At 35.5% G+C, this 72,089-nt stretch overlaps 1 protein-coding gene across 5 annotated transcripts; it reads left to right on the forward strand.

The window, feature by feature from the left end:
• The first annotated feature begins 9,041 nt into the window (after positions 1 to 9,041).
• TRAT1 (T cell receptor associated transmembrane adaptor 1) lies at positions 9,042 to 46,908 on the forward strand. 5 transcript variants are annotated; one of them, XM_079101446.1, is made up of 6 exons: positions 9,044 to 9,584; positions 21,191 to 21,301; positions 27,408 to 27,444; positions 35,379 to 35,440; positions 37,227 to 37,312; positions 42,403 to 46,908. In XM_079101446.1, exons 1-6 carry the CDS (start codon positions 9,578 to 9,580, stop codon positions 42,679 to 42,681), a joined length of 582 nt encoding a protein of 193 aa, XP_078957572.1. In that variant the 5' UTR covers positions 9,044 to 9,577; the 3' UTR covers positions 42,682 to 46,908. The 5 variants fall into 5 exon arrangements, with proteins under 5 accessions (XP_078957574.1, XP_078957572.1, XP_078957573.1 ...); XM_079101445.1 differs by having other exon boundaries at positions 9,048 to 9,584; positions 37,224 to 37,312; XM_079101448.1 differs by lacking the exon at positions 27,408 to 27,444 and having other exon boundaries at positions 9,042 to 9,584.
• The last annotated feature ends 25,181 nt before the right edge of the window (positions 46,909 to 72,089 follow it).

The raw sequence follows: 72,089 nt of genomic DNA on the forward strand, positions 1-72,089 counted from the left end.
TGTCCGTGTCCTCTATTCTGTACCATTGATCTACCTGTCTATTTTGGTGCCAATACTATGCTGTTTTTGTTACTATTGCTTTGTAGTATAGTTGAAGTTCTGGTATTGCGATACCCCCTGCTTCACTCTTCCTGCTAAGGATTGCTTTAGCTATTCTGGGTTTCTTATTCTTCCAGATGAGTTTCATAATTGCTTGCTCTATTTCTGTAAGGTACACCATTGGGATTTTGGAATTGCATTGAATCTGTATAGCACTTTTGGTAGTATGGCCATTTTGACAATATTAATTCTTCCTATCCAAGAACATGGAAGATCTTTCCATCTTCTAAGGTTTTCTTTAATTTCTTCTTTAGTGTTCTGTAGTTCTCATTGTAGAGGTCTTTCACCTCTTTTGTTAGATTGATTCCCAAGTATTTTATTTTTTTCGATGCTATTGTGAATGGGATAGTTTTCCTAACTTCTCTTTCCGAAGACTCATCACTTATGTATAAAAAATGCATTGGATTTATGAGCATTGCTCTTATATCTTGACACTTTACTGAATTCACTTATGAGTTCTATAAGTTTCCGGGTGGAATTTCCTGGTTCCTCTAAATATATAATCATGTCATCAGCAAATAGGGATAGTTTGAGTTCTTCTTTTCCTATTCTTATCCCTTTAATTTCCTTGGTCTGTCTAATTGTTCTGGCTAGAGTTTCAAGGACAGTGTTGAAGAGAAGTGGTGAAAGAGGGCATCCCTGCCTTGTTCCAGTTTTTAGAGGGAATGCTTTCAGTTTTTCACCATTTAGAATGATATTGGCCATGGGCTTAGCATAGATGGCTTTTACAAGATCTCAATAACACAGTCAATAATCTAGACTTATCAGACATTTATAGAATATACCATCCAATGAAGATTGGATACACTTTCTTCTCAGCAGCACATGAATTCTTCTCTAAAATAGACCATATTCTATGCCACAAAGCTAATGTTAGCAAGTACAAGAAGATAGAAATACTACCTTGTATTCTAACAGATCATAATGGATTGAAATTAGAAATAAATGACAGAGTAAAAATCAGAAACTACTCCAACACCTGGAGATTAAATAATACTCTATTGTATCATGAATGGATAACAGAAGATATCAGGAAGGAAATTAAAAAATTCTTAGAGGTAAATGAAAACAAAGAAACATCATATCAAAATCTCTGGGACACTATGAAAGCAATACTTAGAGAAAAATGTATTTCATGGACTGTATTCAATAAAAGAAGAAAAAATCAGCAAATTAATGTCCTAACACTATAGCTCAAAGTCCTAGAAAAAGAAGAACAGAGCAACATCAAAAGTAGTAGAAGACAGGAAATAGTTAAAATCAGAGCTGAAATCAATGAAATTGAAACAAAAGAAACAATAGAAAAATTTGACAAAATAAATAGTTGGTTCTTTGAAAAAATAAACAAAATAGATAAACCCTTATCCACACTAACAAAGAGAAGGAGAGAGAAAACCCAAATTACTAAAATTTGGAATGAACAAGGAAATATCATAACAGACATGAGTGAAATACAAAACATAATTAGAAACGATTTTGAAAATCTATACTCCAACAAAATAGAAAATCTTGAAGACATCTACAGGTTTTTAGAGACATATGAATTACCTAAACTGAACGAGGAGGATATACACAACTTAAATAAATCAATTTCAAGCAATGAAATAGAAGAGGTCATCAAAAGCCTACCAACAAAGAAAAGTCCAGGACCAGATGGGTTCTCAGCCGAGTTCTACAAAACCTTTAAAGAAGAGCTCATTCCAATACTCCTCAAAGTATTCCATGAAATAGAAGAGAAGGGAACCCTCCCAAACTCATTCTATGAAGCCAATATCACCCTATACCTAAACCAGACAGAGATACATTCAGGAAAGAAAATTTCAGACCTAAATCCTTAATGAACATCGATGCAAAAATTCTCAACAAAATCTTAGCAAATCACATACAAAAACATATTAAAAAGATAGTGCACCATGACCAAGTGGGTTTCATCCCAGGGATGCAAGGTTGGTTCAACAGAATGAAATCAATAAACGTAATTCACCATATTAATAGACTTAAAGTCAAGAATCACATGATTATTTCGATAGATGCAGAAAAAGCATTTGATAAAATACAGCATCCCTTCATGCTCAAAACACTTGAAAAAATAGGAATAGTGGGAACATTCCCTGTAGTCTTAAGATCTAATACTTTTTCTTTACTCCCCATGTCTCCTTAGTCTGCTTTAATCTGCAACATTTCAGTGGCATTATTTGTCATTCTGGACCTTGATGTTTTGGGGGCACACAGGTTGGTTATTTTTTATAGTTAGTTTTGTCTTTCAGTTTGGGCTCATCTTGATGCTTGATGACTGAAGTTTTGCAATTTTCACGAGTGCCAGAAAAATACTTTCCAATGCACTATATCAGGAGATATATAATTCTGGTTTGTTCCATTATTGGTAACATTAACTTTTAAAATTTTGTTCTTTTTAAGTACACATGACAGTGTAGTTTGATATATTATACATACATGGAATATAACATTCTAATTGGGATCCCATTCTAATTGGCATATATTATACATACATGGAATATAACATTCTAATTGGGATCCCATTCTTGTGGTAATACATGACGTCAAGTTTCAGTGGTCATGGTAACACTAACTTTGATAGTTAAGATCATATCCATCAGGTTTCTCTACTATGAAGTTAGTAATTTCTCTTTTAAATTAAATATAATTAAATATATTTAATTTAATATAATTAAATATATTATAATTTAATATAATTAAATATATTTTAAATTAATAAATAATTTGTAGGGAGACATTTTGAGATTAAATATCTCTTTGTTCATCAATCATTCACACACTAGCATCTACTGATAATATTCTTCTGAATCAGTTAATGATCTGTTGCAAAATGGTGGGTATTTTAGCTCTATCATTTCTTCTACAATTATGAGTTGACATTCAATTCTAAGAAATGGTTTTTTCTTTTCATTCATTTATTCATTTACTTATCAATGTGAACTCATAGCTTTTTTCTTTACCTTTTTTCAACCTCGGTATTTTTAAAGTGAGACTTATTGAGGTATGCTTAAAAGTTAGTAATTTAAAAATTCCCCCCAAAGGTTTACTTGTGCATCTTTTGCAGAATTATGTCATCTGTAAGCCAGTTTTACCTCTTTATTTCTATCCATGTGCATTTAGTTTCTTTTTCTTATTTACTGAACTGGAGCCTCTGGTACAGTGCTGAGTTAAAACAGTGAGAGTGGATGTCCTTGCCTCTTTTAGAGGAAAATCATTCAGTATTTCACAAATAAGAAAGATGTGAATTGAAGGATTTTTTTTTGTAAGTACCCAATTATTTTGAGGAAGTCCCCATCTTTTCCTAGTTTCCTCAGTTTATTTATTTTTTTGAAGTCAGGATAAAGGTTGGTATTTTGCCAAATCATTTTTCTGCTTCTATGAGATGATAACGTTTTTTGTTTGTTTTCTTGTTTGTTTTCAGTGTGTTAATCTGGTAATTTACATTTCCTATTTTAGATTCTAAACCATGTTTGTACTCCTGGAATAAACCCTGCTTGATCATAATATATTATTCCTTTAATATATTGCTGACTTATACTTGCTAAAATTTTGCTAAAAATTTTTTTCTGTTTCTATAGGAAACAATTTGCCTGTAGTTTTCTTCTCTTGTAGTAACATAATCCAATTTTATTTTCAGAGTAATTACTAACAATACCGATATCCAGTGCTTAATGAGCATTTCCCATCTACCAGACTGTTCTAAGTAATTTGCATTTATTTTCAAATTTTTATTTTGATATAATTTTAGACTTCATAAACAATTTTAAGAATAGTACACAGTATTCTCATCTACCTTTATTTCAGATTCCTCAATATTAACCACCAGCCACATTGACCTTATTAGTTCCTCATTCTCTCTCTGTCTCTGGGTTTTTTCATTTTAAAAATTCATATCTCTTTTAAGTTCTAGGAAATTTTCATATTTAGTTTACTATGTCCTTCTTTCCTTCATTTTTATACCATCTGTAGTTAAATTTTACCCTTGATTTTATTCTTCTGTGCAGACCACCTAAACATTATTTAGAACATTTCAGGTATTATTTCAGGGTCAATGAAATTGCCCTGATGCATTTAGTTCAAAAATCTCAAAATAAATAGCTTTTATTTACTGTGCTCTGGAAAATGACTTTTTATAAAGTTATGAAGTCCATAAGTTCATCCACTATGCTCCTTGCTCACATATTAATCAATCCATTCTCTGTTCTTCGCCCCTCTTGAAGGGATAGGAGGGTGACTTCTATGAACTACATCATCAGGACTGCCTTTTCCTCTGAGTATTTCATGTGGCCAATGAGGGAAATGGGTGGAAGTCCGAGGAGCAGAGGAGAGCAGGACTGGGCTGGTTTCTTACATGGCCATAGTATGGCAATGTTTGTTTCTTACTTAAAGCCATGCCTCTGGTCAGGCAGCCCTCTTTTATTCTTTTCTGCCCCCAGTACTGGGGATTGAAGCCAGTGCTGCTACATTCCCACTTGTTTTTGTTTTTATTTTTATTTTGAGATAGCATCTCTCTGAGTTGCTGAGTCTGGCTTCAAACTCGAGATAGTCCCGCGTCAGACCCACAAGTATCTGATATTACAGGCGTGAGCCGCCACACCTGGCCACAGCCCCTTCTTACAGCTACATAGCTCACTGCGTTCCAGTCACTGCTACTCCTCTGAAACTGTGAAGCCCTGGTGGTCATCAGCTCCCTCTGTGGTAAACAGAAGTGCTTCACCCTCCCTGTGCTCTGTCGTCCTGCCTATACCTTTGTAAACAGTGCCTTCATTTATTTCCTCTTTGGTTGTTTGCATTGTTTCCAGCCAGGACCCTGAGTGATGCATCCGTTCTCCCTGGTATTCCTGAGTGTTCCTGGTTTTACTCTACCTAGCCCCAGGGGTTCTCCAACTAGAACTTGACACTTCCTAGAAATAGTTTGGCCCTGAATACTTTCTGATTTTGATCAAAATTTAATCTGCTGCATGAATGATCACTTAGAAGTAGATTCACTCTGTAAGTTATTCTGAGGCTACTAATTGTTACCTGCCCCAGGGCATTTGAAATACAAGGGTTCATTCCTTTTTAATGTTAAGAAAATAATTTTTAGGCAGTAAATTTGGTATTGTCATAGTATCTTTCCAGTATGCCAGGACCTGCAAGTAGGAGAATGATAGGAAATAAGATTTAGTTCAACAGGAAGAAAATCTTGCTTGATCTAGTGTTTCCTAAAATACATACTTCAGAACAGTAATCCTGCAAAATGCTTTACAAATAAAGGAATGTTGCTTTCATGCAATGTTTTTTCGAAATGATGCATTGTCTATGCTCCTTGCCAGAAAAGGCATATTTAGCCAACTAAATCTATGAACAGTCCTCCAGTAAATAAACTGATTTTGCTTTGTTTGAACCATTTGTGTTTCAGGTAAGAGCAAAACTTCTCCGGACACTTTAGCTTTGTTGAGTCCTTTCTCTAGGGCATCACATAGAAATCTGTATAATGGACCAAATTTTTCTTTTCCAGAAAACTTAGATGCTTACGGCTCTCATGTGTAGGAAAATAGACTATATTTGCTATTAGACATTTTCTCTACTATTTCTGAATTTTCGTTATCTGTTCTTTTATTTAATGTTTGATTTTCCAAGAATTCTGGTATTATAAGGCACAATAAGTGTAGTAAACATACCCAAGAATATTATGCCAAGTCCATGCCTTTTCTATTGATTTTCAGTTGTTTTTTCTTTTCCATCTGAATAATTATATTTACTGGAGAGTCTTAGTCTAAACTCAATGGAAATATGAATTATAAATACAGCCTAATCATATGCAATTGTGAGTCTGTTTACTAATTTTGAATATTTTCACATTTTAAAACAGAATAATTGGAAGCTTAGGGATTATTCCCTTTCTCCTTCTCAAAAACCTGTTTACTTACTTTGTAGAAGCTTCAGTATGATTAAAGAATGATTCACCAGAATGAAGAAAGATTATGGAGAGGTAAGTTCTGTTTCCATAAAATGAAGGTATTCTAAACAGCCTTTAAAATAAGGGAACACCTTTTATTCTAATTAAAAAGTAGTGCGTGTTATTGTAAACACTTTTAGCAACAAAATATATAGTTGTAAATACATTTTAATATGTACTTTTAATGATTTGGAACACCTTTAACCACATACACACAGAGAGAAACATAAATACACTATATTGATAAAGATTAATTATAAAAATGATAGATGGTCATAAATAAGGAAGTTGGAAAACTGGGTCTCTTGCAATACTCGGTGACCCATTTTTCTGAGTGTGGAACTTTGAATGGCAGCTGCCTTGTTGATATGTTTTTCACCTCCTTTTGGCAACAAAACTTCAATTTTATTGACTTTAAAACTCTAATTTCTTGACAGGTACCCATCAAAAGCTACTCACCAAATTTCCTTTATTTTCAACTGCTTCACGTTTGTCAGAGCATTTCTGCTTAGTCTAGCTATCTTTCAAATTTCATTTTGATAACCCATCTCATTAAAAAGTACTACAGAGGCCTCATGTTTATTTATTGTTTAAACGTGGCTCATGAAAACATTATTCAAATCTCTGAATGCACTCACTAATATATTCCATAACAAACATACATCCATAAGCCTTTTTATATTCTCCATGTGCTCAGCCATCTATCTTTTAATGAAAAACTATCTTTTTTCTCCCTTGGCAAATTTTAAACATCTGTGGAGCTGTCTAATTCTGAGGCACAGACTTTTTGTGTGACCCTTGACAGCCTTGTTATATATCCCAATTACATATCCATGGAAAGGGGAATATTGTAATACAGATCACTTTTCAAAAATATAATATTAGACATCGTGAAGCTGTTTGGATTTCTTAAGCTAAGTTTTACAATTTTGGAGACCTCGATTAACTTTTTTAAGCCATTAGGCAATTCCATTATTGAGCCAAAGCAGGACACATCCTTCCTTGATCTCTGCCTGTCTACTCTGCTCTTGTCTTTGCAGCTCCTTACAGACTTGTATACATAAAATCACAAGCTCTAGGTGGAGAAGCCCTGGGACGGGGACTTGGTCTGGGTGTCCACTGGCTACACTGTTCTGAGAGATACACCTCCTGGGTCAGTCATAGAATTCGACCATTTTGTCTGCGTCACTCTTGCTGACTTTGACCTTCTTTGCATTCAAGGCCAACTACTGAACACTGTTACTGTTTTTGGAATTGCACTTTATGAACCAGCCAATGTTTGTGTTCTAGCAACAGGATGCTTATACCTGAATTTCTAGACCTGAGACCCTTTTTCTCTTCAGTGTCTTCTGCATGTTACAGTGGATAACATTGCAGAATATAGTTTTAAACACTAATATGCAACAATAGAGGTGAAGATAACATATACCAGGAATTAAACCCAAGGGCACATTACCACTGATTCATATCCCCAGCCCTTATTATCTTTTATTTTGAGACAAAGTCTCACTAGGTTGCTTACAGCCTCCCTTAATTGCTAAGGCTGGTTTTGAACATGTGATCCTCCTGCCTCAGCCTCCTGAGCTGCTGGGATTACAGGTGTGTACCACAGTACCTGGCCAATATATTTATTTTGTAAGCATTTCTTTTCTAAGAGTTTCTTAAAGGCCTATCATTTTAGGGAACATATTTTTGAAAATGCTTTTTAAACAAGATTAGATAAGAGGATCTTAGTGTCTCTTTCAGTTTTATAGATTGATTCAGTGATTCACAAGGAATATTCTGGGGAAAAGTGGAAAATCTGTTAGTGTTTAGCCCACTACTCCAAAGACTAGGGAAGCACCACATTTTCATTACTAGTGTGATGTTTTCTATAAAGGAGCAAAGAGAAAGCAGAAGACTGCCATTGTGTTATTTTTTCTTTATTAGTGAAAGATATATACAATGTAATATTTTCAACCACTAAAATAAATGAAACCCTGTTATTTACAACAACATAGAGGAAATTATAGGGTATCAGACTGAGTGAAATAAGCCAGGCACAGAAAAACTAATACCACATAATCTCACTCATTTATAGAGGCTAAAAAGTTGATTCCTTAGAAGTAGAGATTAGGATAGTGCTTACTAGAAACTCGGAATAGGAAGGGAGAGGAGAAGGAAGGATAGAGAGAGGTTAGATAACAGGTACCAAAATATGTAGACAGGAAGAATTAATTTTAGTGTTCTGTAGTCTATAACAAGGTAGGGTAACTAGATTTTATAACAATTTGTGATATATTTCAAAGTAACTAAAAAAGAGGAGTTCAAACTTTCCCTGCACATAGAAATGATATATGTTGGAAGAGATGGGAATGCTAATTACCCTAATTTGATCATTATACATTGTATACATGCATTGAATTATGAATCACACTGTGCCCCATATACATGTACAAATATCGTGTTTCAATTAAATTATTTTTTTTTAAAGAGAGGGAACTGTTAGAGAATAAAAATAGATTTACAAAAAAGGCATTTGAAATAAACCTGTCCTTTTGGCATCATTACCAATATACAAAAACTAATAAAATAACCAAGGGTGCTGGATAAAATGCATATTCCAGGGCTCTGCTTCGCTGGGACCTAGGGTGTTAAACGAGTATAAAGTATATATATATATACACTTTATAATATATATATAATATATATATTTTATAGTATATATATATTATATATCACACCAGGAATTAAACCCAGGGGCACATTACCACTGATCCACATCCCCAGGCCCTTATTATCTTTTATTTTGAGACTAGTGCCTTTGAGACTAGTGCATCTTAGACCAGTGCCACGTGGCATACTCATGCATACTAACTTTCAGTTCTGACACTGAGACTCAGGGGTGGCAGTTGAGCTTGTTTTCCAGGTGGCTCCAACATAGAAAGACTTGTGCTGGCTGGGGAGAGACCGGCTGAAAATCAGTTAGCCACTTAGTCGTCCAGTAGACATCTGTAACACATACTCAAAATTATTAAGTCTTTCTTCCATCATGTCTCAAAGAAAACACAACAAATAGCTGAGCACCCCTGGGGGTTGCTTACTATTCATCCATCGATTTAGTATACTTTATTTTCATGTGAATTCCTTTGTGAGGAAAAACCCGGATTCCAGAGATAAGAAAGATTCCTCCTAGATTAATTCACACCTTGATTTAATCATTCATCTTTAAATTAGACTCCGGTATTGACAAAAATTCAAATACCAGAGTATAAAGGCCTGGGGGATTTTTCTTCCCACGTTACACAACAATTAGTCTACTGGTTTCGAGACTACACCACATTTCCTGTTTGTAACTGAACAAAGTACACACAAAAAATTTTAAGAAACAGAAGAGAAGAAAAATAACCTGAGACGCTGATAAAGAGAAGTTTTAGTGTCATGCTGCTTCTAACTTAACAGAGCAACATTACTTAAGAAAAAAAGTTTGTGGGAGCATTTTCTTTATGGCTACATCAGGAGGTCTCTGAAAAAAGAAGCATGTCAGGTAAGTGACATTTTTCAATTCTTTTGTTCCATTTTTATGTCTCAGTATTCACTAATTTCCAAGTCCTAACTAAAAGATTCTGAATATTTGGAAAGTGAACTAGTGAGCACAATTATTATTAAAATGGGCAATAAACGTCAGTATAATTAGAAAACATTTTGAAATACATTACCAAGTATAAATTGACCATTGTCTCTTGAAAGAAAAAATAGTGAGCAGTGTTTTATAATATACAGTGTGTTGTAGCTATTCAATAAGTATTCATTTAAAATTAAGCCATTTGAAGTATTTGTTATTTTTAAAAGAAATGTTTTTATTTTGAGCATGCATATTATGCTTTGGTTTAGATATAAAGCAGGAGAGGAGTAACTACATTCAAAAGTCTTTAGAAATCAGATGCGATAGTGTTTTCTTAGTAATCAATCCAACTGTCAACATTCAGCGAGACAATTTTAAAGCAGTCAGTGAAAATTCAGTCTCTTGTGCAATGCATCATAAAGTTTGAATCAACATAGATTTGATCCTTCGTTCCTCCTGTAGTCTTTATGTACATTTCATTTCTTTAACAAACATCTTTTTGCTTCAGAGAAAAAAATGCTATGACATAAAGTTGGAGAATTGTGAAATATAAAAAAGAAAGAAAAAAATCTTACATATTTTTCATTGCTTTAAAAACCACCAATATTATGTTGTATTTCCTTCTACTTTTTAAATTTTTTATACATTCTATGTAGTTTGCATTTCATAACTGAAATAATAATGTGCACAAAATCATGTATCCAGTTTTCTTCACTAACAAATCTAACCACTTCCCTTTTCTTATAAGCCTAGTCATTTCAAATGAATTTACAAAATAACATGTATGGTGTTAATTACAATTTTCTTGTCATTCATTTATGTTTGGACATGTATGTTGTATCAGGTTTTTACATATTTTAAATGACAGAAAAATGACCAACTCAGTAGTTTCTTCTGCATTAAGGAACATTTTTTCAGGAAAGATAAGTAGAATCAGAATTACTGAATCACAGATTATGAGCATCTTAAGTCTCATTATTGCCAAATTACTTCTCCAAGGGTGATGCAAATTCCCTCTTATCCTAGCAATGCTCTTCCTTAACAGGCTGGTCTCATTTAAAAATTTTCATAAGTACAACATACAAGTCCATTATATTACTTTGATTATATGCATCACTTTGATTATCAAGAGGTTGAGCATTGGATATTTTGCATGGATTTTTAAATATATTTTTAGTTGTAGATGGACACAACACCTTCATTTTATTCATTTATTTTTATGTGGTGCTGAGGATGGAACCCAGTGCTTCACACGTGCTAGGCAAGTACTCTACCACTGAACCACTAACCCAGTCCCTGCGTGGATTTTTAATAGCTTATAATTGTATTATCTGTGCGTTGTCCAATTGTATCTTTTGCTTAACTGTTGTGCATATAGTACTTTTCATATTAATTCATGTGGGGCAATCACAGAATGAAGATATCATATATTTTAATTTCTGTGAATTTGCTTCCCAGAGTTTTGTTTGATGGATCTTAAAATCAATTGATTAGATAAATCACCCAAGGAACATAAGCTAGCATGTGATTTTTCACAGTTCTCCTCCTTCTCTTTCCCAGTTCATAGCTTAGCAAAGAACAAAAGCAATTGTTCCAATTTGCTAGTGCCCAGCAAGAAAGAGACAGAGCAGTACTATTGCAACTGCCATGAGCTGCTGAGGGGAGCGTGGGAGGGTGAGAAGGCCAAAGGCTGAACGTGACCTTTCACTATTTCTAGGACTCATGATTCTAAATTAAGAAGGAATATGATGAAATTTCCTCCACAGCATTTTGTAGTTCAGCCTGTCCCTTCAGGTGTGATAGGGGAACTCCTCCATGTCAACTGAGACCTTTCACAATTTCATAGAAGAGATACAAACTTAGTATTTACCCTGTAAGCCTCAGAGACCTTAAAAGCCCAAACCAAACAATATGAAAGAAGAGAACCAGACTGTAGTATGTTTCCAATTGAGATAAGTAAGATAAAGAGAAAATAAATTCAAACACACACACACAGCATAATTATTCTTAAGTAAGAAAAAAGTATGAAATGAAAGATGCAAACCCTGTTTTCCTTTTCCTTTGTAGTTCTTACATCATCAATAAATGTACTGCTATCACAATTTATACTATGCTTCCACATTCACAAAATAAAATCAGCATCAGCTGAATCAAATGCTGAAAGCAGTTCCTTTAGGTTATTGTTAATTTAATTTAAATAATAATTTACAATTTAGTTTACACATTGTTTTTTAAAACAGGATTCTTTTTGTCTTAACTCAGTTTTGTCCTTCCATAAGCCTCCATCGAACTTCTTTGAGAATGAACCCTTTCTCTTAAAGACTAAGTAGGATTAACTTATGAAGCATCTTTATATATATATATATTTTTTCGATGTAGATGGAAGAATACCTTTATTTTATTTATTTATTTTTATGTGGTGCTGAGAATTGAACCCAGTACCTCACATGTGCTAGGCAAGTGCTCAACCACTGAGCTACAGCCCCTAAATCATCTTTTAAACTCAGATGTTCTTAAACTAAAGATGGATAAAAAATGAAGTTCCACCATGTAATTTAAGTCATATTTGACCCTAATTTTAAGAAAAGCCAATTCAGGAAAGATTGTCACTTGAAGGCTACTACTCTGAGAAATGTGTGCAGAAATTGGTAATTGATAATAGAACTTATTATTGTATAATTTTCCAGACATTTAAAATTTTATTTAATTATCTTGGCATTCCTAAATTAAAAGTAAAAGAAAAAATTAACAGGGTTTACTTGAAATATTAGAAGAAATATAGTAGTTGAAGTATTTTGTGGGATGAAAGGTTCCATGCAACTATGCCCTCTTCAGAGTCTCTCCAAGGTATTTCTCTAATAAGAAAACAATAAGTACATATATAAATAAAATGAAGTAGCTAACTACAGACAAAGAGAAGATCATTGACAGCAGGGCTTTTGGCAGCTCTTTAAGTCCAATAGGATTTCTGAAGTTTACTAATCTCAATTAAAACTTAATTGTGAAAGCAGCACTGAAGAAATCTTAACATACTGTCTTAAAATCTGCCCACTACCTCACTCCCATGTGTACACTTTCTTAATTAAATTCCATAAGTACTGATGGAGAAGAATCATGATGTGTTAGAAAGGGGTGGCCTGACATCACATAGATGAAGATATGAACTCTGGTTTTATAGTCAGCTTAGTGAGGTTCAGTGATTTGCACACAACCAGTCATACAACTAGTTAGTTGACCACTCTCATTCTTTTTCTTGTATCATTTGAAGACATTTCAAAGCCAGTATTTGCTATTTTCTTTTTCCCCAGTACAGCCCACTCCACAATCCATACCATGCGCATCTCAAACAACCCCCACGCCCCCGTTCATAATGGACATTCATTAAGATTGGTGGCTTTCTGATGTTGCATTAAAAACAGTATGTTATTATAAGAATCAAACTATTAGCCCCTGGCAGTTGAAAGCTAAGTAGAAACTTAAATCATGATTTTCCTAGCTATAATTTGCTACTAATAATTTCTCAAAGTCTTTGGCTTGTTAACTGTATGAATTGTTGAATTCAAATTGCGTGGGTATTCTTAACGAAATTGATAAAAGTTATATAATTGAAAGTAGCTACAGTTAATGAATAATGACGCTAAAGATTGCACTTGTTGGGCAAGAAATTTTAAGTACTTGGTGCATCCAGTGATTTAAGAGACTGTCCTGTCCTAACTAGATTCCCACAGCGTAGAGAGACATTAATTCTGTATATGGAGAATTCCTGAGTAAGGGGACTAGGGTGTGCGTGTGCGTGTGTGTGTGTGTGTGTGTGTGTGTGTGTGTGTGAACATTTACACGAAAATGTCCACCATTTAGTTACTTTATATCTGCTCTTGTGTGTTTGTGTGTGTCTTGTTTTGTTTTTCAAAGTTGGAGTATTTATTGTTGGCAATCAAAAAATGTGGAAGGTATCAAAAATATCATGAAATACAAAGCTTCTAATTGAAAATCCTCCTATTGAAAACTCAGTTCACATTACTAAAGGAAAAAAAAATCTTGGAAAACACAAGTGTTAGGAGCTATAGACTGCTAAAATCGGGAGACCCAGAGACCCTGCTGAGCTGCTCTCCACACGTGCCTAGCCACTGTACCTATTAGAATTTAGCATGGGTTTTTAAAAGGCCTCCAATTGCTTATGTGAAACAGATTTGCTGTTTCAATAAATGATAAAACACAATCCTAAAGTACTGCACTCTGTGGTTCAAGTTCTTGATTTAATATTGTTGAAATATTCTATGAAAGTTATTAGAAATTTCCTTAAAGTTTTCAGTGTAAAATGTAGGCTTGTGATATTGATTTGGTTGTTTCTTTGTAGCTGAGAGCAAAATTATCTTCTTGTAGCAATTAATGGACTATTATAACTTTTCAAAGTCTCCCTTTAGTGGAAGAGAGAAAGTAAAATTTCTATTTGAAATATAATTTTGTCTAAATGATAGGATGATTTATAGCTGGATTTAGTGTAATTTTAAAAATAAGATTAGGGCTTTCTGTTTATCTCCTTGAAGTATGACTTTTTATATTGGACTATATTTTATTTACCCAAACCACAACTATTTATTGAGAGTATGCAAAATACTAGATGAAATAGGAAATGGAAAGAAAAATAAAAAACACTAACTAGAAAGGAGATTGGTTTTATTAGTTCTCCCAAGGACCACTATAAGTGCTAAGGATTTGCTATTATTTTCTATAAACTTATTTGCACTTCCCCTAGAAATAGGGGTAGTAGAAATGCATAATAATAGTATAAAAGATAACCAAATGAGTCCAGGGTAAAGGAAAAGTAAGGATCAAGGTACACAACTGGGTATGAAAATGAGAGTTATATAATACTAGAGATTCGCTTAAGAAGATTATAAATCAGAGATGGATGATCAGTTACAATATTCACATGAGCCTTAAGAATAAAAATGTGCCAGATCCTGAGAAGACACATGGGTCCTTAAACTTGAGACCAAGCGATGTATTAAATGATGACTTCTAGTCCTTAGTACACTATAATTAACCAATTTAATGGCAAGTTTCATAGACTGCTTGTTTTTCTTAAAACATATATTATTTTTCCCTGATAACAAAGGCAGAAAATATGGAAAATGGAAGAGTAAAGAGAGCAACAGAGAATTTTAACTTTTATTTTCTGACTACAACCAGAAGTTCAACTCTCTGTTGCCACCTTGGGGCAGATCATGTGCTTTAGTGGTCTGTCAGAAGAATGTGGTGTTGACAGTCTCTTGAGAAATTTTGGGGACATAACTGGGACTGGTAAAATAGGAAGCCATCCAAGAAAGCCCATTTTACTTCCGTTTGGTGGAAAGTTCAGGGAGCTTTTTTCAGGCAGGGTCAAAATTACTTTCCAAAATCAATCCTACACCCTTTTCACACATGACGAGTAAAAGCAAAGTCCCAAAGTATATGCTGTAGGAATTCGATGTACCATTTCCTGCTGGATTATTTCCAACTAGAGTTACAAGTCCACATTGCCAAAGGTAAACTATTAATACATCAATTAAATGCTTAATTTTAAGCAATGCAATGTTCTGATCAACTTTATAATAAGTTAGTTGTAACATATTCTTAGGAAAGCTACACTACACTATATTATAATTTATAAATTGGATCATATTTATCTTAACTGCTGGATTTAAAATTTTAAAAATAAAGATGGACATCTGACAAAAAACAATTGGGGTTTAATTCTTACTCAAGTCATTCTTTCTCTGTCAGTAGCTAGACTGAATAACTATTTGGGCAGCCACTCTGGTTTATAAAGGAAGAACCATGTTACCACTATATAGAAAAACATTCTTGTTGCTCTTAGTAGGATGATAGAATTTAACTAGTACAGGTAAATATTTTGGATCTTAAGGAAAAAAGTTGAAAAGAGAAGACAATGAAAACATATGCCCATTTTATGCTTCTCAAATTATTATGTAGTCTGATAGGAGAATATTTCTACGCACGCTGAGTCTCGTGATTGACATCTGGTTTTATGCAACCATGTATGTCCTGGGTTCTCTCACAGAGCTCAGTTCAACTAGTGGTAGTTTCCAAATAACTTTTCCCAGATAATTTAGTGACACTAGACAAACTCCCAAAAGAATATGAATATACATATTTACATTTATAGGGGTCGACACTGCCTCTAGTCTATTCAGATGGCCAGCTATTAGCACCAACTTCCTTATTTCAAGTTTCTTGGGAAACAAATGAATAACTCACAGTTTTCTTGGTAAATATAGATTCAGGGCAAACAGAATTAAGGCGTTGTTGATAAGTACTTTTTCCAAAGTCACAGTGACTTAATGAGTTACTCTTCTATTGATGGGCATCCATTTCCCAACTACTGGGGGGTACTATTCATGGGCATCCATTTCCCAGCTACTGGGGGGTAGATCTTTTCTTCTCAATAATGCTCAAGGTAAATGGAGGGGAATCTTCAAATCATTCTTTCCTGGGTAGTAGATGTGACTAGACCTCATACCTAGTCAGAACCTTTCTGTTATTTTTTTTTTTCCTGACACACGTGCAGTGAGCAGCTACTTTGTGTTGACTATGATGCAGAAATAATAGTAGAAGTCTTACCAGTAAGTTAGTAATCAAAGTTATTGATTATTGAGCATCTTACTAGTGAGCAACACTATTCTAAAAATCGTATTACATCTTACCTCACTTAATCCCACAAAAACAGTCACTATTATTATCACTAATATTTCTTTTTACCAATGAGGAAATTGGGGCATGAAGACAAAAACGAATAAGGCAGTTTCTTCCCTTTGCAGAGTTCACGGTTTAGTGGGGAAGGCCGATTTATACACAAAATGATTACCTCGGTATTTGTTTAAATGTAGAGGAGTCTTTGAGACGTTACCTGGCAGAGGACAGGCAACACTGAGGGAAAGCTTCAAAGAGAATATAACCTTGAAGGGTGTCTAGTTGTTTCTCAGATGACTAGAAGAAAGGCATTTTAGGCAAAGGGGTGAATATACAGAGACATAAAGTAGAAAGTACGAATTTATTGAAAATTGCAAGAGCTTCAGAATAATTAGAGCATGGGATATAATTGGGAAGTTATGAAATAAGTCCCAAAAGATATGCTGGAAATCTGAAGCATTTTGTGGAAATAGTTTATGGTAAGAAAAGAAAGGGGTGATGTCCTCTGGGTCTAAGGCAGAGAGAAGAACAGGTACCTTTTTCCTGAAGAATCTGTGTCACAATCTACAGAAAATTTTTAGAAGGGACAGTTTTTTCCTGAGTCCATTGGAGAGGGGAATATTGGGATATAGCATATAGGAAGACAGTTTAGTCAGGAGTGGTGGTTAATGTCGTGTGGATCAACGGAAAGAGCAATAAGCATAAGCCCTGTGCCAACTGAACTAATGGGAACAGAGGCCAGACTGGCCTAAACAATTCTACATACCATTGTATTTTTTTTTTACCATTGCATTTTAAAACCATAGATATTAAAATATCAACGTCCTTAAAGTTATATATATACTTTGATCCAATAATTCATCTTCAAAAATTTTAACCTAAAATAAAAAGCTCTGTATAGTTTGAGCTGCAAAGACATTCATCAAAATTTGTTTATAACTAAAAATTAGAAGCAACTTAAATGTTAAGTAATAAAGATTGCTTAAATAAATTATGGAAAATTCATACAATGGGACATTAGATTGACAAAAGAAATGGAAGGATATTTTGTTCACAGGAAAAGAAATACATAGTAAAATTGTTTGGGGAAAGTAGATAACAGTCTAGTGGTTTAATAGAATCCTGTCTCTGTTCATAACAATTTCCACGCAGAGAAAAATAAGTTTGGAAGTATAGTAGACCCTTGACAACTCTGAGGTTTGGTGTAACCCCCTTCACAGTTGAAAATTTGCATGTAACTTTTGGCTCCCCCCAAATGTAGCTACTTATAGCCTGCTATTGACCAAAATCCTTACTAATAGCATAGTTGATTAACACTTTTTTAATATTATATATAATACCTATGGTGAAAAAGATGCAAGAAGCACACTGCCATTTGCAATTTGCTGGTGAGAGGAACACATTTCTTAGGGATAATTAGTGGCATGGGATGTTTTCAGTGGACACTTAACTTGAGCTCACAGCAATAATAACTGGAGGTGGCTAGGAAATAATTACAATAGTACAGTATTACTATAATTAATTTCATGCAGTTATGATTTAATGCTGAATCTTTATGTTTGCTTACATTTTTATTAATTGACAATAGCTCGATGCATGGGTAGTCTGTTTAGTGCATGAAGTTTTGATAAATTTCAACTTTTTGTAATAGATTTGTATATATTTTATGGAAGCAAATGATAGAATAGACTATTTCCTACATATTTTTTTTCATTGGTGATGTATCTGTTTCCTAATTATTTTCCAATATCTGAGCTATGGGGCTAATCTGTGAATTTTTTCAGATTGTTGCAAATCTCCAAAAGATGATATTCAGGTATAAGTGGACCTTGCAGTTCAAAGCTGTGTTGTTCAAGGGTCAACTATATAGTGACCAAAGTGTTCACAGTGATTGTCTCTTGATAAAAAGATTAAACCTGTTTTATCTTTTTTGTTTTTGCTTATCTGTGTTTACTAATTTACTAATTATTTTTAATAAGAACATTTGGCCTTTCCGTAGCAATTAAAATGTTAAGTGTCACCAATAGAGACCACAGAGGGTGAGCCTGATTGAATGAATTACTTTAAATGATAGTTGTAACATAATTCAATGGAATATGCAGTGTGCTCAGATTGCTTTAACATGGGGAAAGATTTTGAACTGCACCTAGCCTGTGGATGTTTCAATGGCATTTGCAAGAAGAAGAAAAGAGCAAGTGGGTCTTTAGTAACAGAAACCACCTCCCTACCCCTGGATTATGATAGCAAAGAGGGAAACTCAGACCTGTCTGGGAAATGAGACTGCATTTGCACAGTTACAGTTAGACCAACCATCTGAAAATGGCATTCATCAATGTGGGGTGGGGCTGAAGGTGAGGGCAGGATGAGCAGATGGGGATCAGTCTCTCTTTTCTTAATAATTCCCAATGTACCCTTCGATCCAGCAATTCCATAGCCAGGAACTCTTCTACAATAAGCTCACATATCCACAAAATGTCCAATGGTGTTTTCTACATTGTGTGTAAGGGAAAATGTTTTAAAAAATTAGAATGCCCATCTTAGAGAAATGACTAAACACCACAGCAACACTGGAGAATTCTAGGCAACCACTAAAAATTATATAAACACACTTTAATTAAAAAGGCTAATTAGTTTAATAGTCCCAACTTATGTTTCAGTAGAAGAACTTCCATGTTACTCTATATTTTGGTATTTCTGGAATATAAAAAAATTGTTATCACAAGGCACTTTTTTAATGAGCAAGTAAAAATGTTAAAAAATCAAATAAATAATTCTAGAAATACATGCAATATCTTGCAATACCCAGAATTTCTGTACACTTAATACAGTCAATGTAGTTAATTATGTTGTCAAATCTTCATAAATATTTAATGAGGTCATGTTTATGAGGAATAAATTGGCCTCTTCTCCCTAGAAAAACCTGGTGTTAACGAGTTGGTAGATCTATTGCAGAAGTAAAAGGACTTTTCAAGCCTTTCAATTTTCTTGAAATTTATGAAATGTAAACATTCCCTTAAAGGAAATAAAACCACACATCTTATTACCATTATCAGTCAATTTCTTCTATGTATTAGTTATTCTTGAGAAAACATTTATAAAACACACATAATGGCATCACAGAATAAAAGATAGAGTAGCCTGATTCTCAGAAGAGATTATTATATTTCAAATATATAGAAATAACGTGGTACTAAATTAAAGAGGAAGTAGTGAGCAAACAACAAATTTTAAAAGAGATCTGAGCTGGGTGCGGTGGTACATCCCTATAATCCCAGTGGCTCTGGAGGCTGAGGCAGGAGAATTGTGAATTCAATGTCAGCCTCATTGGTGCTAAGCAACTCAGTAAGACCCCATCTCTAAACAAAATACAAAATAGGGCTGGGGAGTTCAATTCATATATGTACAAATAGATGACATGTAAATTAGATGCATATATGTATATCCATATTTATATCATAATACACATACACCTTTTCTGTATTTCATCATTCATATGCCTAACTATACTCATTTAAAAATCAATGATGCCAACTCAAGTACACAGGACCACTGAGGTCAGGTAAACAACAGCTGAAATGTCAAGGAAAATTCAAAGAAAACAATTGCAATTCAAATGTCAAGAGTGAGATTCAGAACATAAGGACTCTAGACAGCACAAAAGTTATTTTGGTTTAGAAAGTTTTCCTTGGCTACTTTAAAGACAGTAGGAAAGCAAAACCAATCTCCCCTCCATTACAAGTTTGTATGGTCTTTATTGGGCTTAACATGGTAGTATTTGTATTTCTTTGAAGAGGTTTAAAATGGTCTCTGGTTTTAGGTGTCTTGTAGCACAAGGTTTGGGGCTGTGAAGGAATATGATCACCTTGTATTTCTAATTATGTGTTTAACATCTACATTCCTAACTTAAGCAGAGTTTCTTGAGGGCAAGCATTCTGTTTATTCTTAAATCTTTGATTCCCTAGTACAGGGCATAGTTCCTGACACAGAAGTGATTTCTAATTGATATTGGTTAAATAAATATATATGTTGTCATACAGAATTGCAAGTTACTTTTCTGGGATCAGCATATGATGTGGGTCATACAGGGAGGGATATGACTACTAAGGTATGTCAAATTAGGTTGATCATATGACTAGTCCTTCATATATGTGTAGAGATAGTCATAAATCATTAAGGGCAACTGACACAATATCCCATCAAACCTCCTTCATGACTCAGGGATGAAACAAAAAGAGCTTGTGCCTCTCTTCGCAGAGGGCAAAGAACAGTGTAATGAAATCCCTGCTGTCCATTCACGGAGCTCTGAATAGTATGAGGAGAGCTCCTTAGGGCCAGTCTTAACAAAACTGAGTTGTTTTGATTCCAGAATTATTGTTCTTTTCCAGTACCCTACACTTCAAGGATTGATGGAAGGGAACCAGTGGTTTCCTGTAAGCAAGGAAAGCACACGTGATTTTAGTCTGAAGATTAAAGAAAGGAAAAATAAAGCAAATTATTATTCTTGATCATTAGGATATTCTTTATTTGAACCAAGGTTTTTATAATCAGTGACCACTTGTCACTCTTTAACAGCCAGACTAAAAATATCTTGCATGTCATCAACAGTAGAAACGTGGGAAATTTGTTTCCTTTTGCCCATGCTGGATTCAAGGACTTATGGCCTACACCCACTTTGAAATCTGTAAGAAGCTTTTGGTCTATGATAATTAATTTTTTATTGGAGGATTTTTCTCTCATTATGGACAAGTGCAGCTGTTTTAATTGTGGGACCAACCAGACCAAAAGAAAAGGGGAGTTAGCTACTATATCATGGGTGTATTTCCTTTTGTTTCCAGGAAACTCTGGATGCCCCTTTTTTCTCTGGGGACTTCTAGCCTTCTTGGGTTTGGCTCTGGTTATTTCGCTGATCTTCAATATTTCCCACTATATAGAAAAGCAACGACAAGGTAAGACATTTTGTCATATAGTTATATGGTACCTGCTTGAATAGAGAGCGTAGTCGCTGGAAAGCCTGTAGTTGCTGGAAAGCCTACAGAAGTAGACAATTTCATGAAATGTCGTTCAATAGGGTATTTTTATCTGTGGAAAATTTATTTTATTTATTTATTTATTTTTACCTCAAGTGTTCTTAATTTAACAATGTAATCATATTAGAAATGTGAAAAGAAGAATCACCAAATTTAGCTTTATCTCTGCCTTAGGGTATAGACTTGCAAGGGGTTATCCTGGTAAACTTTTTCCCTCCAATTAGACAACTCAGCAAACTGTAGTCCATTCTAGAGTGGCCATAAAATTTCTCTCTGATACATGATGAGTAAAGAGAAGAGTGGCTCTTTAAGGAGCAGAGTAGCTCTTTGAGGTTTGAGCCTATTCAATCCTCTCAGAATCAGTGAACCCTCTGCAGGTCCACAGACTAAGGTGGCTTCAGAAGAGAAGTGGAAAGGCCATTGACTGAACCTTGGTCTTGTAATCAACTCCTGCAGGGACTAGGAGAACAGGCCAAGAGGATCTGCTACTGTCAGGGTGGACGGAAGTTTTAACCAGCTGGATTTTACCGGCATATTCCATGATTAAAGTAGTGTAAAGGTCAGTAACTGGCACAGCCTTTACGTGCTGTAGGCAGTCAACACAGGCATGTTGAGTACATGGATTCGTGGGATGGAAGAATGAAAGTAGAACCATTTCTGGGGCGTGTCAATATTCTAGATTCAAGAAAGTTTCGAGGAACAGACCTTTACATGCCCCCCCACCAAAAAAAGAAAAAAAAAAGATAAAACCATTGTCTTTTGACAGACGAAAAGAAATAAAACTAAGCTAACAAATGTAAGGCAGACGCATATGTCCAAGAAAACTTGAATCAATTAAGAGCAAGTGTCACATTTCAGGGAGTGTCCTTGGTCCCCTCAGTGTTGGAAATGATAATGTGAAATATGGAGAAGAAGGCATTGTTATGCAGATTTTAAAAAATGAGACGCATTAGGAAATGAAGTGACATAGCTGAGGTCATGCATTGATTCAATAGCAAAATCTGAGATAAGTGCTTGGTTTTTCTAATTCTCTGTGCAACATGTTTCTACCAGCACATACACTTTTGTGTTGATGAAATATCCTCGCCCAGAAACATAACATTCTTGTAGGACCTCTGTACAACAGATCTATGTCTAAGGTGAAATTGGAGGCAAGCAATGCTTTTTCACTTACAATGCTTTCCAAAATTATTTAAAAAAACAAATGTATTTTCAAACAAACAAATTTTATAAGGCGGATGTATACATGACCCATCATCAGAAATCTTCTACAAAGTTTCTTTTATAGAAAAATACAAGCTAAGAGTAGCACTTATCCTCAGTTGATTGTTTAAACTGACTATAATTTCTTTATCGAGATATTTTATGAAGGCAGATGATGCTATTGCCTGAATTAGAGGAAGACAATTTGAGAGCTAGAGAGGTGAAATAATTTAAGGTTACGTATGACAAGAGCAGTCATCTGAGCTAGTGCCTCAGTTTTCCATTGATTCCAGTGGTAATCCTTTTAAGATTTTTGTGGGGCCAGACAATGAGTGACCTGACATGTCTAACTTGAGCCCAGGTCCCCCTGGAGACTCCCCTTTGACCTATATCTCCTGCACAGACAGAAGAGATTCTGTCCTCTCAGTCAGCTTTTCTGCAACTTGGTCTGTAAATGTAATGCTCTTGCATCTGGCCTCATGCAACTTTTTATGCTTGTATCTCTGTGTTACTCTTTGTGGCTAAGAAACTTGCAAGGTCTGACTCCACCTTGGCAAACAGTGGTTGAATAAGTTCTGCTGGCGTATTAAATAGCTTACAAAAGAAAATCTCCATCCCTCTGACAATATAATATCTACACATTCAATCAGATAGACAAGATAAGCCTTTCCTTGATGTTTTCTGTAGCAGCTGGGTAGAAGCTTTGAAATAGAGTTCTCTTTTCCTCCCCAAACAAATCTTTCATTTTTATGTGATTCTTTGTCCAAATCTGTTCTTTTAGGAGGATTATATTTACTTATTTTCCTGATAGGAATGTATTAGCTTTTTCCTTCTTTAAATCTGAGGAACATTATTTATCCAACTCTTGCTCTCTGTTTTGAGAAGGATAAACAAGTGCATGATTTGCACATACATCAAAGTCCTGTCGGTGTATCTCCTCTTCACCGGAAAACTATGGCACATTTTTCACATTTCACATTGAAAATGAATCAGAAAGATTCCCTTCTGGGGATTAAACCATGAGCTGTTATTTCTTGTTGTCATGTAGTGCGCTTAAAAGGGTGTATCTTTTAAAGAAGAAAACATAAAAGCAAATACATTTGCTTATCAACCCCTCAACTGTGTACCCAACCGCAAGAGTCTGCATCTGATTCACAGGAGAGGATCATGAAAACTCACCCAGTTCTTCCCACACACCGTCTTGCACCCCTCACCACTTTATAGCAAAGCAGATACTTTGTAATTTTGTTAAATATGATTAAAATGACTAGGCAGCCTTTAAGTCATGCCATCTATTTTAAAATAAACTCAGGAGCCCTCATGTCGGAGCCAGCTCTTTTCAGAAGCCTGAGCTTGCTGACCTTCACACTAACCTTTCACCGCTATACTTTTCATTACTACTCGCCATTTAAAGAGATTATAGTTCATCTTCCTCTAGGAAGGACTGTAAAACTAAAATCACCCAGGTACTGATGGTTCACCTCCACATTACACATTTAAATTCTAAGAATGGCATGGAATGTGGTATCCTTGAACTCTTTAAGTCCTCTCTCAGGGTACTTCTTCAATGTCCTTGATCTTGATGGATAATGGTTCCATCACTATTTCCTTCTTTCACATTGATATGGTCTTCTTTCCTCCCAATGAAAGGCTCACACATTACTATAGTGTGTTCTTCATACAGCTACGTCTATGCCCAATTCCCGGCAAACCTTCTTGTTCCTACTTTCTTGTTGTGGTGCTTTTTGCTTCCTCCTCCCCTTCTCCTTCTTTTGTGCCTTTTACTCCTGATAATACATTTCCTTCCTATATGATTATACAAGGGGACACATTAACATGAGTATGCTTTCCGACATTCATACTCATTACTTCCCCTTAAAAAGTTCATATTATCTTTTAAAAATATTAGTTTGGGGAAATACTTTTACTTACTCCACATCTATTTTTTCCTATCTTTATTAAGCAATGATATTATTTATTTTATTTTTAATTTTTTTTCAAATTTATTTTCAAATGATAAATTTTTAATTTTCTTTCATATTAATGTTCATCTGGTGTCTATCCTCTTATCAAAGTGGAGATTTGAGTAATTTTATTGCAGATCAAGCTTTACTTATAAATATTTTAACTTCAACTTTGAAATACCATCTTAAAAGTCTCAGCCTGTCTTCAGTTAACTTATTTAATAAGGAAACTTCTCAACCCAACTGAACACAAATTGTGGCTTATTATGTGGTATGTATTTAGATTATGTAACATGAATAAGTAACTTTGTCATTTTGTAAAATGCTTTTACAGAAATCATCTCATTTATTTTTCATATATACTCCATGATATAAGAGTAGATTTATTCCTGCTGGGTGAATAAACTGAGAATCAAAATTTTTAAATAATTTGCATGTTGCCACATAACACATGTATTGCTGATCTGGTACCAAATACAATATCTTCTGATTCCTAGCCCTAAATTTGTTCTATGATACATCAAACAACAGTTGTACTAACTTCTTGTACATCACTTTATTTCCAGCCAAATCTGAATCCATGGCCTGAGTATGAACATTTCTTTCTCACAGAAAGATATCAACACATACTATATGTCTTATTTTCCACCTTACAATTTTTCTGGTCTGTAATAACTAATTAGTTATTAGTTGTGTAGTTATTATCCTTCTAATAATCATTTATATTAATTATTCATATTTCTCAGGCTTTCTGATTTTTCTGGGTGCTCATTAACTTGTGGCTACTGTACAGCATCTTTCAGATCACCCTCGGCTTTCCCTGGCATTTGTGTGTGTTCATATTCACAAGTCAAATTTGAAAAGTAGTTGAAAATAACTGCCTCTATCATATGCAGTTCATGGTAGGACATTTCCTGTGGGCTGGAAGAAGTGTATTTCTGACAAATCCCATTGGGTTACATTCATTATTTGGGGTTCTATAGCAGTTTAGTGTACATGCTGTGTAAAACCTTTCCTCATTTGGTCCTTTGCTGAATTCTTCCAAACACATTACCATGTAACATGTCCATTTCATCTAGCAATGTGACTGTTACCATATATTGTTCCCCCAATATTTTTTTAAGGTAAATAACTTCTCTGAAGGATAAGTCAACATTGTCATGCTAAATCTAGCTAAAAATAATCTTCACAGTTGCTTGGTGACTTACTCAATTATTTAAAAATGTTATTGCTTGTTCCTTACCAACCCTCAGCATTTTTCCTATGTTAAAGTTAAAAGATAAAGTTACTGTTTTCTCTGGGTAGTTGTCATGGACTTAGATAATACTGGTCTTTATTTTTATAAAATAACATCTGCAAGAGTTTAGCTTTTATTTAATGTCAGATTAAATAATAAGAAATTAAAATATAAATATCATGTTATGTATATCCATCTAGTTCAATATCAAAGAAAATTTATTGATCAATGTTCCCTGAATATTTCTTAATATACCCCAATAATTCATTATTAATTGATTGCCAAATAAATTTCTTAAAGCTGTATTTTCTAATATCTTTTGAATACATATTTAACTAGAAATTATTTACCTTTGAGCTATAACTTTCAAGGTTCAACAGTGGGCTATTTCCTGCTATTTGGCACATAATTGTTTTCATGGTTTTATTGTCCAATATTATGTTCCTGGTTAGTCTTGTCTTTTTAGATCAAAGAAAACTGTTTCTTTTAGAAGGTGTTTTACTGTTTTGATTGATTGTAGAGATTCCACCTTTTCCCCAGTTTCTTCTCCCTAAGACTGTCACCTCTACTTTCCCCTGTTTGCACTATGTAGATAAAATAGATTTATGACTGGAACTACTTCCTTAGCATCGCTTTTATGTTGTTGCTCAGATACCAAGAAATGTTAACACTTTAAAAATAGATAGATAGATAGATAGATAGATAGATAGATAGATAGATAAATAGGAAAAGAACTCTTTCTTAGGATTTATTTTTGGAGGGTGATAACAAATAAAAGCCTACTCAAACCAATATGGCAAAGAAGGAAACTAACAGAAGAATGCAGAAGTACTGATGGAATTCAAAGGCAGAAAATATGCTCTTGCTCCACAATGGACAGGAACCAAAAGAAAGGCAGGAATGGAGGTACCAGCTTCTCTGCCTAGTGTTTCCTTTGCATAAAATGGCCATGCATCTGGTTCTGTATCACCTCATATTACCTTGATAGAATCGAACTGGCCCAAATAGAAGAAAGTCGTCATCTCTTGTATTAGTCAACTTTATATTACTACAATAAAAGGCCTGAGGCAGCTAACTTTATAAAGAGAACAAGTTTGTTTTGCTCATGGTCTTGAAGATTCAAAATGCAAACAGCGTAATGCAAGTTCTACAGTGCTTCGCCTTGACCAAATTACCTCATGACAGATAACAACAGGAGGAGGAGCATGGGTTGAAGTAAGTCATGGCATCTCTAGCCAGGAGGCAGAGAGGGAGCAGCCAGTCTTACTCCTCTTATAATAATCCTTTGTTAAGAACTACCCAGGGGTTCCCTAATCCCTTCTGAGGGTAACACCCTGAATGCCCAAGGACTTCCCTCTAGGCTCCACTTCTCAAAGGTTGTGCAACACCTCCTGATACTGCCATTCTGGAGAACAAGCACTTACAACATGTATCCTTGGGGGACAAGCAAATCACATCCAAACCACAGCATCCCTAGTTCAACTGGTGGTGGCCTGAATGGCATGATAAAGATGTTAACTGACATTGAGGCTAAACTCTCCTCAGAACCCTCTGTATGTAGAAGACTTAACAAATGGATGCCAAAGCTTCTTTTAATTTGTATATTTTGGATATTTTTCAGATAAAATGTACAGATACTCTGATGACTACATTCCCAGGTATGTTGAAATCAAATCATCTTTTATGATTCCCAACTAATGAGTGAAGGTAACAAAGGTTACATTGCTTATAGGTTTGGTTCAGGGATGTTGCACCTGGGTTAAAATAAAATGAAAGTGAATTTTAATTACTTTTACTCTCATCTGAAGATTAGATGATCTAACATTATTATCCACCTAATTATTAAGAAATCCTGAGTCAATCAAAAGAACTGAGTGAAAATGAAATGAACCTCTAACCTTCCATCTATAGTCCTCATTAATTTAAAAAATAGATATCCTAGATTATGATTCAACTTAAACTTTTAAGAGTACAGGCGAAATTTATACAGAATTGTGCTGCACTTCAGAATCTAGAGTGGAGGAAAATCTGGCAATACCTCATATACCAATATGCCTAGTGGCATGTTGTTTATAAGGGTCATGTGAATCAATAGGTAAATGGGATGGATCAATTCTCTAATATAGCATCCAGTTACAGTTGTTCTTTAACATTTATTGATCTAGTAACAGAGAAATTTGTGTAGTATGGTACTTTTTAAAAAATGTTCATAGCATAAATCATAGTAAAGAAAGTTCATTTTTGCAGACAGTATTTCTGACCCTAAAGTGTCATTTTATTGGAGATTCCATTTTAGGAGTAAAATGCAATCTAAATAGGGAATTTCTTAGAGGCCTTCAAGGCCTTCTGAAATGGTGGACTGAAAGGCCTTTGCTAAACATAGAACTTACTAACTGCATAGGATAAAATTATAAGCCTTTGGGGACTCTAATGTTTTAAAATTTTTCTCTATGTAAATTGTCTAATGGATTGAAGATCTGGGCTGCAGGTATACTTACGCACACACAAAATTTTTATTTTTATGACTACTTTTTTGCATTGGAATCTCTAAAGCATGAGATAATTTTCAAGTCATTATTTCATATCAGGAGTGATTTGCTGATCACTCTTTTGCTTGTTATAAAAAATATGAAAAAGAAAATCCTATAGAGCCATGTAGTAGTAGCTAATCTCCTTGATGACTGATTGCCACTTGAAGTGTAATTAAGATGCAGTATGATAGAAATCTCAAGACTTGATCATTTAACTAAAGAATGGCTTGGGGATTAGGATGGGAGGAGTTGGAAGGGAAATTTGGTAAAATACCCATCTCCATTCAAGCAGGCTCTTTGTTGCAGGGCAAATGTGAAAAAGAGGCTGGTTTTGATTATTTGTTTTTGGTAGTATTGGGGATTGAACCCAGGGCTGTTTTACCACTGATCTACATTCCCAGCCTTTTTAACTTTTATTTTGAGGCAGGATCTCACTAAGATGCCAAGGCTAAACTTGTGACCCTCCTGCCTCAGCCTCCTGAGTAGCTGGGATTACCGGCATGTACCATCATGACTGGTTCTTTTATAACATTCATTCATTCCATAAATATTGACTCAACAAATAAGGACTGTTTTAGACAATTGTAGAACCAGCTCATTGATGACCAATTCTGAGGGAGGATTCACACAGCATGGCAGAAAACAAAGATCATCATGATGGCAGCCACCAGGAGGAGTTCTATAGCTTCAGCCCACTGCATCTTAGGTTGCATGTTTTCTACTTGCCTGTGTATTGTGCGATGAGACACGCAACACACACAATGCGCTACATGAAGAGGGTCTATTACATACAGATAGGCAGCAAAGGAAAACAAAAGCCTAGAACTTATTATGAGCTAGTTCCTCAATGCTCAGGAAAATTGTCTAGGAATAGTATATTATTTGCATGTGACTCACTTGCACTGGCACTGAGACCTCAGAAATCAGCCCACCTTAGTGTTTTCTTGGGTTGAACCCAGGGCAACTTAACCATTGAGCAACATCCCCAGCCATACCCTGTGTACATGTATGATTACATAAATGGTATGAATCTACATCGTGTACAACCATAGAAATGAAATGATGTACCCCATTTGTGTACAATGACTCAAAAATGCAGACTATAAAAAGTCTTTAAAAATTTTTTTTTTAAATTTTATTTAGAAACAGGGTCTTTCTTAGTTGCTTGGGGCCTTGTTAAGTTGCTGAGGCTGAGTTTGAACTCACGATCCTCCTGCCTCAGCCTCCCAAGGCCGGCTCCACGTTGGGTTTTATACGCTGGAGCAAAATGATATGGTGGGCTAAGTGACGAAGGACCGCCAGTCTCCATGGGGGACTCAGTCTGTTTAGCGATAGTCAGTTACTCTCCATCTCTAGGGGCTGCATTTTCAGCTGCATTTTACAGTTGTTCTTCAGAATTACAAATGAGAAAGGGAGGACAGATTGGTTGTTCTCAGGCCACCTGGAGAACCAGCCTGCAACAACAGAAATACAAAGGCACAGATCCTTCCCTTAAGGATCAGTCATCTCTGTCTTCTGTAATAAATCTCCACTTAAAAAAAAAAAAAAAAAAAAAAAAAAAAAAAAAAAAAACAACAAAAAAACAAACTCCACTTAGGCAAAATTTGAATATGCATTGCAGATGTTATCTATAGAAAGGTATGTTAATTCACAGCTTCCAGTATATATTTCATAGGTTCTCTATTTCTCTTGATTATGTGGTTTGAAAACCAAAATCATTTTTGTAGGAGAGCTTTGATGCTCCAAAAAAGAAAACCGAAAAAACGAACAAAAAAAAAAAAATGAAAATTATTTACAGCCATTAAAATTTAAAATGTTAAAACGGAGTAAGTGGAAATAAATCTATCTTTTTAAGGTGGGTCTAGAATTACTTCTGCCTTTTCAGTGCCAAAATGGCTTATAGCAAGAAAGAAGGAAGTTAGCTTCTATCACACTGGGTTCCCCATTGAACTTCCTCCCTGCCCTGTACAGCATCCGTTTAGGTGGGAAGCTATGCTGGAGGGGGGAAAACTTTTCTTCTCTGTTCATCATCCTGCTTCCCCAAGTCCCTGCTCTTTCTGTACTTGTAGGTCAGAAACATGACCAATTTAAGAACAGCATAGCATCTAAATCTAACAGAAAGTCAAATACTTACTTTCTGGTATTTACCCTTGGGCCACTTTATTTTTCATTTAAACAGTAATTCTACACAATTTTTGGCTTTTTATTTGTGTAAGAAAGTTAGTGCAGTGGGAATATCATGGGTCTGGGATCGAGACAACTCTGAATTTTAATCAAATTCTCGCAATGGTAGATTCATAGTCTTGGGAAAATGAGTATTGGCGAATTTCAGTTTTATCATCTGAAAAAATACTTAAGATAACATTTTGCTTACAGAGAATAGTTGAATAAAAAAAAGGTGCTACTTTATTGGTTGAAAATGAAAGTCTAAGAATTTTCCTGCCCATCTGCAGCTTGTTCACCCTACTTTAGGACAGCAGTTCTGGGTTACAATTACTTTAAGCTTATCATGACTCCTCAGTTTTCAATTTCTCTCAAAAAGCTTGGGACAAGTTCCCACCACCATTACAAAACATTATCTCAGCTCAGCTACTCTTCAACCTTAGGGTGATTTCTCGGATGCGTAGAGCTCTGCAGAGTGGAACCCTCTTCATTTTCCCTTTTTGCTAAATACACTCACCAAATATAACTAGTGCCTTAAATATAACTAGTCTCTACTGTCTTCTTAACCTGTTCTCAGGGTTGAAAATCCTTAAGACAGTGGAACTCCTGGATTGTGTTGCCCTGACATAACACACTCCCAAGTGGATATGCAAATGAGCCCTGTTATGGTTTGGATGTGAGGTGTCCCCCAAAAGCTCACGTGTGAAACAATGCAAGAAGGTTCACAGGAGAAATGATTGGGTTGTGAAAGTCTTAGTTTGATTAGTGATTTAATCTGCTGATTGGATTAACTGAGTGATAATTGAAGTGGTAGGGTGTGGCTGGAGGAGATTGGAATTGGGGCATGGTTTTGGGTATATATTTTTTATCTGGAGAGTAGAGACTCTCTCTCTCTCTTCTTCCTGATGATGTGAGCTGCTTCCCTCTGCCACTCTCTTCTGCCATGATGTTCAGCCTCACCTCGAGCCATGAGGAATAGAGATGCTCTTCTATGGACTAGGACTTCTGAAACTGTAAACCCTCAAATAAACTTTTCCTCTTCTATAATGGCTTTGGTCAGATCATTTAGTCACAGCAGCAAAATAGCTAAGGCAAGCCCCTTCCTCTGACAACTGCCCAAGTGACTCTGAGCTTTCCAGCCTCCTGTTTGTTTTAATGTACAAATAACCATAACCCCAGCCCCGCCCCTGTGTAACTACAGACATCCAGTCCCCTTCATAAGCATTTTTGGAACTACCTGAAGAGTTCTTATGTATTCCAAAAAATCTTATTCTGCATTGTCCCTATGCCACCCCTACCTCTGTATCACTGTTCCAGGGTCTCTTTAAACGTCTTCATTCATTTAAAAAGTTCTTTCTGCTTTTTCCAAAGATCTGACAAGAGACCCTTCTTTTTTAAGGACTCTGAAGCACTAGCAAGCTCATTTTTTTTTTTAAAGACTTCAAAAGAATTGGTCACATTAGAGAGGAACTTGAACACCAACCGAGAATGAGTCCAGTGATCTCTTCACAGGGATTCACTTCTCAGCCTCCAGCCAACACAAAATATTGTCGCAGTTGACACTGTTCTCCTGGATCAGGATTTCATCACTGGTGCCTTCCACTCTTAAGTTCAAGATGCATACACCCATGGCACAGTTCCTGCCAGGGAAAGCAAAGACTCAGTAGGCATATACTCAGGAATGCATCACTCTAAACTCCCTTTCCTCTCCTGCATCAATATTCTTTCTTCCCCTCTTGTATCATTCCCCTCAATATATAAATGACAGTATTGTCCCTACCTTAAGACAAACAGAAAATGCTCCCTCAACACTAGATCCCACACATACCATTGTTTGGTACCATTTATACAAACCTTGAAGGATCCATCTACATTCTGTGCACATTTTCTAGTTCCTCCTCCTCCTCTTTTGTCTTGAACCTACTCTGTTCAATCTTTGGGCCTCTCTAATCTGCAGCCCCTGTCAAAGGACATCAATGAACTCCACAGTTTCGAATCTTGTCTCACTGAATCCCTCAGTACCATTTGGCACTCTAACATTCTCTTGAAACATTTGCTTTTCTGGATTTTGAGCCACTATACCCTCCGTCCTGTGAATTTTCCTCTTCTCTTTGTGGCAGCTCCTTTTTCTTCAGTGTTTCCTGAACCTTAAACATAGGAGCATTCTGGGGCTCCCCTAATGAATGTCTTCCCTACCTATACTCATTCGGTAAATAATTCCATACACCACGACTCTCAATAACATATGCTGATGGAACCTAAACTTATATCTCTGCCTATTCAAAGAAATGTCTGTCAAGCAAATCAAGTTAACATTTATCAAAATTTCTGATAGTCTCCCAAGCTCGCTTTTTCCTCAATTTGACAACTTCTCAGTTTTTTAAAACAATTTTATTTAGTTTTGTGGAAACATCTTTAATTTTTATTTGGATGTTAGAATGCTACATTTATTTTTATTTTTCATTTTTTGCAGTGCTGGGGATTGAACCCAGGGTCTCGTGCTTGCAAGGCAAGCACTTTACCAACTGAGCTATCTCCCCAGCCCCAGAATGCTACATTTATATGATAGAATTTGGGAACTGAAAAGACTAGAGATCAACTAGTTTAATAATCTTGATTTGTAAACAAAACAGTTGAAACTTAGAGAATTGAAGTTCCAGGGCACTTAGGAAGAAGTACTAATCTTTTTAAAAAATGGAATGAGTTATTTAATCCCCATAGATCATAAAGTATTTGATATTTCACAATAAAATAAAAATAAGTAAAGAATTTAAAAACAGGAAAAAGAAAAATGTGTTAAAACACAAAATTTGGGCCACAGTAAAATATATAATTAATTTATCTTTAAATTCTGGTATGTGAATAAGTGTATTTATTGGTGAAAGACCCATTTTAGACACACTCAGAGCAATGGACAGTCCCAAACTCAGGCAGAAACTCAGATGTACACTAGCCTTTCAGCTATGGGCTGATTTATTAATTTATTTTAAAAAGTAATTACTGTAATGTGCCACATATAACACTGCCAAACATTTGTTGAAGTTTATTACATGTCTGCAATAAGCTGGAGCTAGTTGGCATTGCTAAATAAAAATACATTTGAAAAATTTGTTCGTTAGGCAACTCCTCCTGAATAATAGTTTATTTGAGATGATTAATCATTTGAGACCTGCCTGTAGACACAGGGCACTGCATTATAAATCACATCTTATTTTCATTCATAGGGAATGAAACGATATTCATTTTTTGGACATGATTTATCATTTGCAGGTTGTGTCTGCTATCTACATGTGCTAAGAAAATGGATGGATTGTCTTATTAAAAATTAAAAAAAACCCGAGCAGGGACCACTCTGTATCCTAATATTAAGGTGTATTGAATTACTGGATGAAAAGAAAGGTTACAGATGAGTTCCTTTGTTATAAGTGTAAGACATGCTAGCACCTGGACTGTTGAAACCATTTCATGCAGTCATTCTTTGAACTGCTGTTTTTCAAGGATACTTACAGTTTGTACATACTGTGTCTTCTTTCAGAAGCATGGGGAGTCATGCAGGTGTCAGGCCTTGAGATAAGAGTTACTTTTTCTTTTGATGCCATTCCTTCCAGTTCTCAGTGACATGTAATCTCAAAGTTAAAGCAGTTGGTATTATTTTATGAAATGCTATATTCACCACCTGTTCCCAGCCTGCCATTGTGAAAGCTGGTTACTAAGGGTATTGTCAATGGTAGAATGATATAGGTAGAGTGATAATCTGATGACAATAGTAGGAGGTCTGTTGTAATAATAACATCACTCACATGAGGCTGGCAGGAAAGTTAATCAAAGAACAAGAACAAGTAGTCATGCACTCTTGTCAATTCTCTTGACTAGCAGGGCATAAAACTATGGTCCTGGTATGACCTCCTAGACTGTTTCACTATAACTGTTGAATGGTATCACCTTCTGCAAGTCTTCCTCACGATGTGGACAGACCACTGACCTTTAGGATCAAACTTGCATTACTATCCCAGCACTGCCAGTTACTGTGTGTCTTTGAGAAATTTAATTAAACACCATGATTTCTAAATTCCTTATATGTATAATAGGAATAAATGTGTGCATACTGTAGGATTGTCCTGAGGATTGAATGAGCACTGGCATAGAGGAACATTTTCATAGTTGGTCATCACTGATGACTTTACACATAGGACTAAGGAAAACAAATTAATCTATTGGAATCTCAGGCTTCTCCTCTGTAAATTGGGAAATAATAATACTGTCTGCAGAAATTTCATGGGTTTTTGTCATGATGTGTGTAAAACACTTTACCTAGCATCTGAATGCAATAGCTAATCAGTCATTTTATTACATCTGCCAATCTAATTAGTCTGCAATTTATACTTAGTAAACATAATTTTAAGGCGTTGGTCAGAGTGATATTCAGAGTGAAAGAATATCATTAGACAGTACAGTTATATAGTTAGTACAGATTGGTTCTAATCCCAACTCTGCTATTTGTTAGATTTATGACCTTAAACAAGTTCTATAACTTCTATGTGCCCAGGATTTCTTATCTGTAAAATGGGAATGATATAGTGCCTATCTTTTGGGATTGTTATGAGGATAAAATAAACAAATAAATGAAATGCACTACAAGTAGCACCTGACACACAATGAGTACTAAATAATCATTCCCTAAAAGAAGGTCCTACACTCAACCATTTAAATTTACATGCACACATTCACACATGGAAGTGCTCACTCACTTTCAGATAAACACAATTACCTTGGTTGGTTGAGGCTGAATAAGAACATGCAGTATTTAACTCAGTACTGACTTTAGCTAGGTTAGGAAAGTTAGTAATGAATTATGTATAAAATGGACTCTAATCACATCAATCTTTTCCTTGTTATAGGGTTGATGAATATTATACTGAAGACACACCAATCTATGGTAATTTAGATAATATAATCCCAGGTAAGTTTTATTTTCTCATAAGCTAAACTTATCAATAAGTAGACTCACATAATTCCACAAAGAATTTGACGAAACTCATTTTTCAAACACAATCACATTTAAATGTCCTTGGGTTAAGCATAAATTCAAATATATTTAGTATATCATTTAGGTTATGCTTCCAACCATGTATATTATAAATTGTGTTGTGATATTAATTGTAAATCAACATTCTGCTTTTCTGTATTCTCTTCCTTTCACTCACAAAGATTCTATTACCATGTATTTTGACACACAGAGAATTCTATGAAATAAATTTATTTCTAGAAAGAAAATGATTCATAGAAACCGTGCTTTGTGCTCTATAAACAAAAACAAATCTGCAGTAAATAATATGGAACAACAAATCCTTCCTCTGGTTTCCTGTGTTCTAACTGGTTCTTTTTAAATAGAGGACCTGGGGCTAGATGGATGGCAGGTAGGGGAAGAACAACTATATCATCACTAGGTGATTTACAGTTTTTTGTTCTTATATAACAAGTGCTCTTCAGTTACCAGCATTCCTTAGTCCTTGAATAACTATCTAAAAATAAAAAAGCACCCTAGATTTCTCAAAACAGAAAACTTAGGTCTAGTTTCAGAGCGGATGAGAAAAACTACCTCCCTTCCGTACAAGCTTCCGCTCAATTCCTGAGAGAAGACTCTGGGCTTATAATTCCTGTTCATCTCTAAGATCAATCACAGAGATTTCCTGTCATGTACTAGCTGTATCTGGATATCTATACTCAAAACAATATGGAAACCTAAAAAAATTAGAAATGTGGGAATTTTATAGGATTCAAGAATTTACATCTTTACTTCAATGCAAAGTGTCCTCTAAGTATTGCACTCTAAGGAATCAGAAACGATTTCTCAGAAATATATTGCTAAAAATTATTTACCCTCCTGTTTCCTTTTGCAGAATAGTGATGCCCACCAGTAATATTTGAGAATTTAAATTTTTACATAATCTCATGACTTAAACCTTGCAAGACCTTAATTAAGAAGGGCTGAGGATATGATTCCGTGAGTAAGCACTAGGTTCAATCTGTAGTATCAAAAAAGAAAGAAAAAAAAAAAAAAAAGAACAAGACTTCACTACTGCACTATCTGATTTGCATGTGGTTTGTTTCCTTAACCTCTTGCACTCCACCCACAAGATTGTTAAGTGATACTTTGGGGTTTCTTATACACATTTACATGTTTTTTGGGACCATGCATTTTTCTTCTTTCATTAGTGCATTATAATTACACATAATTGTTGAGTTCATTTTGACAAAATCATAATGCATGAAATTTAATTTACTACATTTTAGTCCCTTGTGTCCCCCACCACCCCGGTCATCTCCCTTCTCCATTTCTTCTTTTTGACTCTACTGAGCTTCTTTTAATTAATTAATTAATTTTTTAAAATTAATGTTTTATAGTTATACATAAAGATGGAATTCACTATGATATAATTATACATAATATAATTTTGTCAAATTCAGTTTGCATTTTCTACCCTTTCCTGTCCCTCCTCCCCCACTCAGTCTCCTTCTTCCATTCCACTGATCTGTCCTATATCTTTATGATATCTTTATCCCCCCCATCTTTTTCCCTTACTTTACTCTAACTTCCACCTATGACGGAAAACATTCGACTCTTGATTTTCTGAGTCTGGCTTATTTCATTTAGCATGATGTTCTACTAAATGGTGTGTTTTTATTTGTGCCCACATTTTTTTTCTTTTCTGTTGCACATCATAATCTTTTCAACTCTCAAGAAACAATGGATGAAAATTGCTATGAACAAATGAAAGCCCGACCAGACAGATCTGTAAATGACATGCAAGAAGCTGCTCCATCTGCACATGTGAGTTTTGTTTTTTGTACCCAAAACCAAGTTCAGTCTAGGTCAAAGCACATGGGCATGTTTCAAGAGCATAAGAGCATTGTGTTCTGATATGCATTTGAAGTAGCCTGTTGGAAATTTTGTAACCTGAATCAAATGTCAAGTTCTGGAACGTGAGCTCTACAGGGAAATTCAGAGGCAAGTAAACAGAATCCAAAGCACACTCAAAGAGTAAAAATTATGTATAGGTAAAAGTTGGATTATTCCTAAATAATCCATTAATGTTTTCCTTTCAGAGTGAAAAGTTTATGTGTGGCACAAAGATCAAGATGAAAGTTGACATACATATAATGCTCACAAGACCCAGATTTCAGGAATCCTTGAGAGATTCCACTCATAGATATGTTATTTCTCTCTCAAGGATGTTATTCTCTTTCTTTCTCTGTCATGGATTCCTAAGGTTTGGGTCTTGGGAGCATTGTATGTTTAGCTGGATATGAAACAGCATACCTCTATTTGAAAAGGCAAATAATTCCCTGACTGTACTCTTCTGGCATGAAATTGTGAAATATACACACAGTTTATGTGTGAACAGGCGGGATAGAAACAAGCAGAAACAAAAACCCAAGAAAAATATACAGATTCCCATTTTCCTGCCACAGTCAATTCAACCTCATCAAACATGGCACTCACCTTATTAAAAATCATTCAAAAGTCTTAGCCTGCATACGTCTGAAATGCCATAAATTTCAGTTAAAATAGTTCTCTTCAATTATATTATTTCTCCTTACTACCTAGAAATAGTATTAAGGACAGCATTTCCTAAGCATTTGTTATACGTCGGGTCTGGTCTTCTGTGCTTTATATGCTCTATCTCTTTAGATTACTATGAGGGAAGCAGCATTATTATTCCCACCTTACCAATGCTTGTAAGGGGTGAAAATCTTATCCTGGGACACTAAGGTACTAAGGATGGAAACAGAATCCAACATCTCCTGTCTGATGGAAAACGTTCTGTCCCCAGATGGGATCACATCTTAGAAACTTCCCATTAAGGTAGAATTTCTCTCTTTTTCTTTATGTGAATCCCCTAAGAAATCAGACTTCCTGGAAATTTTTATTAAGAAACCAAGATGTGGTAAGGCTTGACAAAAATATAAAAGCTCCAAATCTATCATCTGATGTTCAGCTTATTATAAAATATATTTTTAGATAAAATGCCTGAAAAACTGCATGATATAATAAGATCTGCTAAATCCATGATAATAAAAGGACACCTCTCAAAGAAGGTTAAAATATAACCACCCCATCTGAAATTTAGGGATTTTGCAGAGCTCAGTTGTAAAAGTACTGAGAATTCTGAATAGAAGCTATTACTTAATACATAGAAATTGTACAGACCAATTTTTTTTGAGCTGTTATCTGGTTTTCACTCAAATGGAAATTACACAAAGCCATATAATGTCATTAAGTGTGCTCTTTTATAAATTGTATATTTAAATACACCACTCACAAAATTAATCTCCACTCTATTACATTCCTCTTATGAATTTAGTTTTACTTATTAGAAGTAGTATATTTATATTTGCTCAATTCCATTTTATTAGTATAATCATGATCTACTCAATTTGCCATTATCATACTTTGTTACTTTGGTCAACCACAGAAGCATAAGAAATCTTCAATGTCATGTATAAAACTTAGGGGAGAGTATTTCTTTGTTGGGAAAAATGTAAGTAATCTCCTGTCCTTTGAAAGTGATGCATGTGATTTAGAGATTATAATTCCAATAATTCAATCTCCAATAAGAAGAAAGAGTTAATCAGGAAACTTAGTAATAAAATGAGTCCACAGGAATCTCCATATCATATAAACTTTGAGGGATACAAGTGTGAACTTGTTCCTTTTGCCTTCATGTCCATCTCTAATCAATCTCTCCCTTCCTCCCTATGTCAGAAGCATCCTCTCTTCTTAACAAAGTTAATACTCATAATTCTTTCAGGATTCTATACCTTCAAGTACTTAACTCTTCTCCATTTTCCATTTTTAAAATAAAATTGTCTAGCAATATGCATAAATCTTCTCAAAATTTAAAATGAAAACAAACAGAACAACAAAAACTTACTTTGACTGGTTTTCCCTCTAATTTCTCAACTGGCTCTTACCCTCTTCTGTTGTTTCCATTTTTCTCTGTAGGTACGTATTCATTTACCCCTGTCATCTGCCCATTACTCAACTGAAACAGCATTTATGGAAGCCTCAAGTGACTATTAAATACATAATTTTTGGTTCTTCCTCAGGACTCACATTCTGTGAACTCTGCAGCATTTGATAAAGTTGACCAAGTGTTGATCAGACATGTATTATTTGAAATGCATGTTATTTGAAATTTGAGATTATTTGAAGTGCAGAAGCAAAATTCAGAACTGCTTTCTCATAAGAGGAATAGCGTTGCTTCCTATGACTGATAAATCTAAGGGTGTATTTTGTTTTTGAGCTGACTAAATATGGAGGTGACCTTCATGTCTCCTCATGAAGTTACTGGCTTTATTTTTTCTGTTATCAGTGGACTCTCTGAGGCTGAGCAAGCAACTGGAAGGTTCAGATTTTTTCCTCCAAACGCTAGGAAAAAGGCATCTTTCTATCCTGCAATGCATGTATCAATTCTAAAAATTTCATGTAATTGAATCTGGTGAAATCACATGCCCATCCTGAGGCACCCTATATTGCTAGTGGGATGGGAAACAACTGATGGTTGCTCCAGTCTTGGTCTCATCCTTAGTATTTTGCTGAACTTGGGGTATAGCACTATAATTGACAGCCTGTCCCAAACCAGATATGAAGACTTTACCAAAAGAAAAGGGAGGAAATTATCAAAGAACGAACGATAGAACAAAGTACTGGACAGACAAAAAAAAGATAGCCAGCTTTTTGTGTTACGTAGTGTCTTTCAGACTTTACTGATATCTTTTCTATCTGTCTGGGCAAAGACAAGACAGATAGCGGTACAAGGTATGGCAGGAAACTGTAAATTATCCAGTTTTCCTGGAATATGGAGTTTATGTTAGGGAGTACTGGGAATAGAAATAGAAGACTTTAAAGGGTAGGACATGAATTTCAAACTTTAGTCTATATGCTAAGATTTTGGGGGACAGGATGATAAAATATGAAAATTGTGCCTTATAAAGATACTTTAACCAAAGTACATGGGACTAATGGCAGAGGAAAAAGATTAAAGCAAGGGTTATATTTAAAATAAAAGGCAAGGATACCACTTAGGCAGTTGTTGCAACTTTATTTAGAAATAATTTATTTTAAGAATAGAAAGTCTGACAAAGAAACCAGAGAGGTTATAAGCAGAAACATCTCTTCTGCCTGACAGAAAATATAAGACATCCTACTCTTAGCATGAAGGTGAGTACCAATAGGAAGATATTTACCCATGGATTAACATTTGGTAATCCAAATGCTATTTCCTCACTCCGACCTCCACAAATTGATATAATTTTGGCCTATTCTTAAAGGTAAATTCTGAATACAGAGAACTTTGGTTTGTTCAATGACTATCCTTACATTTTAGCTTGAAACTTCTATTATGATACCACTGTCCTTTTGGACAATAATTACAGCTTCCATGTATATTGTCTTTATCTACTGATCATGACTGATCACTGTGAGAGAGACATTACTACTTTCATTTTTAAGGCAAGATAACTGAGGTTTTAAAAACAAGTTTTTAAAAGCTGTTCAGGGTTCTATGATTAGTATATTGTAGTGCTGGAATTCAGTGTTGTGGGGCTCAACTTAAGAACAGACCAATGAACACTGAGAAGTTCAAATTTGAGAGTCCTCATTAGCTGGCCAACTGACTGTCTCACACAGTTCCCAAAATGGCTATTGGGAGAACAGCCCCAACCATAGGGTTTTGGGGATTTTTATGCCATAAGTTAGTACCTCAATCATAAGTGTCTGTTGCTATGATTCAGAACTATAAACTAATATCATGAGATCTAAATCATAAGTAGAAGGGGAAGTGGGTCAAAATGATCTTAGTTAGGTACAAGTTAAAGGATGGTTACTAACATCTAGACAATCACTGTTGACATGGTAGATTGGTTAAGAAAAATAGGAATTAAAAAGAGAACAATTTTACATTATATAAGAATTGCCATTTTGTGTTGTCAAACATGCTATGCTAAGCAACTGTTGATGGGTACAGAGGTGGGGTGTTCCCACAGGAGAAGCATTTCCTACATAACATGGAGTCTTCAAGGTAAAATGTCATCTGTTTATTCATTCATTGACCATATAGCCTGGCCTATAACATTTCCATAGAGTCAAATATATCAACCTGTCACACTCAGTTCTAGGTTTTCCAACAACAAATTAAAGGTCTTGGCCTTAGCTTTGTTGCTTCTTCAAGTTGCTCTATCATCTTGTCCTTCTTGTCCTGATTCTGACCTAGTTCTAGGCCAGAGAAAACTATGAGACTGTCTTGGATGTTAATGGACATCGCCAAGGCCAACTTAAAATGAACTCAAAGGGAATTTGGGTACAGATACACAAGAAGGAAATAACAGGAAAAGATGAGAAATTTAATTCTTTGCCAGGTATCAGTCACTTAAATGGACATTTTTACCTTTATACTTATGAGTCTTAAAGTATAGGGAAAAAATGGGGACTTTCATAGGTACCCTTAAATGACCCATTGTTAAGCACGTGTAAAGTAGAACTTGTCATATGTATAATTCCTTTGTAATTGATTATTCTCAACAAACTGAGGTACTTTTACTTGGTAAGGACAACATAGGGTAAAAATCCAGGGAAAAGATTCATCTAAACATTTTTTAAAACTTGACATCTTTTATTAAAATTATGAGTGTATAAAATACCAAGGCAATTTTCTTTTTGTGAATAGTTGTTAACTTTGCACTTTTTTCAACTCAAAAACTTTGAGTTGTTCCTTGTTTTTCTGTTCTTGTTTCTTGTTTTTCTGAAAGTAGCTGAAGTCAAAACCAAGTTACTTGTTTTTCATAACCATACAAATTTCAGAAGTCATGAAAGTGAATGAACAGACTAACAATGAAGAATCAACATTTATTTCTCCTTAGGTGCCTGCTGAAGCACAAATGTGCTACGCCTCACTTGATCACAGCTTCAAGGGGAAGCGCAGGAAGCCCAAGAAACAGAATGCTCACTTGTCAGAGGAGAAAGACAAGCAATTACATGCAATGGATGCCAGCATTTCTAAGAACAACTTGGTAGAGAGTGTCTCACCAGAAAGCCAGGAAATAGAGGAAAACATTCATGATGACCCCATCCGACTGTTTGGTCTGATTCGTGCCAAGAGAGAACCTATAAATCAGGCAGACTATGATCTAAGTCAATGATAATGCTCCTGTTGGAGATGGTTTTTGAGCAAACAAGATCCCACGTAGCACTGAATGACCTTTTAGAGTGACAGTCTGATCCTTTGTTGAAGGGATGGTGGCTTACCTCTTATTCAGAGACTACATCCATATGCACTAAATGTAGGTAGTGCTATTAAAATTAGTGGTATGTCCATGTGTATATAATATGTCAAAATGCATTCTATTGTCATGCATATCTAAAAAGAACAAATAAAAAGAGAGAAAAAAATAAAGTACAAATGTAAAAAAAAAGTGAAATGAATTCACCTAAAAACTGCCTAAGTAGTAAAAGTAAAGCAAAATCCAGCTTTCAAATTAAGCCTGATAACAAAGTCAAAACTCTACAAAAATACCTAATACAGAAATAAACAAAAAAAGCTTTAAAGCAAAATGTGTTCTGGAACATGTTAAAAGAACAATAAAAACCAATAACTAAAAAGCAAAATTTTTTCCTCTTTCACCTGTAATTAGAAGAAATTTCTGATTGAAAGGTGTAGAAGAAATTAAAATACATATGTAAGAGAGGTGGGATAATCTTAAGAGGTATTTTTCCCAGATGGAAATAGCTTCATAAGTTTAACAATTATTGTAAATTATTGTAAAATTAATTCATATTTCTTGCAACAATAAACTAATATCAAAAGGAATTTAGAAATTCCACTAGCCAGAAAAAATTACCATAAATAACTGTCTATGTATCCTTGTAGATATTTTACTATGTGCATACCCATGAACACACATCACATTCTTCTTTCTTACTAAAAAAAAAAAAAAAAAAAAAGGAAAGGGGATTATTTTATATATATTATTTAAACTTTCTTCATTTAAGGATATGTTATGGATTTATTTACACTGTTATATTTAACTATATCAAAATACAGTTATAAACCATAATTTTAATGTCTGCAGGGTATCCCATTGATGATTAAATCAAAATTCATTTAAATATTTTGAAGGATATTTAGCTTATTGTCAACTTCCAGTTTTTTTTCTTGTACAAATTACATTGGAATGGGAAACTTCTCTACATGTCTGGGTACTTGTCTAGTTTCTTCTTTGGATCAAATGTCCACAGAGGAATTGCTTTATTAAAAAGGTGTTCATGTCTCCATAAGATAGATTTCTGAAGCATCAAGAGTTGGATCAAAATACAGATGCCATTTAAATTTTGAAAAATACTCCTAAATTGCTCTCCATAAAGTTTTTTAAAAAACAAAAACCTCCTGTTATCTTTCCCCATTGAGGAGGGTGAATTTAACAGGTTTATAATAAACAACTTGAATTTATCCCAGTCTATATGCAAATGATATGCCACTTGGTATAGAACTTAAAAACAATATACTTCTTTTTCTTTCTTTCTGGCCAAGTATTATAGATTTTATATTTTACAGATTTTTATTTTTACTCTATATGATCAATTATCTTCTTAAAAGAGTATAATAATAAAAAGTGTTTTCATACTTATCCATGCTGTTTGAATTTCTGTAACTCTCCAGTCCTTTTTATAGATTTAGGAATCTGTTTAGTATCAGTATCTTTCAACTTTAAGGACTATTTATTGATTTCTTTATTTTTATTGGTGCGTTACAATTATTCATAACAGTGGGATTCATTATGCACATAGCATAATTTGATCAAATATATTTATTGTACATCAGGTCAACTGGTGATGAAATCCCCCAACTTTTGTGTGTCTGAAAAAGTATTTGTTTTCATTTTTGATATTTTCTCTGGGTTAAAAAAAAAGAAAAAATTCAAGTTTTGGTTGATGATGTTTCTTTCAGTGATCTGCAGACGATGCTCTACTCTCTTCTCACTTGCATTGTTTCCAATGTAAAATCTACCATCATACATGTCTCTGCCCCTCTGTGTTTTATGCACTGTTTATCTGTGTTTGTTTTAAGATTTTCCTTATCACTGGTTCTAATTTGATTATATTGTGCCTTTTTTTTCTTAAAGAATTGGGTGAGCATCTTCAATCTGTGTGTTTACAATTTACATCAAACTAAGAAAAAAGTGACAGGTGGTTCTTGAAATAATTTTTCTGTATCCATCTTCCCGTTCCATCCCACATTTCACATTTTACTTTATTTTAGCCTTTTTTATAGTTTTGGATGGCTCTGAGATAATTTAGTTTTCATCTTTGTAAACTCAGTTTGGGACTCCCCGCTTTCAAAAGTCTCTATCAAAAATGCTTAATCTTTCCTCTAACTTCTTAAATACATGGGATAGTTATAAAAACTGTTTTAATCTTTTTATATATGAATCCTACCATTTCTGTCAGTCAGAGTCAACTGATATTTCTATTATAAGTTGTATTTTTCTGCTTCTTTAAATGCCATTTTTTATTGGACAGAAGATATTGTGACTTTTACTTTGGTGATAGATATTTTTATATTCTTATAAATATTTTTGAACTCCATTTGTAAAGCATTGAGTTATTTGGACACAATTTGATCTTTTAGAGTCTTGCTTTCAAATTCTGTTAGATAGCACCAGAGCAGATTGTAGACCTAGTTGAATTTAACCTGCCACTGAGATAAGACCTTCTTTAGTACTTAGTAGCAATCCCAATGAATGAGAAGGTTTCCCACTCTGGCTGTTGAAAAACAGACACTATCCCCAGCCTTGTGTGAGTCATGGGCACTATTTTTTTAAGATGGATCTTACCAAGTTTGGATAGTCTCACTAGCATGTGCTCAGTGTTCAACTGAATGCTTGAGGGGGACCCTTTAGATATCTTGTTTTCTCTCTCTATGCAAGCGCTCTCTTCTCCAGCACTCTTCTTTTTTGACTTCTCTGACCTGTTACTCCATTTTCTCAGTTCCAGAAACCTAGGTTCCCTTTACCTGTGCCAGAGCCTGAAAACTTTCTGCAGGCAATAAGATAGGGCAATGGGAGGATTCATCTCATTTATTTCCCCTCTTTCAGGGACCATTGTCCTGCCTTGCTTGATGTTCAGTGTCTTGAGTTCTCTTGTTTCCTATATTTTGTCTGGATTTTAGTTACTCCAGTAAGTCCAAGATGTTATTTCATCTTGATCAGAAGCAGAAGTCCAAAGCACTCATTCCACTGTATTGCAATTCTACAATATATTTTTAGTTTAATTTAATGTAAATTCATAAGTTAACCAGAAATATTGAAATGTTAATAAGCTATAAATCACTGATAATCATGTAATGATTAAGGGAATATGTATACCTCACCTGAGGCAGTTCCAGAAGGAGTATCTGCATAAGCTTTTCCATTTCAGCTAAAAAAAAATGTACAGAGGAAAACAGTAAAGAAAATTTATGACTAGAAAACGGATGAATTCTAAAATCTTGAGCTTTTCACTGGATATGTCTTAAAGTTCCCAAACTCTCAAGATGTGAGCAGTAACTCATTTTCCTTTGATATGAAATGATTTATTTCTGTTAAAGGCAGGTGATCAGTTTAAATATATACTTTAAGTCTCTCTCTGAAGTTTTGTCTTCATCTGATTAACAGTACAGATAACTATATTAAGACAGAGAAAACAGAGAACATAAAAATTTAGAAAGGGGAGAAAGACTATAAATTCAACAGAAACAGAGACATACCCCTCAGTTCTCTTAGTCATTGCTTTAACCTCTTCTGAGGGAAACCCCCCACCTACCCCCAATTCCTGCTAACTAGAAATTCATGGATGACCAGATCAGGGATGTGTACCTGAATCACAGTAGATTCATATCGTGAGCTCATCCGTACACAATAGACTGGATAGAAATCAGTTGGGGCAAAGTCAAAAGGATGCCATGAGATAGAATCTGGGTCTTGAAAAGCATGGCACAAGTACCAGGGATAGAAAATAAGAATAAACTCAAGATGGTAGAGAGTTGAATTGAAGACTCCATAACTAATCAGACTAAGTAGATTACAATCATAACAAGAACAACTAATCTTTATTAAGAATTTGCTAAGTGCAAGACACTACAATAAATGACATCTGCATACCTAATTCAATAACATGTCACCCTAAAACATAGATATTATTATAATCTTAATCTTACTGATGAAGAAACCAAGTCAATAAAGATGAACTTGCTAACTATCACATAAACATTAGTAAGCAGCAGAATTGAAATCCTTTGTTATATTCCTATTCCATGACACTCAGAATTTTCTTAGAAATTAAAAAGGCAGTATTATTTTTCTTTTGTTTCCAGGGATTGAACCCAGGGGCACTTAACTCCTGAGACACACCCCTAATCCGTTTTTATTTTTTATTTTGAGACAGAGTCTCACTAAGTTGCTTAGGGCCTTGCTAAGTTACTGATTCTGACTTTGAACTTACGATCTTCCTGCCTCAACCTCCTGAGCCTCTGGGATTACACCATTACCAGCAAAAAAAAAAAAAAAAAAGAAAAGAAAAAAAGGCAGTTTTGCTACAATAAATATTTAAATTTCTTACAAATGTATACAATTTTTTCTTCATTAAAACTTGGATTACTTTATTTTTTAAGGGTCAAGTTTTTATTTTTATCCATTTACTTTTTTTTTAATTTAGCTTTTGATTTTTCACAGACTGCATTTTGATTTATTGTACACAAATGGGGTACATTCGTTTCTATGATTGTACACAATGTAGATTCATACCATTCGTGTAATCATACATTTACATACGGTAGTGATGTCTGTCTCATTCCACCATTTTTCATACCCCCTCCCTCTCATTTCCTTCTACATATTCTAAAGTTCCTCCATTACTCTCTCATTCTCCACCCTGCACCCTCATTATATATCATTCTCCACTTAACAGGGAAAACATTCGGCCTTTGGTTTTTTGGGCTTGGCTTATTTCACTTAGCATGATATTCTCCAATTCCATCCATTTATTTGCAAATGCCATAATATTATTCTTCTTTATGACTGAATAGTATTCCGTTGTGTATATATACCAGAGTTTCTTTATCCATTCATCTGTTGAAGGGCATCTAGGTTGGCACCTAACAGAAGACAAAGTGGGCCCAAATCTTCATCATGTTGGCTTAGGATCAGACTTCCTTAATAAGACACCCAAAGCACAAGAAATCAAAGCAAGAATCAATAAATGGGATGGACTCAAACTAAAAAGCTTTTTCTCAGCAAAGGATACAATCAAGAACGTGAAGAGAGAGCCTACAGAGTGGGAGAAAATCTTTTCCACACACACTTCAGATAGAACACTTATCTCCAAAATTTATAAAGCACTTACAAAACTTTACACCAAAAATACAAAGAACCCAATCAATAAATGGGCCAAGGAACTGGACAGATACTTTACAGAAGAAGACACACAGGCAATTAATAAATATATGAAAAAATGTTCAACATCTCTAGTAATTAGAGAAATGCAAATTAAAACAACTCTAAGATTTCATCTTACTCCAATTAGAATGGCTTTTATCAAGAACACAAACAATAATAGATGTTGGCGTGAATGTGGGGAAAAAGGCACATTTTTACATTGCTGGTGGAGTTGCAAATTGGTGCAGCCACTCTGGAAAGCAGTGTGGAGATTCCTCAGAAAACTTGGAATAGACCCACCTTTTGACCCAGTTATCCCACTCCTCGGTTTATACCCAAAGGACCTGAAATCAGCAAACAATAGTAACACAGCCACATCAATGTTTATAGCAGCTCAGTTCACAATAGCTAGATTGTGGATAACTTTATATATAACCATGAAAGCTATATTTGTATACAATTATGATTACTATATTCATAAGTTCAGGGGAAAGCCAATCAAAAGGATGAATTTGTACTTTAAGAAGTTCATTTAAAAGAAAATATTGGGTAGGACATTTACAGATTTTAAATAAACATGTTTTAAAAACCTGTTTTTAAAAGTCCAAAAATTGGACTGGGGGTATAGCTCAGTTGGTAGAGTGCTTGCCTTGCAAGCATAAGACCCTGGGTTCAAATCCCCAGCACCACCAAAATAAATAAATAAATAAATAAATAAATAAATAAAATAAAAGTCCAAAAATTAATCAATTGGTATTGACACTTCATCAGTCTGTAAATCTTATATCTTCTCTCTGTGTTGAGGACATTATCACTTACTGGATGTTCATCAAGCTGTTATTGGTCCAAACTAATTTGCTCAGCTCTAGCAGGCCCTGGAAGACATGGTTCCAGTGAAGATGTAAATCATATGACCTGTGAGGTCAACTCCGAGTACATGTTAGAGAAAAACAACCATGAGCCACCCCAGTGGCCCATGACTATAATCCCAGTAACTTGAGAGGTTGAGGAAGGAGGATTATGAGTTCAAAGTCAGCCTCAGCAATTTAGAAAGGCCCTAAGCAACTCAGTGAGACCCTGTCTCTAAGAAAATACAAGAAAGGGCCAGGGATATGACTCAATAGTTAAGTGACACTGTATTCAATCCCAGGTACCAAAAAAAAAAAAAGAATGAAGAGGTGGGACAGTGAGGTTTTAACTGGGAGGCGGAAGCTGCAGCCTCTTGTTTCAGGGACTTGGAGAGGAGGGAAAATTGCTCTTTCGCCAGGAATACTTCGAGGTCATCATTTTCTAAACCTTTGAATACCTTAAGAAAGAAATACTTTTCCCTGTGCTTGTTGATTTTTTTTTTTTTTTTTTTTTTTTTTTTTTTTTTTGCAATTTTGCCACTTTTGGGGCAATAACACATTTGTCATTTGCAAAATCAGAATGTGGAAGATTAATGCTATATGTCCCTTCTTTCACTGTTAATAAGTAAAATTCTATTCAAGCCTTATTTCATTTCTGCAAATAAAAATGAGTCTTGGACCAGTTTTTTACTTTTTATGCTAAGTAATGGAGTTCCTGAATCTGGCCTTAAAGAAAATGAAAGTCTTCACAATTAACAAAAGGAGTCTAAAAGAGATGAAGAGATGTCCCTCTCTTCTGAAGTACAAGATAGAGACAGTTTTCTGCATCATAAAACAAATTCAAATAGTCTGATTTGATAAGGTATTAAATTGAGAACATTCACAAGAATATCAATCTTGTTTCCTGTGCAACAAGGAGACCTGTGTGAATATTCATAACTGTTACCAGCTTGTTCTGTTCTCTCTGTTAATATAAATTTGTCCTTGGAAGTGTCATTGCAAGAAAAGATTTTTCTAAGACTTTGAAGACTTTAAAGATTGTTGCCATGCCCTCTGATAATAACCAAGGGAGATCCACAATTCTGGTTGGCATCTTACTTGACCTGGTGTTGTTATGACTAACACCCCAGTATTTTTAAACAATATAAATATGTGTAAGATTATTAGCTCATATCAGAAAGACTCACTGGCACTGTTTTCTTCTTTTATAGGCCTGATGAAAAAAGTTAAAGACTATGACTGCAACTTTTCTGGTTTAAACAAAGAGGTTGAGTCTAGCTAATTTATCAAGAATAGTATCTGTTTAACTCTACCTATTATCAGAGATATTAAAAGGAGCAAATTAAGTGATAAAATGTAGAAGTAACCACTATTCAAAAGCAACGAGCTGATATTTAAAAAATAACCTCGGAAGGCATTCTCCTACAAGTATTTCTGTAAGACTGTTCCACACTCATTACGATTCTGTTGTAATGGCCAACCAGGCACCCATTTGACCCTTCTTACTTTCTATCAATGACTCCACCCTGAATTTGCTTCTGTACCTCCCCCATGGCCTCATTCAGCTACGGACCTCATGGGAAATTGAGTTTTTCACAGAAGAGGAAAGGAAATCAAGGAAGGACATAATCAGTTTAGGAGTATTGTAATACAACCACTGGAAGAAAGGGTTTCTCTTCCGCTCTCTGAGATTTTTGCATCTGACATGGTATTCAAAATATCTACAGTCATCCTATTACAAGTTTGAGGATGAAGCCAACACAGACTATGAGAGCGGAGAAAGAAGAAAACAACAGAAAATATTTGAGCAGTTAGAAATCCCTTTTTCTCATCCTGCTACTTACCCAGTTAAAGGAAGAAGGCCTGTGAATTTTATTTCTATATCCCATATTTTCTTTCTTTGCATATCTGAGCTTGCAGCATATTTCACCTGATCTATTAGAAAAGCTCTCTAAATTGATCTCTCTTCCTCAAGTCTTTTGCTCGATATCTGGGATGTGTCTGAAATAGCTCAGATTAGACCACTACTCTTTTCAAAGACACTTATTAATTCTCATTGCATAAATTAATTGTCAAAAATTAAAAATCACCTATAGATTTGATTAAGAATACAAATATGAGTTACATACTCCAATAATTCTGACATTAACTTTTAAAAATTAGATTTTAGAAATCTTTGTCTTTGCTAAGAACTCTGGTGATTCTTATGTACTAAGGCTCTTGAATAATCATTTCACAAGAATTTAGATGTAAAGGGCCAAAGTACTTTGCCAAGCACCTTGTGTGTCCCTTGTCCCGATCCCAAACACCTCTCAAATTCTACTCCTTCACAATGTCTCCCATACATGACCACCCAGGATCTTCCCCAAGCATCAATGTGTTTTCAAGGCTCTGTGATATAACTTTCTGCTTAAAGGAATCAGTCATTTCCATCCTTGAGATTTAGTTTAAATGTCATGTCACAAGTTCTCCTTTGACCTACTCTTCAATGGCATTTTGGGAATTCTTTATCCCCCCTATATATTACAAAATCACATTATCTGGTTCTCAGCTTAGCATACTTTATAAGTCATAGCCATTTTTGCATCTCCAGTATATTATAAACATCTGACAGATGGAGTTTTGTTTTATTCATATTTAAAATTTTTCACAGATCTAAAAATATATAATTATAAGGTCGATGGATAACTTTGATTCTTTTAAATTAAAGAAGGTATTGAAAATATGAAGAGGGGAGAATATATTAGCAAAATTAACCAAGTTTAAAAAACATATTTCTATAATAGAAATGTATAGATATTAAATTAAAAATTAAATAAGTATATGTAATATTTAAGATTAAATAAGTTAGAGTAGCTAATTGCTAATAGGAACTGAAGAAATTACATATGATATACGGTATAAAGAGACAAGGATAAAAAATATGAAAAAATGTTAAAAAGACCAAGAGGACAGAGTGAGAATTTCTATGCATATCTAATTGAAGTTCTTGAAGAAGAGGATAAAAATAATGGGAGAATTCAGTACTCCCAATATCTGGGAATTTCCCAAAAATGCGATGAACCAATACACAGATTCAGGAAGTCCAATAAATCCAAACCTAGATATCTTAACACTGAAACTATAGAATGCCTAAGACCAAGAGGAGAGCTTAGAAGTAGCCAGATAAAAAAGTCAGATCATTATAAAGAAATTATTAGTTTGACAGTTGACTCCTCAAAGGCAGCATCAAAAAACAGAAGGTGATTGAATAAAATCTTACAAATGCTGAGATAAAATACCTGGCAAGTTAGAATTTTCTACCTAGCCAAACTCTCTTCCAAAATAAGGTTAAAGTCATTTTCAAAAATAAAATTTTTAGTCTTATTTTATTTATAGAGTTTACAACTATTAGAACTACTTATAATAACATGTAAGGAGAAATTTTAGGAAGAAGAAATTTGATTCAAGAAAAGTCTGAGTGGTGATAAAAAATATGACCAAAGAAATTTGTAAATTTATGCATAAATTGAAAATAGCCATTGAATAAAACTATAAAAATTTAAAGAAAACATAGGCCAAAATAGCATCTGTATCAGGAAGGAATAATCAAAGTGCTTAAAATGCTTCATATTATCCAAGAGAAGTAAAAATGTACTTTCTATCTTTAAACTAATTTAAATATGATTGTTAAATACCTAGGAAAATCATTGTAAGAAATAGGGTACAAAACTTCCAAATAAAAAGGAGAAAAGGAGAGGACTGAAGAGAAACCTCTGAAAAAGACAAAAACAAAAGAACTACAATTTCTCCCAAAAGAAGTCTTTAAAAAAGAATTTTAAAAAAGGAAAGTGACAAAACTTGAAAATAATAGAATTTGCTTTGTATATTTCAATAATCTCAGTCAATGAAAATCAACTAAGCTCTCAATTTAAAAGACAAATATTTTGAAAGTAGAGGAAAAATCTGTCAACATGCCACCTATAAATAATATAACTAAAATATAAAGATACAAAAGTTGAAGAAAATATGCTAACCAAATGCCCTTAAAGAAGATTGACAAAGCTATATTAATGTCAACCAAAATCAAGCAGCACTAGACCTAAAGGCAGTCAGTGCAGTTAATAAAGTTAACATTTACTAGCAACATGTGGCAATTCTGATTTGTGTGCACCTAGTACATAGAAACCTCCAATGTACAGAATTACAAATTATAAGCATGAAACAATTTAATACAACTCTTTCTAAAATCAATAAATTAATATATGAAGAAATCATTAAGAGTTTGAAAAATTCAGAAAGTACAGTTAATAATCTTGACTCAATGCAAAATTGGTAAGTGCTGTGCTCTGGCAAACTATTATAACATGAAAGGGTTAGAAGTCTGTCCAGATCTTAATTCCCTTCATCAGAGGGATAGATAAAGGTAGGTGAGGTGTCTTTAGCCTCACCATTAAAGTCTCATATGACTTTACCCATTAAGCTCCAAGTTTTCAATTCTGTGAATAGTTCAATAAAATTGACACAGGTGCATTGAAATACATTGGAAATCATAATCTAGAGTTAATATACATCATTACGTACAGAGTTAATGTGCTAACACACATGAATACAGAGTAGCAATCACAAGGAAGGCAGAGGTAGATTAGCACTAAAGCCTAGAAAAGAAAGGAAAATTAGAGAGTGTGGCCAGCAATTTCCTGGACTAGGTCTGGGAGGTCTGGGTCCTGGGGTTGCTCTTTCCCTCTTACTGAAACTGATGCATACGGCTAAGAAAGGCAAGGGACTCACTTTAGTCTACCCCCTGCTTATCAAATGATATCCTCATTTGGTCTCCTGCATAGATTGTCTACGGGGAGAGAATTCACTGGTCAGTTTCCAAGAAGTATCTGGTCCAGTTGTCACTCATATTTAACAATGTTAAATTAATGGTAGACATTTTGACTTCTTAGATTCTGGTGACTTCTTAGCTTCTGTAGCATGATTCAACCTTCGAGCCCTAACTGCACAGATAAGGGCGAGGCTTCAAGTAACAGTGAATTTATAAGGAAGGTCATGCCACCATGCGAGTCTTCTTTATGGTCTCCATTGGTGCAGCTCTCACCAAGAAATGCTTCCTATCTGAAGCCTCAACAGTAACAGTATCTAAAACATCATTTACTAAAATGTTAGCATTTAGCTGTTGCTACAGTCATGAGAGTCGTAGTTTTACTCCCTTATCCCCCAAATCCAGTCAAGTACTTCTCTTCGGTAACTGGATTCTTTAGTCTCTTGCTTATAGTATTTTTTCCTCAGAGTTGAAAAAGAAAATTTCAAGTTCCTCCTCCCTTATCCTGAAACGTTGCCTTGTCTTTAATTGTTTCCTTGTGGGTTGAAATAAATGTGGCAAAGAGAAAGCTGCTGCTGGGAGTCCAAGAAGCAAATCTGGATAGCAGGAGGGATTGGGAGAGACAGAGAGAACAAGCACACTAGCCATTTGAAGCTTGGGGAGGTAGGGGGTGTTAGGCGGTGTCTACAAGGGGCAGATGTGTGTGCTCCACTTGCACTTGGTGCTTCAATTTGGACATTGGCTGTCCAATGTCCAAATTCGTTCCTTGATAGAGGGAAGATATCAAAGAGAAGGCTGAGTATTGCATATGTGGAGTGGGAAAGGTAATTCATTCCCACATGTATTTACCTTTGCACAAATTTAATTGTTGGCTTACAATGTGGCAGGCACAGTTCTAGGCACTGGAGTTATGAAGAGGAAACGGTCACAGTCTCGGCCCTCAAGAAGTTTTGGATTCAGTACAGACCCCTCCACTCTGCACTGATGCATTGGGTCAGAGAAGTCTCAGGTCCTTCACTAGAGGCAGTTGACAGGGTTGCACTCTTCTCTGATGCTGGCTGCTGCCCAACTTGGAGTTTCATTTCTTAGGAATTTATGACCCTGAGGTGTTATTAGAATCAGAGAGAAGGGAAAGTCAAGAACATGGGGCATGACCCCATTCAAGCCTTTTGATTAATGAACGCACCAGATTCAGCATGGCTCACACAGCTCTGATGGTAAGCACACACCACATTAGCAAAGCAATAGAATAAAATCGACTTTTTAAATGTTGACATTGTGTCCTGATTATTTTACTCGGTTATTGTTTATCGATATTAGCTACACTAAAATGATGCAAATTTCTGTCTTGAAAACTTTATTGGCCTCATTTTCTATCCAGGAAAATTAAACAAGTAAAGATAATTGGGCCAACGGAGATGAAAAAGGCATGGTAATGGCTTGTCATTCTGTTCTCATCAGCAGATAATTCATCTAGTTCAGACATGCTACTTTCTTTCAATTCAGGTAATGTCGTTCTCTAATCAGGGGAATTAAAAGACCTACTCAATTATAAAGGAATGTTACACAAGGTAGAACAGAAAAGGTTTCACTATTTGCATGTGCATTTGCTTAACAGCACCTGCCTGTGTGTCACCAACAAAAGGCAAACTCTTGGGCTCTACTCTCAGAGGTATTCAATGAAAAGTAGAAAAGGGTTTCTTTAAAAAATCAATACTTTGTGCTCCACGAGGAAAAGAGAATGATTCTGAAGAAAAATGAAAACCAAGGGGCTGGCTGAAATTTAAACTTGGTCCCATTTCTCCAAAATTAAATATACTCATATTAATTCATTCCACTGGTTCCTTGGGCTTTAGTAATTTTATCATGGCTTATTTATAATGGCTTTTCCCTTTCATCTCTAGAGATGAGGGAAAAAGCCCACCAAACAACATAATAACAAACAGCTGTTGGATGTGATAGAAATCTCCTAGGGAAGAAAATGGGCTTAATGTTATTTTTTTCTCATGTTTTTTGTTATGTTTTGAAAGCTGGTTGTCACTGAATAGTTTATGATGTATTTGTCTTGTCTTAGAAAAAGCAAGAGATTACACAATGAACTTAATTATGCCCTGTGTGTTGGAAACAGCTTTTCCCAGAGTAGGGCCAGGAAAAGAATTCCTTCCAAAAGTCCAAAATCCACACCAATTCTGAACTCCTGTCTTTTACCTGTCATGCTGGGCAGCTGTTGGTCTGACATTTTCCCTTTGTTTTTATAAACTTCCAAGAAAACTCAGAAAAGCACTGTAGTGGAGCCGTAAGATCTGAGACACTGACTCCCCCCACCTGCTAGGACTCTCAAGAGTCTTGTAGGGTCCCTCCAGGATATACTTCAAAACAAAGGGTTTTGTCATTTTTCTGACAACCTGTTAAACCCAAGAGGAAAGCCATTCTGCTTGTCCTAGATCGAAAGTCAGTGTCATTTCAAAACTAAAAGTTGAGTTAAATCAAACTGTTTGCTGAGAAAACTTACTACACAAATTCTTAACTTCTCCAAGGACCTAAGTCCTTTACTGGTCATAATGTCTGAGAGGCCAGGGATCCTGCATGGTAAGTGTTGAGCCATGATTCTGTTGCTGTGTTCTAAGGTGTGGACTAAGTGACTTGGAACTTGAGTAGATGTAACTGTTAAAGGAAACATTTGAAGATTTTATTTTTTAATCTATATGCATATATATATATATATATTTTTTTTTTTTTTTACAAATCTACTATGCTGTTTAGCACATCAGAAAAGAATCTGTTCCTCTTTGATCTTCTACTTTGTCCACATGCTGCTGCCAAGAGATTTGTCTTAGGCAATTTTTGTAGCGGCAGTGACTATCTACCACCTGACCAAGAGTTCTCCATGACAGCTAGCTTATGGTGTGATTGGTTATGAGAGTTTTGTCAAGACGAGGCCTGATGATAAGACACTGGACTGATCAGATTCTCCTTTAAAATAATCTGGAGATTCTCGGATAAAAACATAGAGTTGGTAGCAGGTCTAGAATGGGAAAGGCAGAAGGAAGTGGAGGAAGAAAGAATATCTAAGAAATAACGGTGGCATACTATTAGAAAAGGGATCCAGTGCATCAAAAGGAACACATAATAGGTTTATCTTGTGTTCCCAAAGTTGCTATCATCAGACCACCAGAGCTACTAGTGTGTCATGAAATATTTCTTCTTTGATGGAGCCCGGATATGTAGGTCATTCATTCATTCAGCATATATATTTTGAGCAGTTACTGTAGGTTGGGCGTGGTTCTTGACATGGCCAGTACAGTCATGAAATAGTGACAAAACTCTATGCTCAAATAAGTTATGGGCTTATATTTTAATGGGGAAAGACAGAAAACAAACAAAATCAATTAATTTTATATTACAAGGGGACATTGCTGTAGAGAAAACAGAGTAGGAAGAGGAACATCAAGGGTAGAGGGAGTAACAGAGGGTTACAGTATTAACTATGGCAGTTGGGGAAAGCCTGAGAAAGTAATACGTGAGCAAAGTAGTACTACAGGATGTTTAGGAGCTTTCTATGAGGATAACTGAACCGAGAGAGTTCTAGACAGAGGAAGGAGCAAATGCAATGGTTGTGGAAGGGATGGGCCTAACATGTGACAGGAACATAATAACTGCCTCAGAATAAATGAGGGAGAGAATAGGAAGAAGTAAGAGGCAAGGATATTGGATAATATGTAAGGCCTTGTAAGTCACTGTACAGATTTCTGATTTTATTCTGAAGGTCATGGGAGCCCTTGGAAGATTTTCTGCAGTAATCAGATAAATGAGTAAGAGGATTCTGGATATATATTTTGAATGTGTCTATGTTTCATTTTGAGTTATTTAGGATCATTTATGAATCAAAGTACGTTAATCAAAAAAACTTGTTGACTGAGTTCTGGTTCCAAGAAGAATGAGTGAAAGTACTTGTCCTTGTTGCCCTTGCTCAGTACAACTAAAACACTGGATAAGAAGGAGGCTTGAAAGGTGGGGAGACAAGCCAGGAACCTAGAAACCCAAGAAATAACAAAGTAGTGAGTCTCCTGGGCTTTCTTTTTGCATTATATATTCCATATTTGGAACAGAAGAGCTAACAAATGGAAAATATCAATGGGCACAGACAGTTTCGGGGAAAGGGGAAGGCTCGCAGAAAGTTTTCAGACTTTCCTACTTTATGAATTATCACAGAGAGGTCCCACTTCCACCTGCAAACAAAGTCAATGGGGAAGCCTAAATGTATGCCCTCACTGAACTATAGTGAGGCATCCCCTTGTCTCCAGCAGGTACCAACAACAACGAAGTAGTGAGGCAGACTTTCATCCCACCTCTACCCCAGCAAGTAAGGAAGTTCCACCATCATCCCTGGTGTCAGTGGGAATCAGATGGGGAAATCGAGATTTCTACTCCTTACCCAGCCATAATGCTACACCCCTTCCTCTTACCACTTGGTGTGGATCGGAGGAGGTATGTGAAGAGTAAGAACACTCAGTATCATCCAACAATGATGAGACACTCTCAACCTAGTGCCAGTGGAGAAACTCTCAACCTAGCAGTAATAAGGAATTCCCACCCACAGTCAGGGGAAAATGGAGGCTGAATGAGGAACTCTACCTCCAGCTAGCGGTATCAAGATAGGGTCCCTCCTATTCTTCTGGGGAGGGAGGGAGAGAAAAAGAGAGAGAGAGAGGAGAGAGAGAGAGAGAGAGAGAGAGAGCCAATCAGAATAAGAGGTTAAAACAAAATCCATAATCTCAGTGCAAAATGTCCAGCTCTTAACAAAAATTCACCATCATACCAAGAGCCAGGATGATTTCAAATGAATGAAAGAAAACAATCAATAAATGCCAACACTATGATGATCCAAACACAGCACCAATTTGGAAAATATTTTAAAGGAACCATGATAACAATGTTTAGATGAGAAATTATGAAAATGTTGAAGCAAGTGAAAAATATTTAAATAGATCAGTAGAGTTGAGGAACAGGGGAGGGAGGAGGGGAAGGGGAAGTACTGGGGACTGAATTGGAGCAAATTATATTCCATGTATTTGTAATTATGTCAACATGTATATCAATATTATGTATAACCATTATGAACCAACAACAAAAACATGAAAAAAAGAACTCAGCCAAGAAATAAAATACATAAAGAAGAACAAAAAGAAACATTTTAGAACTGAAAGATATAACCACCAAAATAAAAAATGGAGTGAATAGGCCCTACAACACATTGAAGAGGATAGGAGAATCAGTGAACTAGAAGACTGAACAATAAAAATGACCAATGAGAACAAAAGAGACAAAGTCGACTGAAAAAAAATGGACAGAATCTCAGGAATCTGTGGAGTTATAACAGGAGATCTAACATTTTGATCACTGCCATTTTAAAAGGAGAGGAGAAAAAGGGGACTGAAAAAAATCCTTAAAGAAATAATAGCTAGAAACATCCCACATTTGGCAAGAGACATAAACCTGCATATTCAAGAAGCTGACCAAACCACAAACAGGATAAACTCAAAATGATCCATGCCTTAAATATGTACTAAGTTCTGTCTAATACCTTCTTGGTAATGATTGAAATGAGGATGCAATTTTTCTCCTTTGGTCTTTAATATGGTAGATTATAATGAATGATTTTCAAAAAGTGAGCCAATCTTGCATCCTTGGAATAAACCACACTTGGTGTGGTGTTCAATTCTTCAACGTGTTGCTGAATTCTATTTTTATTTCTGAGGATTTTACATCCATATTCATGATAAACATTTCTGCAAGATTTTATTTTAGATATAGACTAGTTTATTCTAAAATTTATGTGGAAAGGCAAAGTAGTTAGATGCAGCTAAACAATTTTGGAAAATATAAATAAGGTAAGAGTCATCAGTCCACCTAATTTCAATACTTAATATGTAGCTAAGGTAATCCAGATGGTGTAGCACTGTCAAAAAGATGAATTCATATCAATGGAACACAACAGCAAACCTGGAAATATGTCCAAATCATGTTTGATAAAATTGCAAAAGTAATTCAATGAAGGAAAGCCCACTTGCTCAACTAAAAATGCTGGAACTAGTAGATACCCATAGGTGGAAAAAAATAGATCTCAAACTAAGTTACTATTTTACATGAAAATTAACTCAAAATTGATCATAAACCTACATGTAAGATATAAAACTATGAAAGATTTAGAAAAATACATAGAAAATCTTTGGGATCTAGGACTAGTCAAAGATATCTTAAATTTGATACCAAAAGCACTATCCATAAAATGAAAAATTGATCAACTAATTTTTATCAAATTAAAAACATTGGTCTACAAAGACCCAGGCCCCGTTAAGAGAAAGAAAGATAAACTATGGACAGGGTGAAAATATTTTTAAAACGTATACTTGACAAAAGACTAGTATCTAAAATACATAAAGAAATCTTAAAATTCAACAGTTTTCAGTATTGAAACATGGGCAAAGGACATGAAGAGACATTCCACTAAATAGGTGTACAGATGGAAAATAAGCACATTAAAAGGTATTGAACATCCTTAGGAAAACACTAATTCAAAATCACAAGAAGACACCATTGCATGCCTATGGCAACAGCTAAAATTTAAAACAGTGACAATACCCATGCTTTAAGGGATGTGTAGAAACCAGTCCATTCACACATTGCAGTTGGGAATGTGAAGTGGTACAGCCTCTCTGGGAAACAGGAGAGCAATGTCTTTAAAAAATGAGGCATGCAATTATCATATCACTCAGCAATTTCTCCTAGGAATTGGTCCCAGATCTGCCCATGAGTTCTTGTAGCAGCATCATTCATAAGTTATGCAAAATTAGAAAAACCCAAATGTCCTCTGGGTTTGAGAAATTGTTTGGATGTTTAGGCAAACTGTGGCATGTTCCCATCATAGAATATTACTCAGCAATAAAAAGGAGCCAAATATTGATATGACCTGAATGAAATCTCCAGAGAATTTGGTTGAGTTTTAAAATCCAGTTCTAGGCCATCCAAGATGGCGGACTAGAGGGTGACTGCATCTCCAGTCGCTCCAGAACCCAGGATTCAAAAAGGGGAGGCATTGAAAGACTCGGACTAAAACAGAGCCACAGGGTGAGTCTGCCCCACCTGGTGAGGTGCTGCCCGGGCAGCAGGCCCAGATTCGGGTGGCTTATTAGAGTAGAGCAGAGCAGCTAGAGTCCTCCCGAGGCAGCCCTGCGCACTCTGGTGGTGGGCTCCTCCCACAGGGCCAGATTCTCCAGCATCTCAGAACAGGCCTCCCAGTGAGAGCCTTTCTGCACAGAACCAAGCTGCAAGTCCCTGAACCAGGGCGGCAAGTTCCTGCCCACAGGTTGCTTCAGGGACCAGAACAGGGCAGCAGGGACTTCCCCAAGAAGCCCCGAGGTCCGGCCCCCTCCAGCGGGAAGCACCTTTCCAGGCTAGCTTCTCGGAGCAGACCACCCAGTGAGAGCCTTTCTACACAGAGCCAGTCACAAGTCCCCAAGCCAGCGGTGACCACCGGCCCGCAAGCAGCCTCTGGGACCAGGGCAAGACATCCAGAGACCTCTCTAGGCGGACCAACACCCGCCCCCCGCCCCACCGCAGGCTTTTTCCACGAACAAGAGGGTGACTGCATCTCCAGTAGCTCCAGAAGAGGATTCAAGAAGGGGAGGCATTGAGAGACTCAGAATAAAATAGAGCCAAGGGGTGAGTGTCCCCCACCCGGTGAAGAGCTGCCTAGGCGACAGAGCCAGATTCCGGTGACTTATTAGAGTAGGGTAGGGCAGCTAGAGTCTTCCCCAGGCGGCCCTGCGCACTCCAGCGGTGGGCTCCTCCCACAGGGCCAGATTCTCCAGCATCTTGGAGCAGGCCCCCAGTGAGAGCCTTCCTGCACAGAACCAAGCTTCAAGTCCCAGAACCAGGGCGGCGAGTTCCTGCCCGCAGGTTGCTTCAGGGACCAGGACAGGGCAGCCAGGGACTTCCCCAAGCAGCCAGCAGCCCAGCCCCCTCCGGCTGAAAGCACCTTTCCAGGCTAGCTTCTCAGAGCAGACCCCCCAGTGAGAGCCTTTCCACACAGAGCCAGCTCCACATCCTGGAACCAGTAGAGGGCTAGGGGAAGCTTTCCTTGGAAGCACTGCATTACCAAGTTCCTCCAAGACTTCAGGCTACTGAAGGCAGGAAGGTGATACAGTGCAAATCTACAGGGACAATATAAGCCAATAGAAGAATTCTGCAATATCACAAAGTCCCACGGACATCTGACCAATATGAGAAAACAAGGAAAGAAGATGTCCCAAAAAAACCTAGATACTATATCAATAAAACCCAATGACAGCACAGCAGAAGAAATGTCAGAAAGGGAGTTCAGAATGTACATAATTAAAACAAACAGGGAAGCAAATGAGGAGATGAGATAGCAAATGCAGGCATTAAATGATCATACCAGTCAACAGTTAAAGGAGCAGATATGGGAAGCAAGAGATCATTTCAATAAAGAGTTAGAGATATTGAAAAAAAACCAAACAGAAATCCTTGAAATGAAGGAAACAATAAACCAAGTTAAAAACTCCATAGAAAACACAACCAATAGGATAGAACACCTGGAAGACAGAATCTCAGATATTGAAGAAAAAGTATTTAATTTGAAAACAAAGTTGACCAAACAGAAAAGATGGTGGGAAATCATGAACAGAATCTACAAGAATTATGGGATATCATGAAAAGGCCGAATTTAAGAATTATTGGGATTGAGGAAGGTTTAGAGAAACAAACCAAAGGAATGAACAATCTATTAAATGAAATAATATCAGAAAATTTTCCAAATCTGAAGAATGAAATGAAAAACCAAGTACAAGAGGCTTATAGGACTCCAAATATACAAAATTACAACAGACCCACACCAAGGCACATTATTATGAAAATACCTGACATACAAAATAAAGACAGAATTTTAAAGGCCGCGAGAGAAAAGAATCAAATTACATTCAGGGGCAACCAATAAGAATATCTGCAAATTTTTCAATCCAGACCCTAAAAGGTAGAAGGGCCTGGAACAACATTTACCAAACCCTGAAAGAAAATGGATGCCAATCAAGAATCTTATACCCAGCAAAACTTACTTTCAGATTTGACAATGAAATAAGGTCCTTCCATGATAAACAAAAGCTCAAGGAATTTACAAAAAGAAAGCCAGCATTGCAGAACATTCTCAGCAAAATATTCCATGAGGAAGAGATGAGCAACAACGATGCAAATCAGCAACGGGAGGAACTAGCCTAAAGGAATAGCCAAATAAAGGGGAAATCAAATCATGTCAATAAACAAAAATGAGTCAAATGACTGGGGATACGAATCATATCACAATAATAACCCTGAATGTTAATGGCCTGAACTCATCAATCAAACGACATAGACTGGCACATTGGATTAAAAAGAAAAATCCAACAATATGCTGCCTGCAAGAGACTCATCTCATAGAAAGAGATACCCATAGACTAAAGGTGAAAGGATGGGAAAAACATACCATGCACACGGACACAGCAAAAAAGCTGGAGTATCCATTCTCATTTCAGATAATGTGGACTTCAAGCCAAAACTAGTCAGAAAGGATAAAGAAGGACATTACATACTGCTTAAGGGAAGCATAAATCAGCAAGACATAACAATCATAAATATCTATGCCGAGAACATTGGCTCATCCATGTACGTCAAACAAATCCTTCTCAATTCCAGAAATCAAATAGACCACAACACAATAATACTAGGTGATTTTAACACACCTCTCTCACCGCTGGAGAGATCGTCCAAACAAAACTTGAATAAAGAAACCATAGATCTCAATAACACAATCAACAATTTAGACTTAACCGACTTATATAGAATATACCATCCAACAAAGAACGAATACACTTTCTTCTCAGCAGCACATGGATCCTTCTCTAAAACAGACCATGTTTTATGCCACAAAGCTACTGTTAGCAAATACAAGAAGGTAGAGATACTACCTTGTACTCTATCAAATCATAATGGATTGAAATTAGAAATAAATGACAGAATAAAAAGAGAAAATTCTCCAATTCCTGGAGATTAAATAATACACTATTATATGATGAATGGATAACAGAAGACATCAGGAGGGAAATAAAAAAATTTTTAGAAGTAAACGAGAACAAAGACACATCACATCAAAAACTCTGGGACACTATGAAAGCAGTACTTAGAGGAAGATTTATTTCATGGGGTGCATTCAACAAAAGAAGTAGAAATCAACAAATAAACGACTTAACACTATAGCTCAAAGCCCTAGAAAAAGAAGAGCAGACCAACACCCAAAGTAGTAGAAGACAGGAAATAGTTAAAATCAGAGCCGAAATCAACAACATTGAAACAAAAGAAACAATCAGAAAAATTAACAAAATAAATACTTGGTTCTTTAAAAAAATAAACAAAATTGATAAACCCTTAGCCACACTAACAAAGAGAAAGAGGGAGAAAACTCAAATTACTAAAATTCGGAATGAACAAGGAAATATCACAACAGACATGAGTGAAGTACAAAACATAATTAGAAGCTATTTTGAAAATCTATACTCCAACAAAACAGAAAACCTCGAAGACATCAACAAGTTTCTAGAGACATATGAATTACTTAAACTGAACGAGGAGGACATACACAACTTAAATAAATCAATTTCAAGCAATGAAGTAGAAGAGGTCATCAAAAGCCTACCAACAAAGAAAAGTTCGGGACCAGATGGGTTCTCAGCTGAGTTCTACAAAACCTTTAAAGAAGAGCTCATTCCAATACTCCTCAAAGTATTCCATAAAATAGAAGAGGAGGGAACCCTCCCAAACTCATTCTATGAAGCCAGTATCACCTGATACCTAAACCAGACAGAGACACATTGAGGAAAGAAAATTTCAGACCAATATCCTTAATGAACATCGATGCAAAAATTCTCAACAAAATATTAGAAAATCACATACAAAAATATATTAAAAAGATGGTGCACCACGATCAAGTGGGTTTTATCCCAGAGATGCAAGGTTGGTTCAATATCTGGAAATCAATAAATGTCATTCACCACATCAACAGACTAAAAGTTAAGAAGCACATGATTATTTCAATAGATGCAGAAAAAGCATTCGATAAAATACAGCATCCCTTCATGCTCAAAATACTAGAAAAAATTGGGTAGTGGGAACATTCCTTAACATTGTAAAGGCCATCTACGCTAAGCCCATGGCCAATATCATTCTAAATCAATATCATTCTAAAAACTGAAAGCATTTCCCCTAAAAACTGGAACAAGGCAGGGATGCCCTCTTTCACCACTTCTATTCAACATCATTCTTGAGACTCTAGCCAGAGCAATTAGACAAACCAAAGAAATTAAAGGGATACGAATTGGAAAAGAGGAACTCAAACTATCCCTGTTCGCTGATGACGTGATTATATATTTAGAGGAACCTGGAAATTCCACCAGAAAACTCTTAGAACTCATAAGTGAATTCAGTAAAGTAGCAGGTTACAAGATCAATGCTCATAAATCAAATGCATTTTTATACATAAGTGATGAATCTTCAGAAAGAGAAATTAGGAAAACTACCCCATTCACAATAGCATCGAAAAAAATAAAATACTTGGGAATCAATCTCACAAAAGAGGTGAAAGACCTCTACAATGAGAACTATAGAACACTAAAGAAAGAAATTAAAGAACACCTTAGAAGATGGAAAGATCTCCCATGTTCTTGGATAGGCAGAATTAATATTGTCAAAATGGCCATACTACCAAAAGTGCTATACAAATTCAATGCAATTCCAATTAAAATCCCAATGATGTACCTTACAGAAATAGAGCAAGCAATTATGAAATTCATGTGGAAGAATAAGAAACCCAGAATAGCTAAAGCAATTCTCAGTAGAAAGAGCGAAGCAGGGGGCATTGCTATACCAGATCTTCAACTCTATTACAAAGCAATAGTAACAAAAACGGCATGGTATTGGTACCAAAATAGACAGGGTAGATCAATGGTACAGAATAGAGGACATGGACACAAACCCAAATAAATACAATTTTCTCATAGTAGACAAAGGTGCCAAAAATATGCAATGGAGAAAAGATAGCCTCTTCAACAAATGGTGCTGGGAAAACTGGAAATCCATATGCAATTGAATGAAACTAAATCCCTATCTCTCACCCTGCACAAAACTCAACTCAAAATGGATCAAGGACCTCGGAATCAGACCAGAGACCCTGCATGTTATAGAAGAAAAAGTAGGTCCAAACCTTAAACATGTTGGTTTAGGATCAGACTTCCTTAACAGGACTCCCATAGCACAAGAAATAAAAGCTAGATTCAACCACTGGGATAGATTTATTAAACTAAAAAGCTTTCTCTCAGCAAAGGAAACTATCAGTAATGTGAAGAGAGAGCCTACAGAGTGGGAGAATATCTTTGCCACTCATACTTCAGATAGAGCGCTAATTTCCAGAATCTATAAAGAACTCAAAAAACTCTCCACCAAGACTACAAATAATCCAATCAACAAATGGGCTAAGGAAATGAACAGACACTTCACAGAAGAAGATGTACAAGCAATCAACAGATATATGAAAAAATGTTCAACATCTCTAGTAATAAGAGAAATGCAAATCAAAACTACCCTAAGATTTCATCTCACCCCAATTAGAATGGCGATTATCAAGAACACAAGCAACAATAGGTGTTGGCGAGGATGTGGGAAAAAGGTACACTCATACATTGCTGGTAGGGTTGCAAATCAGTGCAGCCACTCTGGAAAGCAGTATGGAGATTCCTTGGAAAGCTTGGAATGGAACCACCATTTGACCCAGCTCTCCCACTCCTTGGCCTATACCCAAAGGACTTAAAATCAGCATACTACAGAGATACAGACACATCAATGTTCACAGCTGCTCAATTCACAATAGCCAGACTGTGGAACCAACCTAGATGCCCTTCAGTTGATGAATGGATAAAGAAACTGTGGCATATTTATACAATGGAATATTACTCAGCCATGAAGAATGATAAAATTATGGCATTTGCAGGCAAATGGATGAAATTGGAGGATATCATGCTAAGTGAGATAAGCCAATCTCAAAAAACTAAAGGATAAATGATCTCGCTGATAAGCGGATGAGGACATATAATGTGGGGTATGAGGGGTTAGCATTAGGGTTAGGGTTAGGTTTAGGGTTAGGGATAAGAAGGGTGCTTAGAATGGAGAAAGGAAGGACTGTATAGATGGAAAAGAGGGGTGGGAGGGGTGGGGGGAAGGGAAAAATAACAGAATGAATCAATCAATATTGCCCTATGTAAATTTATGATTTTTAATTAAAATAAATAAATTTTTTTAAAAAAATCTAGTTCTAAAACTTTCCTTATTTTATGATTTTATTTATATAACATCCTTGATAAAATTATAGAAATGGAGAGCAGGTTAGTGATTGCCAGTGGTTAAGGAGGGGTAGAGGTAGGAGGAAAAGTGGGTGGGATTCTCAAGGGGCAACATGAGAGAACCTCATGGTGGTGGAAATATTCTGGAGCTTGATTGTGTCAATATCCATATGATATTCATTGTGATATTTCATTATAGTTTAAATAGATGTTTTTATTTATAAAACTGGGTTTCTATGTAAACTAAACATATAGATCTCCATGTATTTCTAACAATTAAATGTGAATCTACAATTATTTCAAAAGAAAAAGTTTAACTTAAAAAAATCAAGTACTACATGAAAATCAAGAAGGAAAAAAGAAAGTCACAGTTGGTGACCCATGTGATTCCAAGGTGTCAGAAGTTGTGCTGTTACAAACACTAGTAAGTATTTATAAGTAATTAAAAATGAAACTAAGTATTTTTCTTTCCAAAAAAAAAAAAAAAAACTTTTCTTGCCAATCTACATAATTCTACCCCCTTTGCACCAATTCAACCATAAAACCTTCATGGAAGTACGTTTTACAAGACCATAGAATTAGTAACGAAACCACCATCGTTTGGAAAGTCTCCAGCTGGTTGGCCTTGCCCTTGTCAAGAGTTGCATTTTTATACTCAAAATGTAATTTATTTGGTTACTAATGTTTACTGTCTTGTAAATTCCAAGAGGGCATAGTTTAGACCTGCTTTTATTAACTGTATCTTTGATCATCTATGCCAGAGTCTGAGGCATAGATATTTTATGAACTACATAATACATTAAGGAACGGACTTTCTCTGTCAGTTTCACTCTCCTGGAGTTTCATGGGCTGACATTCAGCCTTGGTAATTTGCTAAGTAGGTATTTACTAAGTGGAAGCTGCCGTTGGAGTTATATTGATGCACTTTCTCCATTTTGGTTCTTAAGGTGAAGGGGTGTCCAGTTCTATCTGGGGTAGATATTGTCTCCTGATTTTGTTCGGAGTGGTTAAAAAACAATGAGGTAGAAGAAAAAAATAAAACACCTTGGTATCGCCTCTGTTAAAAATAAAACAATTGTGGAAAACATCTTTGTGTACCCAAATTCATGTAATTCAGATTTGGTGAACGACTTCCTTTCTTTAAGGAACAGGGCCCTTAGTTTATTTTCCCTTATGACTTCTCCAGTCAAAAGGTCAGTCTAACAAGTGTAAAGAAAATCACTGATCTTCTACGTTGTACTTGCATTTTAATGTTTCATGATTCAAAACAAGTCACATATTCTATTTTTCTTCACTTAATATGACCTTAGCATTTAAATTGCTATTCAGTCAGTATACAAGGTAGAATAGCTGGGATCACACCTGTTTGCTGAAATGTATTTCTACCTTAAAGAATGTAGTTGAAAGCACTGAACAGTTTTCAAAATGCAAATTAAACAGGGAGTGTGTTTCAAAGACAGCCTTCTCCTACAAAAAAAAAAAAAAAAAAAAAAAAAAAATTTCTAACTTCAATGAGAATTGAGGGCAGTACAAAAGGCTATTATTTTCAATTGTATAGATGTCAATTATTTGCCACAAGGGGTTATCAAAATACCTGTAATATGTTAATCAAGTTGGACTTTCACTGCACAAATTTCACATTTTTTTCAAAACAGAAGTTGTGAGCAAACAACAGTGAGAAAAAACAGCAATTTAGAGCTTCTGTGTAAGAAGTGCATTTCTTATGCACCCACTTTGATTATCAGTGTCCTCTTTAGTCTTTCCATTACCCCTGTTCAAAAATTGACTTTATTTCTGATATTAAGTTCGACCACCTGTTCTTTCCTGCCCCATAATAAATTGGAGAACTGATAAAAGAAGGATGCAGGATTTAGATCCTCAAAAGTCATGGTTGGATCACAATCTGCCTTTACAGATTACCTTTGGAAAAATATGACTAGTAGAAATTATATTTTGAAGTCCAATTATTTTCTTTGAAATCCTATCCTTAAATTACCACCGAACAAAATCACTGGATAAATTGTCATATTTTAAATATGGTAAGTTTCATATTTTTTGTTAAGCAATAATATAAACCATTCGAATGAAGAGTATTGGGAAAAGATTAGAGTGACCAATGCTTTATATGGTGACTTCACAATTTTTCAATTCCTTTTTGTGTAACTGAATTATTTGCAGAAAATTTTTTCATATGCATATTGATATGTGGATTCTTGGTAATGCAGATTATGTTATAAACAAAGTGTAACATAAATAAAATACATGCTCATTTATTTTTTGCTTTTGCTTAATTTCAAGCAGACTGCTTTTTTTTAGCTTTATATCATTCTTTATAAATATATTTTACACTTTAACTTTACCAGTTTTAATTATAACAGTGGGAAATAAACTTTGGACTGATTAAATAGTAAAATGTTTATGTCCAAATTGTCATCACTTTACAGTCTTAAATGTTTTGCTTTTTGTTTTGTTTCTTTTTTATGACCAAAATAACAAGATCATCATTTAAAATTATGCTACCAGAATGTCTAATAATATCTTTTTGAAGAGGCAGCTGGTCAGAATAAATGATACAACTTGAATATTTGCTCTTGGTAGGGCTTCCAAAGTGTTGTTGAAAATAAATTGTATGAGAAAACATCACCAGTTACAAAAGTTTAATAAAAAATTTGTTTAAGGCTGGTTTAGGCGTCCAAATTAACATATCTGATTTCCATGAAAAATGAAGCTATATTCTGTATGTTTTATGTATTTACATCTGAGGAAAAACTATACCTCAAAGGATTTAGAATGACATCTAATCTGAAGATAACCCTACGTTACATTTCATGCAGAGAATATAAACAAATGCAAAGTTGTGACCATATACTTTTGAGCTCCTGTAGCCACCCTGAACACTGTATTTCATAAGATAATTAGTTGTCATTTTCTCCATTAATTGGTGTGTTATTACATTGGCAAGATATGCTGTAAATATCACGAAGCTGAATTAATGGCATTTGTGGGAAAAACTGTCACTGGTTTTGTGATTTTTTTTTTTTTTTTTTTTTTTGCAGTCCATCTTTGCAATCTTTGACCCCAATCTTGGGAAACAGTATTTCCCTGCAGATTCATGTTGCTCATTAAACAAGGTCTGGATATCTTTATGGGATAATCATCACCACAGCCTGTAATTGGCCTTAAGGGAAAAAAAAAGAATACAGCACACATTTATCCACTTGATTCTAGTGCTTCTGGAAGCAGGCACTGATTAAAGAGGAAAAATAAATGTGTAGACATAAAAAGAGGTAGGAGAGAGCGGAGAAGGACAAGCTGAATAAGCAGGCTTGGATCTTGCTTTACACAGGTATGATCTTCTCAGTCATTCATTAATCAACAACTATTTGTGCAGTTCCTACCCACTGTCAGCTCCCTGTTAAACCAAAGGGTTAGAATGGGGAAATAAACAACTATAAAAAGAAGTATAAATCAGAGGCCCTTAAATAAGAGAGACAAGGAATCTTGAGAGGAAACATGAGGAAACTTCCCCCAAGCACGTATGATTTGAGGTAAAATTTGAAGGAAAGTAATGCCGGTCAAAGAGAAACCAAATCATCTCTGAGGATGGTACACCAGAGCAAATGCCTGGCCTTAAGAGGAAGCATGACAATGAGAAATGGGAAGAAGTCCAAGGCAGGTGTGCAGGATGGAGAAGGCACAGGGAGGGTGTAGTGTGAGCTGAGGCTGGAGATGCCGGCAAAGCCAGGCTGCACCGCCTGCAGAGGTCCCTACTAGTGACCAGCACCAGGTTTTGAATTGCACTCATCAGCATACACCTTCCTCAAACATGGTCACTGGGCTCCAACCCGTTCCATGGAAGACAAAGCCTACTGATCAAGAATTGGTTGCTGCACTTTGGATGGCATGACAGCTGCAGAAAACCAAGAATCCAAAAGTTGACTTCCAGTTCTACACACTGGTGTGGAATTTTGTTTATGGGTTATTAGCGGTGGACAGAGGAGGACACCTGAGGGAGGACTGGAGAGAGCCATACTATAGAAGGAGGTGAGAATTTCCTTTTCTCCTTGGTTTGATATTCGTAGGAAACAGGTCAGTACCTGTGAAAGCTTTGCAGAGACAAATTTCAGACCATTATAATTAATAAGTTCCTAATAGAGTCATCCAGGTGACTTTCTGGGAGGAAGACTGCTCTGGTGCTTGGGATATTAGTATGTAGACTTGATAGGTGGGTCAGGTGCCTGTGCAAATAGTGAATAAACATGGAAACACAATAGCTAATATGTTTGCCATTCTAGGCACTCTTTTTTTTAAATTTTTAACTTTTATTCTAATTCGTTGTACATGGCAGTAGAATGCATTTATACATTTTGATAGGTCATCTTTAAATACAGTGTGATACAGTGTAATCTCTCATTTTTCTGAATATACATGTTGCAGGATCACATCAGTCATGCAGTCGTATACGTACATGAGGTAAAAATGTCCGTTTCACTCTGCTATCATTCCTCCCCCCATACCTCTTCCCCTCCCTTCACTCCCCTCAACCTAACATAAAGTAACTCTATTCTTTCCTAGCCCCAACCCCTTATTGTGAATTAGCTTCCGCATATCAGAGAAAATGTTTGGTCTTTGGTTTTGGGGGTTTGACTTATTTCATTTAGTATAATATTCTATAAGTATTATACTACGAACATTCTCCTGTTTAGTTGCTCAGTGGGTCTTGAAACAACAAAACAAATGAAACAAAACAAACGAGATCCTCGATTTTCAAAACCCAAGGTTTAACAATACTGAAGAAATTTGACTTCAATAATAGCTTTGAGAAGATATGAGAAAAGTCATCCCACAGTCCTCTTTATTAAATGAAAATTTTTTTAGGCTGAAAAGGAGGAGAGACTTGAAAATAAGTCGAGATATATTTCTGAAAATTATCTTTACTCTGACCATTTTCAGTCCCTGACTTATTACCTCGAACCTGGTCTAAACTCAAGTTCATCCTTGGTAAGAATGAGGAAGTGAAGAGTAGGTAACTCTTTGATACTCTCA

This window comes from Sciurus vulgaris (genome assembly GCF_902686455.1).
Source record: "Sciurus vulgaris genome assembly, chromosome: 10".
NCBI classification, from domain to species: Eukaryota; Metazoa; Chordata; class Mammalia; order Rodentia; family Sciuridae; genus Sciurus; species Sciurus vulgaris.

Bases quoted from the DNA above. Each gene is read 5' to 3' on its own strand.
- TRAT1 (XM_079101445.1), top strand. The intron at 27,445-35,378 runs GTATGTTGAAAT...TCCTTGTTATAG, and splicing joins TCTGATGACTACATTCCCAG to GGTTGATGAATATTATACTG. The intron at 35,441-37,223 runs GTAAGTTTTATT...TCAACTCTCAAG, and splicing joins TTTAGATAATATAATCCCAG to AAACAATGGATGAAAATTGC.